The sequence below is a fragment of the Octopus sinensis genome, linkage group LG6 (assembly GCF_006345805.1).
Source record: "Octopus sinensis linkage group LG6, ASM634580v1, whole genome shotgun sequence".
NCBI lineage: Eukaryota > Metazoa > Mollusca > Cephalopoda > Octopoda > Octopodidae > Octopus > Octopus sinensis.
This window is the reverse complement of record NC_043002.1, coordinates 67,422,860-67,483,807: the sequence shown is the minus strand read 5'-3', so window position 1 is coordinate 67,483,807 and position 60,948 is coordinate 67,422,860. Positions and strand designations below refer to the sequence as shown.

Here is a 60,948-nt window from a genome sequence, read left to right as displayed (position 1 = left end):
AATGCTTGATTTTAATTCATAATGTTGAAAATAAATATATGGCGATCCTTGAAAGTAGAACTCAAGGATCGCCAATATAATAGCATTATGCACCTTTCTAAACTAGGAGGCCATCTAATGTACTTAGACGTTTAAGTCTGATCAGATGTTCCGGCTATAATCTCATTATTTTAAAGCATACCGTATTCAATGTGTATCCACTTTAAGCCATACGGGACTATCTATTGCAGTGGCTCGAATTCTCATATCAGAGATGCCACGCCGGTGATTAATTCAAAGTCCATTCCCAAATAAACCTACTTTGAGTCAGTTGAATAGCTGTCAGAAGCTGCATAAAAGCAAAAAGAAAACCTTGACTTGTATTTATGCTATAAATACTATAGCCTTATTGACATAACTGAATCTCACCAAGTACTTATTACCAGCAAAAGCCTTAACAATACCGGCATTTCGAGTCACGTTTTCCCGGCTAACCGAGATGCATGATGGGAAATGTTATAAAGTATTCTTTAATAAACATATCATTAATTTAATTATTGTATTTCAATTTTCATAAAAGTTTAAAATATTTATGAATTTAAATAGTTTTTTTCAAAACACATTTGCTAATTAAATTTGATAACAAAATAACTTCACATCCGGTCCGCTTTTGGTGACTACTACCCGCATTTTGGCGTATCCGTCAATAAAACTTCGCGGTAAGTTTTACGTATTTAGTACGTTAAATGGCCTGTTCACACCTATTATTACTTTTGCATGATTACTTCATTTCCATTTCAAATTATTTTAATTAATATTTATATGATACAATTTTTACTCTATCCTTATAAAGGAAAAACCTAAAATTCACGTGTAGAATGTCTCCACGCTGCTTAACAAATGGCTGCCAATGGAAGACTGCTTATTCATGTGTCATGAGTTTTCTTGTTGCTTTATTCTACAGACATTTTTCAAAGATTGACTATAAGAAATAATTCGGATGTCTATATTGAAATAACATTTATACCATCTAGTTCTTATTTGTAAGTTTGGCCTGTTGATGTTATATATATATTTTTATCATTTTGCCGCACTCCTACGTAATTTGAGGCATCCATCATCAATTAAAATTTCTCTGATCCGCCCTGGAAAGTTTTGGGGAATAGGTATTAATCAAACCAAATGTTTATAGATGAAAACCATTTTTAGTTTATTAAGCCAATAACGTTTTAATTACGATATCGCTGCAGAAACAATACTCAACTTGGTCTTTGAAATGCCATATGGAATTTCTGTTCTATTGAATTTGGTAACTTATTTAAATAGCAATTTGCTTCGAGTCTGAGTTAAAAAGAAAAATCTCAAAATTTAAACAAGTCAATTTTCATTATAGTCCACTTATATCCACGTTTCATATATAGTCACTCTTTAAACAGCTGTTAAATCTGCAATTTTATTCTCACAAAGGCATCAGTTACAAATTGTACCATTACAACAGCGTTACGTACGATAAATCAGAAATAACTATGTTATAGCTACTGTAGAAACCTTTTATTTTAAAATATATTTTACTAATATATTGCAAATTGTCAAATTATCTTCATAGACCTTCTAATGAAAACGTTTGTGTTCAGTATTGAAAGGTTAGATTCCAAGGGGAAACAGATGGTTGGATCTAGTTCGTATATCACCATTTAAAACGATTGATTGATGTCTCGGAGTTTCTGAGGCATCGCTTTTGGGGTGTTAATTATTAGTGATGTATCCACGTGTTTTTCATATGTAATCCCATAGAAGTTTTCGTAGGTTATATAGCTGTTGCACTGGACATTCTGTTGATACTTATTTAAAACCAGTTTAATCAAACCAAAGCGTGCCACGATCGAAGTATGAACGGTAGATCCTGGCTCGTGTAGCATCCTTACGATACCATTACTATACCGCTATTTCTCTCGTATAAATGGAGCTGTTTCTCTAATTAAAATACATAGGCTTGTCATTTACATGTCAAGTGAGCAAAGACAGAAAAGAAGAAGGCTTTGCAAATTTCTTTAGAATTAACCTGTAATGATTGATTCGACTCCGACAAACAGCTGGGATATACTTTCGTATAGTTGACAATTAAACTGGGGCCAGCCGTTCTTTTCTTCAAAATGATTAAAATGTAATGCTGAGACCCCCTTCGGTCATGACTGACCATGGGAATGCACCTAGAAAGTTACCCTCCCAGGCACAAGTTCGGGCAAGGTTGTTTATGGAAGGCCAGCAGTCGCCCATGTATACCGGCCTCCCCTCGCCACTCCACCAGTGTTATCCAAGGGAAAGGCAACGGCCGATACAGCTTGGTGCCTGTGACGTCACAACTAAATTCTACAGCTGTAATAGCGATGTATTAAACAAAAAAAAAGATACTTCTGGGACAAGATAATTACGGAAAAATGTTAGACATTTTTATAAAGATATGAGATAATTAGCCATGGTGCACTGATGGAGTTTACCACATGGAATGATTGTTAATGTTTCGGTTAGGTAATATATATTTTTTGGCGACGCAGATTTGCATTTTTTTTAGCTCATTAATCGAGTTTCGTATTCTGTAGGGCATTTCGTTCTAATTTTTTATCCCTTTTTAGTAAGAGAATAAATACTTGATGCTTAATATCCAGCAAGAATTATTTCTAAATTATTTTGCGATGGTTTTCTAAAAAGAGGAATCGTACAATTTTCATAAAACTTAAATAAATTTAAAAACATATTTCATGAGTGCTGTATTATAGGAGCTGATCTTTGTTCGTTGTGAAAAGAAACCGGGTATGTCTTCTCTTAGGAGCAGTCAACAAACTGAGAAATGGCTTGTCAGGAGACTCGCCTCTTTCCTGCACATCGGTATCAGAGAATGAATGTGTTTATATACTTATTTAATACACAAGCTGTGTAATATTTAAATTTATTACTGTTCTGATTTAAGTTGTGCGTGAAATATTGATTTGGTTAGAAGAAGAAATCAGTAGAGAGTTTTAAAATAGTTTGAAAGAGTTCAGAAGCAGGGTATCTTGAGCAGTTTCGTTTGAATAGTGTTAAATCATTTTGTTCTGAAAGTATCTAAGAATGCTGGTGAAGAATTGGTCTACAGAAACATTATTTCATCTAGTTGTTTTAAACTTCAAAATAAAAATTAATTGAAAGTTTGACTTTAAGTATAATTTTCAATTTAGAACATCTTAAGTGGATAGGAATTTACAAAATAAATATCTTGAAAATAGTTAACGCTAGAAATACAATGGAAGTCTTCTAAATTTATGAATTGATTGCCTTAATTAGTGCTTCGTTGCTCACTAGTGCAGATTTTCTAGGTTTAAAAGTTAGTAGCAAACCAACTCTGTAAGTTTCAAGAAGGCAATAAAATTTCAAAGTGGATTCTTTATTGATGGTTGTGCCCATCACCACCTACACAAATGACCGTTTACTTAGAAGAAATCAATTTAGTCTGAGTTGAATTGGTGTGCTAAGATAATTGGTTTCTCTTTGTGTGTGTTAATAATTTTTATTATTAACCTAAAAGAAAGTAAAGAGCTGTTAAAATTCTTTGCACACAAGGCAAAGTGCTTAGCAGCATTTCTTCTGGTTCTTTACATTCTAGCTTCAAATTCCATTCAGGTTGACTTCTTGGTGTTGTTTGGAGTCAATGGAATGAACTTACACCCTTCTCTAAAATTACAGGCCTTGTGCTAAAATATGAAATCATTAACCTACAGATGTTTTGTGGAGCAAAATATTGATCATTTCTTCTCCTTAATCTCTTTGAAAATTCCTAGCAGTTGCTTTCACAATTTCTTGTACTTCTGTAAATTAATAAACATATACTTACACTTCAACAAACTAATCAATTGAACTGAAAATGTCATTTTCAGTTAATAATGGAAGCATTTTCTCAATCTGGGAACATAGATAGGAATTGACATAACTTGAATTCAAAACTCTTCTGTTTCCATGATATATCTATCCTACCATACCACAAAAACTTATTTAAGTGGTTATAGTTTCTATAATATCAGTTTGTTTTTCCATTGTCTTCTAGCTATTAAGAATTTTATAGTCTTTTCATAGTTTTTTTTTTTTTTTATATATATAAATGGAAAGTAATTAAGGATGAATATTTGAAAATGATGGACCATGTTTATAGCATAACTCTTTTTCACAGTCATATGAAGTACACTTCTTATGTTTCACTTAATTTTGAAAATAACCAAACATTTGGACAGATTCAATTTTGACATTAATTGTTATATTAATCTGGTATATCTAAACAGAAGCTTACACAAAATTATGATGGAGAGTTTTAATTTAACCCTTTAGTGTTTAAACCGGCTATATCCGGCCAAAATATTCTACCTATTTTATGTTCAAACTAGTCAGATATGGTCATTCATAGCTATCTTATTGTGTCATTTTAAAAATAAACAATCACATCATTGAAATCTCAAAGCCATGAAATGATGCAAGATTAATTTTACATGGTGTGAATACATAAGCTTTACATTTGACAGAATAATCTGAATGCTAAAGGGTTAAATAGAATTTTAAAGCAAATGGTTATATATTATAGAACTGTGAGATGTGAAATGAATATATCTTTCACCTTCCTGTCTACTGTAAAACAATGTGCAAGAGAACAAACAAAATGATGGAAAAAAACTTGGTATTTTGATAACTTAAAAGAAAGTGTATGCAGAATGGTGTGATGTTAATTACTTCCTGTTGGCAAGTAAGCCATCACCCTCATCATTTAATGTCCACCTGCCATGCTGGCATGAATAGGATGGTTTGACACAATCTGTTGAGCTTGAGAACTGCATTGAGCCCCAGGTAGTGTTTTCTATGGCTGGATGCCTTTCATAATGCCAAATATCTAGGTCAAATGTTTAATGTTAAACCAATCTTAAACTGTGGTATGAAATTGACACTTGCCTTGCTTGTGTATCAATCTGTAATAATTTTCACAATGCAATTTCAGAATTGTTTGCTAGAAGACTTGCATAGTCTGTATGCTATGTATCAGTCATCCAGGCTCTAAATTATTAACCACAGTCAAAATATGAGGCATAACTTGGAAGCATAAAACTCAAAAAAGTAAAGAAAACTGAGCTCTCAATTTCTAGAATTTATATGCACTTGGTTTACCTGGTTAACAATTTGTTTTTTTCAAGAAAGTTTATAGATAAAATATTGTTGTATCTTGGGAACGTCAGATTAAAGAAAAGTTTAATTGAAAATATTTGTAGAAAGAAATTTTCTTGGATAAAATGAAAATTTGCAAAAATTCTTAGTGTTTGATTTGATTAAAATGTGGGTCAGAAATCTTCAGGCAGTGGAATTTTCAGCAAATGTCATCAGCATAATGAACTTTGTCAACTGTACTAAGTAAATTAACCATAATTTAAGTTAATGGTTTCTGGGAATTTTTGCCCATGCATCTTTTAACTTTTTGTTACTGTAATTCTGTTGAAATAACATTGCCTATATTTCAATTAGTTCTGAAAATATTTAACAATTTACTAAAATAACTTTGTTATTATTAAGTTAGTATTTGAAAAATAAATTTAACTCGAAATTTTGATGGAAGGTTTTAAGTGAGATCACTTTTAAAAGAGATTTATATTGTAGAATCAGGAGTGGACTCAGGTTGGTATTAAAAAGGTTAATTAAATCTACTTTTGGATTGGCATTATTTTATTAGCAGGCAACAGAACAGATCATCAACATTTTATATAATGTTTCATTTTGTTTCGATTCATTGATTTAGGTTATGGATTGTGCGAATGCAATATATAAACCTGTCAGATTAACTCTACTGCAAGCACATCTTAAATAACAAGTACATATAAAGAGTAATTTAATATATTATTATTTTTCAGAAAATGTCGAAGTTTTACAAGATAGAAAATGAGACTGATAGTGAAAGCAGCGAAGAGGAGGTCATACCTCAACGTCAGGCTACAAAGTAAGTATTTCATTTTCATTAGACATTATTGTTACAGACAAAGATCTCTTGTTAAAAATCTTGTGTTTATAATTCGTCACCAGTATTTTTTATGCTGGTTATTCTGTGTACCTCAGCTGTGGTCACCTTCCACTGCTAACAATTTCTCCTCAGCATGCATCATCCACTGTAGCAGTTATCCCTGTACTTTGCCTGATGCAGTCTTATTTTTTTGCATCTCAACCTGTAGTGTCTTTATTTACTGAAGATTGTCTTCACTCACTGCCTGTTTCAAATATATCAATTATTGCATGCATCTTGGACACAAATATAATGGTATGGCTAAGAATTCTTGTTTAAAGCTGTGTTGGCCCTGGGTCAACCGTGTAGTACCTTAGGTAAGTTTTCTACCTCAGTCTTGTGTGGGTCAGAACCTTTGAGAAACAGAAACTGTGGAAGCCTGTTGTGAATGTGTGTGTGTGTGATGGAGTATATATGAATTGAGAGTGAAACTGGATATAAGAGAAATCAGATGTGCTGTGCAAGAGAGAAGACAGCTGCATAAAAATGTGTTGGACATTCAAAGTGGATGTAAGCTGTGGAAGAGAGAGACCCAGGAAGACATGGGTTGGAATAGTGGAGACTGATCTCAGGATATTGATCTTTATGGAGATGACACAAGACTGAGATGATTGATTGGTGATATGCTGTGCAAGGATGGAAAAGTGAACAGTAAAATGATGGTAGTGATGGATACTGGGAACATTATATTTTTACACTTTGTCTCTCATTCAGTTTGTCCTTGTCAAGTCTATATTTTTTTGTCTATCCTCCCTGTTTGATACCCTCTCATCTCTATCACCCGCCCACTTATAGGATATTTCATAAGAGAATCCATGCAATTGCCTCGACTAAGCTGAGTACAATGTACAGAATCTTGGTTAATTCCCATTGACCTTAATGGTGACTTTGATCCTTATTTTTTAGCTTCTCTTAACATGACCTGAGCAGCACCCTCACTTAACTTCCTTGTTGCCAGAAATACTTTTCTTCGTTGATAGATCTAAGATACTTTTTGCCAACTACCAAATAAAGAGCTCAACTAAATCATGTGCTGTTAACTTTAACCTGCATTAGCTTGCTACGATTCTTTATGCACTCCATAAACTTGAGATCAGAGTAGTTTTCCTCTCTCTTGCACATCTTCATGTTTAAGGCGCATGGCCTAGTGGTTAGGGTATTTGGCTCACAATTGTAAGGTTGTGAGTTCAATTCCTGGTGACGCATTGTGTCCTTGAGTTAGACACTTTCTTTTACATTGCTCCAGTCCATTCAACTGGCAAAAATGAGTAGTACTTGTATTTCAAAGGGGCAGCCTTGTCACACTCTGTGTCACGTTGAATCTCCCTGAGAACTACGTTAAGGGTACACGTGTCTGTGGAGTGCTCAGCCACTTGCACATTAATTTCACGAGCAAGCTGTTCCATTGATAGGATCAACTGGAACCCTCATCATCGTAACTGACAAAGTGCCAGTTTCTAGTACATTTTCATTATCCTAGAAGCATTTGACAATGATGCTGCTATACCAGTTCTTAGGTACAATCCTTTCCTACACAAATCTAACTTTCAAAGAACCTCTGATTCATCCTGACAGTTTTTACATTCAGCAACTGTCTTTGTAGCTTTGCTATTTCAACGTATCTTTAAGTGTATTCAAGCAGTTTCATAAAGGCAACAAATCTAATTTCTTTCATCCCTGTTCTTTTCTCTTTCTCTTGTATGTCCCCTATCTGGAAACTGACTTAACTCAAGAGTAATCAGGTTCTTAATATTAGTTGAAGTTAAGGTGGCAAACAGGCTGAATTTTTAGCACGTTGGCCACAATGCTCAGCAGCATTTTGGGCATTCTTTCAATATAACTTGATAGACCAAAATTCTTCAGTGCAGCTCTTTCCATGGCTGTTGTCAACTGTCAGTTGAGGAAATGGGAGGAGAAAAAAGCTAATGGGTTGTATGTGCGTGTGTGCTTGTTCCCCTGTCTGTGTGTATGTGCTTGTTCTTGTCTGTGTGTGTGTGCCTGTCCTGTTTTTATGTATTTATGTGTTGTTCCTTATGAACCAGGAACAAACAATGTGTTGTCGACTATAGATATGATAAAATTATGCCAACAATGTCGCATTTTAAACTTGAAGAAAAAAAGCCTTTTTCTTCCAGTTTAAAATGTGACATTGCTGGCATAATTTTGTTATATCTATAGTCCACAACACATAAATACATAAAAATAGGACAGGCACACACACTGACACAGACACGAACAAGCACGTATACAAAGGCAGAGGAACAAACATGGATGCATGTACAACCCATTAGCTTTCTTCTCCTCCCATTTTGTCAACTGATGGTTGGCAACAGCCACAGAAAGAGCCGAACTGAGGTGTTGTGGTCCATTGAGTTTTATCGAAAAAATGCCGCATTTTGTCTGTCCTTAAATTTATCATCATACATCTATTTTCCATGATGACATGAGCTCGATTGTTTGACAAGAGCTGGCCAGCTGAACTACTTGGGCACCATGTCTGTTTTAGCATGGTTTCTATGGCTGGATGCCCTTCCTAATGCCGTGCACTGGGTGCAGCAGTGGCATGAATGCTTTTTATGTGGTACCAGCACCCTCGGTTCAAATTCAGTCAAGGTCAGCTTTGCCATTCATCCTTCCAGGATCAACAAAATAAGTATCATTTGAGCACTGGGGTCGATTTAAACCCATCCCCCCCGAAATTGCCGGCTTTAAATCAAAAGTAACTCCATCATTTAGATGACTCATGTGAAAAATCATTTTGTTCATCATCATTATCACCATTATTTAACATGTTTTCCATGCTGCATGGTTTGACAATCTGGCAAACTGCAGGGCTGCATTGAGCTCCGGTGTCAACTTTAGCAGGATTTCTTCATCTGGATGCCCTTCTTAACATCAACTACTTCGTAGTGTTTACTGTTGTTTTATTTATTAAAAGGATCAGTATTAATTTCTTGGAAGTGTTGTTTTCTTTTCAACTTAGTCTTTTCAACTTAATCTTTTCATCTTCATCTTTACTTAATGTATTCAGTGTTTTTTCATGTGAAAATGAAATATTTATTTCACTTCTGTTTCTAGGACCTACCACTTCAGTGAAGAGGAAGAAGATATTAAAAGAGTGGTCCGCAGTGCAAAGGATAAGAGGTGAGTTTTATTTATGATTATCCAGTTATTAAGGTTGTTATGTTGTTTGCTTAGATTTAACCCTTGAGACACTTGCAACTTTTTAGTGGTTTCAACAGTTTAAATCTAAATTTCTTCCTGAGATTGGTAACCTTTAATTACCATTTGTAGTGAAACCTTTAATTTGCTTCTAAAATTTAACTTGGTAATTATTTATTAGACGTTGCTGCACTGTAAATAGATTCTTTATTTCCAATCATATATATACCATATTCAATGGTGTATAAGGTGCACTTTTTTTTTCAAAACAATATCCAAAAAAATACATCCTGGGTCCTATGCATGAAGTTATGTCTATATTACATGCTTTCATGCACTACAAACTTTTGTTTTTCCTGAATGTGTGTTGCTGAAATCCAGGTGAGTCTAAAATGCCCATGGATCTTTTATGCTATCAAATACAGTAGTTAGTATTGGGTTTAGTCTTTTAGTGTGTAAAATTTCTGAAACCTAGAATTTTTATCCTTTTTCCTTTTGTTTGGATTATTCTGGGTGCAATTTTTTTCTTCATGTGATTTCTTTTATGATAATACAATACAAAGCTGTTGGATGAAGTACAATATTCAGTTTTTTGATCTGTTCATGTTTATTTTGGTTTTCAAAAATTTGATTTCTACGTCTTGAATTGCTAATTAGTTTCACATTTAACATCAACTATCAGAGCACTTTCGTTTTATTTCTCTTGTTCCTTTGCCCTGAGACTAGGGAGGTAAGACAAAACTGAATAGCACCATTACCAAGTTAAATGCCCTTACCAAGGACTCACTAACTAAACCAGTTGAGAATCACTGATAAAGTTATGAAGGGAGTTAATTAACTGATTGAAATTAAATTTTGATTTTAATTAATGTCATAGTCGAATTAAAACACAATTTTCTCTGCTACTGAATTTTTACATTTTCATCATGAAACAAGCAATTTTGTGATTCCAATTACTTGTAATCTTATTTTATTCATATTGTTAATCACTTATTTAAAGTAAAAACGATTTGCAATAGGCATTAAATATTTGATTTATCTTTTAAACATAAAATCATTTTTAGTTTAGATTTTACGATCAAGTTTTAAAGTAACTTCAGTTCAAGATTTTATTAAATTTAAGACTTTGCAAAGAGAATAAAATGGGTTATTGTGTCAGGAAAATTTGTTTCTTTGACACTGAAATTATAAGTATTTGATACATTTTGTGTTTTTTCTTATAATTATTAGGCTTACAATAATAATAGTCATAAAAACTTTTAATGAATTGAAACAAGATTGTTCTACTTGATAAATAGATGTAGACAGAAAGTAAATTAATGGATAAAAATTCTAAAAATTGACTGTTGTATGAAATCTTGCTGAGATTTTGTAAATCTGGTCAGTATTATACATGATGATTATTAAGTATTTAAATACTTCACCGGTCCTTGATTTTACTGATTCCAACGAAATGAAAACCCTGAACTTGGAGTAATTCATTGTGTGATTCATGTTTTTCTTTGTTCTTTTGTTTTACTAGGTTTGAGGAGATGCAAAATGTTATTCGTCAATTAAGAAATCATAAAAAAATCAAAGATATGTCTAATGTATTGACGGGTATGTATTATTTTTAATAATAATAAACCTTTCTATTATGGGCACAAGGCTTGGAATTTTGAGGGGAGGGGGTTAGTTGATCACACCGACTCCAGTGTTTGACTGGTACTTAATTTATTGATCCTGAAAGAATGAAAGGCAAAATTGACCCCAGTGGCATTTGACCTCAGGACATAGAGATAGACAAAATGCCGCTAAGTATCTTGCCTGGCATGCTAATGATTCTGCCAGCTCACCACCCTATATAATAATGATAATGCGTTTATTGTATAGAGTACTCAGATGCACTACAACTCATCAGAAAAAGCACCTGAAAGTGCATGAGCAGCTCATAGAATAATAATGCACAGAAAGCGAACAGTGAATGAATCATTTAAAAAAGAAGTGGGAAGATGTACTGTTGGTGAATTTCAGGAAGCATAGAAGTTCTGAAGGAAGTAATGTCCTGACAGCTATATTCCTTTTTTAGCTATTGCTCTAATGGTTAGAGAATTCCATGTCGTTACTAGATTTTTACTTTGTAGTTTTAAAACTGTAATTTTTAGAATGAGAAGACATTTGCTTATTGATTTATGTTATTTTCATTTACTTCAAATTAACTGAAATTTTAAGTGGTTTTTCAGAAATCTTGTTAGATCATTGATCACTTATATGTAATATATAAATCAGTATGCTTATTTAGAAGACTATTCTACCTTAGTTCTGACTGGAGTTGTTTTATCCTTTCATTTTAAGACTTAATTTTAGTCTATGAGATTGATAAAATAGGCATCAGGTAAGGTTACGGGTTGATATATAAGTGAGACTAAAGCCCTTGGTAAAGTGTGTAACAGCATGACTGCCACTTCCATGTCTTCTTTCTCCAAATTGTCTCTAGCTAGATTGTCATTTAGCTTTAAACTCTGCAATCATTAATCATTCATTTTATGTTCTTTAAGAATATTATTCATTGGAGAAAAGACCTAACATTTACAACTCTGTGTGTCTTGTTTGTTGGTGTACTTTGACATTTATCTTCTTTTATTTAATGAAAAGAAATATTTTTAATGCATTAAAATGTTTGTTATTTTTTTCTTTTAGATTTTGAAGCTCTTACTAAAGCTTTTGAAAAAGCTAAAAAAATTGTTGACATTGAGGGAATGCCAAGATTTTACCTTCGATGCCTTGTAGAATTAGAGGATTTTGTTAATGAGGTATGTTTTTTTTTTCTTTGAATCTTTTTTATACAATGATCTGTTTTTATAGCTGTGGTTCTGGACCATTTTTTGCCTGAGAACCCCTTTCATTCCTATTTTACTCTATTGGACCCTCATAACTATTCGATGTATATATATTAAAAAATTCCTACTGTATTTTTATGATTATATTTTTATGGGGAATTCTATAAAAAAATAAAAATATTTTGTGTATGATAGAAGTAAAAGCAATTCATTGCACTAACAAAATCTTATATGAACCCCACCAAGGGCTACCACTGCTCTAAAGGATATATTATTTTAAAATTTGTTTTTGACTGTTAGCTAGCTTTTATTCTGAAATATTAGGAGAGTTTTACAAGTCATTATTTCAAACATTACAAAAATCATTATAGCTGTTTGAAGTTTAATAATTAGTTGCTGAAATATGGCTTTTGGTAAATTTCATCAATTAGATATAGCAAAAAATTCTCTTTTCTATTCTGCGTTACTCATTTAAATGTGATGAATATGTGATTACAGGTCGTTTGAGGCAGATGGGGAATGGAAGTGTTAATGTGACTGAAAATCTGGGAGAAGGAAATTTTTGAGGTGTTTCTCCTTACCAGAATGTTTACACATGTTATAATAATAATAATAATAATAATTGTGTACAGTGCTCAGGTGCACTACAACTCATCTAAAGTGTATATATAATCAGGTGAAGTTTCGGCGGATTTCGGAAAGCATGAGGGCCTTAAAAGATGCAGTGTCATGGCAGTCAACAACTGACGCAGGCAGTTTATTCCATGCTTCAGCAACTCTGAGCGTGAAAAAATGTTTCCGAAAGTCATGGGAGCTGTATTGTTTTCTGACTTTGTAGGCATGTCCACGTGTGTTAGACACATGGAGGTCAAAAAGGTGTTCAGTGTTGTTGTTGGTGAGGTGGTTGATAACTTTGTGGGTGTTTACCAAGTCCGTCGCCAAACGCCGGAGCTTCAGTGAATCCATGCCCAGGGAAACAAGGCGCTCAGAATATGGTAGGTGTCTGATGGAGGGTATGCGTTTGGTTGCACGTCTCTGGACAGATTCCAGGAGGTCAATGTTCTGTGCAAGATAGGGGTTCCAAACTGATGATGCGAATCCCAAGTGTGGTCGTACCATAGCTGTATACAGTTTTAAATAGATGGCTGGAGAGCGGCTAACAAAAGACCTGCTGAGTGATGCCAAGACACCCTCGGCCTTCCTGACAATCTTAGAGATATGCTTTGACCAACGCAGATCACTGCTGACAGTGATGCCTAGGTCACGCTCGCAAGAGGATTTCTTGATATCAGTGTTGTGGAGGGAGTATGTGAACGCAGGGTTTTTTCTCCCAAAATGCATGGTGGTACACTTGTCCACAGCCAGTTTCAGTTGCCAGTCTGTGATCCATTGCTGCATTGTGTCTAGGTCTGATTGCAGGAAAGAGTTGTAGACATCAGGATCTGTCCTCTTGATTTCAAGGTACAGCTTGATGTCGTCTGCATATTTCAATACTGTGGCATTCTTTAAATTGGCATCTATGTCGTTAATGTATGCCACAAACAAGAGGGGGCCAAGGACAGATCCCTGTGGTACACCCGATGACATCTCATATGGTGTAGAATGCTGTCCTAGAACTGTGACTACCTCCTTTCGGCTGAGGATGAAGGATTTCAACCAGTTAAAAAGGTCATCCCCCACACCCATTGCAGAGAGTTTCACCATAAGCCTTTTGTGTGGCACAGAGTTGAAAGCCTTAGCAAAGTCAAGGTAGACAACATCCACCCATGAGCCACTGTCAGTAATCTGAGTAATGTCCTCAAGGAACTCGACAAGCTGGTCACTGCAGCTGGAGTTAGGGACAAATCCATATTGTGAGGGTCGGATGAGACTGTGAGAGCTCCAGAAGTTCCAGAGTGTTTCTCTGACACACGATTCCATCAGTTTTGCAATACAGCTAGTGAGACTGACTGGGCGATAGTTGACAGGTGATGTGCGGTCGCCCTTTTTGAACAGAGGAATGACACTGGCAGTTTTCCACTGCTCCGGAGTAGCACTATTGTTGAGACAGTACTGGAAGAAAATAGAAAGCTGGTGTAAAAGGAAGTGCCTGCCACGTTTGAGAAGCAGGTATGTAACTCCATCGAGACCAGGGGAGGCATAGTTGCGCTTATTTTGAAGGTGACGTCGCAGCATTGCAGGTGTAAATTCCATAGTTGTTATGGAGTTTGCTGTTAGTGATGGCGAAGATGGTACATTTTGACTTTCAACAGTGAATATGTTTGCATAGCACTCGGCAATGAGTTCTGCGCATTCCTTGGGGTCGTCAGTGATCTGGTTTGTGTGAGGGTTGCGAAGAGGGCCCACTGGAGAGTGAGGTCTCTGCTTTGAGTGCACATATTTCCAGAAAACCTTGCTGTCAGGATTGGCTGCTATGCACTGTTCAAATTCAAGCACTGCTTTTTTTGTCACTTGCTTGAGATGGTTGGAGGATTTATTCCGCTTCTTCCTGTTGGTGTCTGATTTATGCAACCTGTATTCCCGTTCAGCAGTCCGACGTTCCCTCCTGGCAAGTCGGACCGCTGAAGTTTCCCAAATTGCCCTTTTGGGGCGGTTCTTCTTTTTTTGTTTACGTGGCACTGATGCTGCACATGCTGCCCATATTGAGTCCAGGATACTCTGGAGTATAGTATTCACATCTCCAGAGTTGTAGAATTCACGCCAGTTTGGGTGCTGTAGTTCAGTGTGGTACAGGTTCCAATCTGCTCTCTTCCAATCGAAGGAAGCAGATTGGAGATGGTTCAGGTTTTTGTTGCCCGCAAGAGCCAGATTGGCGATGATCATAGCATGATCAGAGTCACCTAGAGGTTCCTCCGTAGTGCAATTGATAACCGCTTCAGGAGTTGTGGTGAAGAGCAGGTCCAAGGTGTTGTCGCCTCTTGTTGGAGAGGTGACTACTTGTGACCAGTTTGAGTCCAGCACAAGCTCAACAAAATCGTTTGCACTCTGTGGCCAATGGAAGGTCTCCCAATCGATCTCAGGATGATTGAAATCGCCTGCAATAAACACATAGTGGCTGTTTTCCTGGCAGCAGCTCGGAGGACATTGCAAAGCTGTGTGTCCCGATGGTAACTTGGGGGACGATAAACAACGCCAAGCAGGAGTGTTGACATGGTCATACGCACGTCACAGAAAAAAACTTCTTCTTGTGATTCGTTCAAATCGGCACAAGGAATTACCAAAAAATTTGAACGAACGTAGACCATCACACCACCACCACGGCGGTTAGTGCGGTCCTTACGGAAGAGGTTGTACCCCGTAATGTTGAAAACCCCATCACAGAGTAAGGAATGCGCCCATGTTTCCGTGACAGTGATGAAGTCAGGGTCAACACTTCTGACGTAGGCGTTGAACAAATGTATTTTGTTGCATAAACTGCGAGCATTTAAGGACAACAATTTGTACCCTGCTCGCAGTTTATGATGGTGTGTAGAGGATGGCAGGTTTTTCTGGCTTAGTTTCCCTGAGTTGCTGTAGTCTTTTTAGTTATTGTGGGTAGAGAGCACTCAGACCAGCTGGTATCTCTCTTCCACGTTTCAGCAGTCTTGACAAATCTCCAGATTTGTCCATCTTCCCGAAGACTGAAGCTTTCCTGTAGAGCTGAGTTCCTATTCAGGGAAGCCACTACACGTAGCTTCGGACGTACATTGGACGGTAAGCCTGGGCGTGTTCGGAAGGTGGTCCGATTTTCCCGCCCAGCTTTAACTGAGGCCAGATGGTAAGAGGTTGCCTCAGTGGGGTCCGTAAAAGACAACTTGATGAGCCTAGGTTTTGGGCCAGGTCGTCCAAGGCGGATAGCACCCGTTGGGGGAACGCAGCCTAGGTCTTTGTCTGAGTTGGCAGCAAAAGCCTGAAGATCAGCCATGTCTTCTGGCACCCCAATGGCAATGACTTCATGGGTGGCAGAATCCGCGGTCTTAAATGCGACAAGAGGTACAGGTACAGGGAGGTTCTTTAGCAGAGCATTCCGGAAAATTCCATCTATCCATGCATCCATTTTAAGCCACTATTCCTGGGAGGGCTATGGGAGTAAATTCCTGGGGTACCTCACCACTATTGGGTCCCATGAGAAACAACTGTCATTGTACTTTCTGGCTGGATTCCCAAATGAAACCAACTGAGGCTGGATATTATCTGTGGTCTATTCCAAGTTGGCTTGGCTTCAAGAGTCCATTTTGCTATTCTTTTCTGTGTTGTTCTAATCACATGTCCATAGTGAAAATTGAACCAGAAAATCTTCAGTATGTAATTTTAGCTTTAACCCATTATCATTTAAACTGGCCGTATCCAGCCCAAATATTCTACCTGTTTTATGTTCAAACTGGCCGGATCTGGCTTCTCACACCTACCCTAAAATATCATTCTAAGAATAAACAATTGATGCAGTAATTCATTTTGCACCATCAAAATCTCAAAGCTACAAGATAATACATGATTAATGCAAAACAAAAGGAATAATTTACGTTTGACAGAGTAATATGAATGCTAAAGGGTTCAATCAACTGTTTTAATTTTCTGCTTGAAGTAATAAAATGTGTTTTCTTTTCTTACAGTGTTGGGACGATAAAGAGGGAAGAAAGCAGATGAGCAAAAACAATGCTCGAGGGTTGACCACTCTTCGTCAACGTCTTCGGCGTTACAAACGGGACTATGAAGAAGAGATCTCAAAATACCGAGAGGTATGTTATCACAGTTTTGTTTTTTGATTATTTGTTGGATTTGTATTTTTTTTTTCTTTTCAATCAACCATTCAGAAAATTAGTTATTTTGACATGGCTTCTGATTGTACATCATATATTTGGGAAAAAAAAATTCTAAGACATTGAGATTTTGTAAACATGTATACTTGTAACCTAGGTGTTGTGTGTGTGTGTGTGTGTGTGTGTGTGAGAGAGAGCAAGATTGGGCATGTATGCAAATGAGTCTTAGATGAAGAGTTATGTATAAGATGGCCTTTGCAAGTGTGTACAGCACACGTGTGATACATGTAAATATTTGTTGTTGAGGGTATGACTCTTACTGTCTTACTTTTTATAATATAAGTTTTTTTTTTTGAAGACCATGAAAATCAAATGGTAGTGTCTTCTACATCACATCTAAAAAAACACTAATCTATGATATATGTATGTTCATATAGGTGTATTTTTTCTTGTGTGAATGTGTGAGAGGATGTATGTATGTGTGTGCATAATTAATGTTTTTATGTATTTAACTGGATCACTATTTTCTGTAAATTGCTTGATTTATACAATTTTTATATATTTTTTATTACTTTGTTTACATCAGTTTTCCTTTGCTAATCTCAGTAGAACGAACTTTTACTTGGTTTTTAACAATTGGATGTCTTTCTTCTTTCTAACAACTTAACCTTAAAACAAATTGTCATTGTTTAGTCCCAGGTTGGCTCTGATGAAGCAGAGCAGATTCATGATAGATGTTCCAACTCTGACCATCCTGGGGGGGGGGGGGGGAATTTGGTTTCTATTTCTAGCATATTGAGTGACCATGTAGAGAACCTCCCTTATTTTGACAGGCACAGTAGAGGGGTAACACTTCCAGCTCACTAATCTTTCTGCTATGGTGCTTTATCATTCATGTTACTCAAGTTTTAAAGAGATTAAATAGAATCTTTGTTGGACATACCCAGCTGTTATTTCATTTAGATTGATATTTCTTTGGTTTCATTAGAAAACCTCACTGATTGAATTTATAGCACAGTGAATTACATGATAATGCTGATTATTTATCGATAAAAATAAATTAAACTTCAACCAGTGGTGAGGCTCCAGCTTGGGTATTCATTTGCATTGGGGAGGGTGGAGTTATTCCTTAGTCGCCTAGTCATCACTAGTCACAGGTCTGCTTTGCCCTAGGGTTGTATACCTGTTCCCGATGTAAACCAAGTAGCTGAAGATGACCCTATGGCTAAAGTATCCTACTCAGATGAGGGTTGGCTCCTAAACATGTATCATAAAGTCCTAGTATGTAGGTATCTTGATGTTACATGAACCAGACTTCTCTGTCTATAGGTTAAATAGGCCATGTACCTCAAGGGCAAGCTTGGGGGAATAGGAGACTAGCATAGTTAAACTAAATAAACTGGCAAAAGGCAATGGGAAACCATTGCTATATCTTGTTTCAGACTTTAGCTTAGAGACTCATGATCAATACTTGTAGGTATGGCACATGAAGATAGAAATAAATACTTTGAGTGACACTGGCTGTGTGCCATATCAGTGTAAGTGAACTGCTGATGAACGAAATCTAAGTTTCATGTTTGATTCCTGGTTGTAGCTAATTCACTTATTACCCTTTAGTAAAGGAATGAACTCTACACTTTAGAAGTCTATACGGCTGTTCATTCGTTAGTGGAACAGATGTTAAAACAATAAAGCTATGTAACATTTACTTATGCATAAATCTAAATCTTTAATACTGAAAAAAAAAAAGTTTTCTTTTTGACATTTAAAAAAAATTCTTTTATCTTTTCCAGAATCCAGATGAAGGAGATGAATATGATGAAGGTTCTGATGTTGGAGATGATGACGACGATGATGATGATGGTAAGTTTTTTTCTTAATTAATTTGTATATCTATGACATGTGGCATGTAAAAAGCACCCACTACATTCTCAGAGTGGTTGGTGTTAGGAAGAGCATCCAACTGTAGAAACATTGCCAGATCAGATTAGAGCTTGGTGCTGCTGCTGGCTCTCCAGACCTCAGTCAAACCATCCAACTCACGCCAGCATGGAAAACGGACGTTAAACGATGATGATGATGATGAATCTTGACAAAAGTATTGATAAAACTAGTTTTTAAACATCAAATGGCAATGAGGGTCCACCAGAATAAAATATAGTAATCAAAGGGATTATTATAGTAATCAAGCAAAATTAGTAAATTGAGGGAGTTACAGCAGTATTGTAAAACAAATTTTGATGTATGTATTGGTATCTGTTGCAAGAAACCGCTTGGTTTTTTTTTTTCTAACATTTTACATAGTTCAACCTACACAAGTGAATGTGTGAAAAATAAGAATTTTGACAGAAGTTTCTATAAAACTAAATAGTTATCAAAAGAGTCTATAGATAGAAAATGGTTGAGAATCTCTGGTTTAGAACAATTTCTATCTCCTTTGCAATTATGGAGTGAGAGTGATGTGTCAGTTGTTGGCCGAGTCAGAAAAGTGCCTTTGTTTAGGATCATCATCGTTTAACATCCGATTTCCATGCTGGCATGGGTTGGACAAATGGGGAAAAAAGAAGGCGTTCCCATGCCAGGAATCGAACCCAGACCGCCTGGGTGAAAGCCAGGAATCCTAACCACTAGACCACATGGGATGTGTTACATTATTGTAAACTTAAACTTTGCAACTGTTTCTCTGCCATTCGTTATTAGCCAATGATCTCAGTATTACTCGATTAACATTATTTTGTGAAAATGTCTCTAATATTTATTAATAATTGGTTTCTGTAGATAATTCTTTGTCTGGAGATGATGATAAGATGTTGGATTTTACTCGGAAAAGTGATCATGAACCTGTTAAACCCAAGGTAGGTCAGTTGTTTGTATTGTGTAATTAAAATGCTTCAGTGGGTGAACCTTCCATAAAATTTAGAGAAGAACTTAACTATTGTTATATTAAAGTGTTAAATAATTGATTATGTTAGGGTAGTGGATTATCAGAATCCACATTAAGAAGGGTATCCAGCTGTAGGAGCCATGCCAAAACAGATAATTGAAGCCTGGTGCAGCTCTTCAGCTTGATAGCTCCTGTCAAACTGTCCAACCCATGCCAGCATGGAGAACAAACGTTAAATGACGATGAAGTTAGAGCTCTGGACAAAATACCTAGTGGTATTTGATTTGGTTCTTTATGCTCCCAGGTCAAATCCTGCTGATGTCAACTTTTCCTTTCATCTCTCTGAGGTTGTTAAAATAAAGTACCTGTCGAGTTTTAGAGCTGATGTAATTGACTAACTCCCTCCCTTTAAAACTGCTGGTTTCGTACCTAATTCAGGAATAGTTATATAATTAGCTATTTAGGAAAAAAAGATGCTGCCACTTATTGAAAATTAGTATGAAAATAATTGAATCTAGTTAAAACATTTTCAAGATTAATGAAGCCAAACCATTTTTCATCATAGAGAAGGGGCAGGTCAAAATACATGTGAAGAAAAACACGAGCAGTTAAAAGTGAGAGTTATGCCTTTTTAGTAAATCGTTTAGACCAGTGATTCTCAGCCAGGGTCCATATAAGATTTTTAGGGGTCCACACAAAATAGCAAATTGGGTTCCACAATAGTGCTTTAACCCTTTCATTACTGTATTTATTTTGAGATGCTCTGTGTTTCTTTCAATTACTTTAAATATAACAAAGAGTTTAGTAAAATAACTTAGTTGTCGTTAAGCTAGTGTTAGGAACATAAATTGTGACTAAGGTTTGGTGGAAGATTTTAATTAAAAACTTATGAAAACAAAACATTTGTAGTCAGAGCCAGAGCCGGTTTCAGCCGGGTTGGTAACAAGGGTTAAGGGACTCCTGGAAAATTTTTGCTTTAGATGTATTTATTGGCATTTATTGCAAGAAACAACCAGGTTTCTTTCTATAACAATTTCTATAGGTCAACCTACACAAGTTAATGTGTAAAAAACAAAATTGGAATTTCGAAGAAAAGTTTCTATAAAACTAGTTTTTAAGCATCGAATGACTATGGGGGTCCACCAGAATAAAATAGTAATCAAAGGGGTCCTTAGATAAAAAATGGTTGAGAACCCTTGGTTTAGACTTTTAAAATGTTTTAACAATTATTTTCCGAACATGTTCACACATTGGGTCTAATGTGTAAGAGGACTGTTATCTTTTATCATTTGTCCTTTACTTGAAGGGTTTAGTCAAATAGATCAATCCCTCTACTTAATTCTTAGTTTGGTACTTATTCCATTTGATCACTTTTGTCAAACTACAAAGTTACAGGGCTGCAAACTAATAGAAACCAGTTGTCAAGTGATAGTGGGGGACAAATACAAACACACACACGCGCACACACACGAATATACATGTATACAACAGGCTACCACTCAGTTTCTGTCTACCAAATTCATTACTAAGGCATTGGTCAGCCTGAGGCTATAGTAGAAGACACTTGCTCAAGGTGTTGTGTTGTGAGACTTAACCAAATCCACATGGTGGCATAGTGAGCTTCCTAACAGCCAAACCTGTGCCTGGAGTAATGTTTCAACTTTGAACAAACAACTTGCAGATGCACAAGTTTATGGGGGTCATCAGGAGAGAATGCGCACCGTTTCGGGGCCTTCCTCTTGACAGCTGAATAAATTGTTCAACAAGTGAAGCTTTTGTTTTGTGCTTTGATATTCCTTGCATACCAATTAATTAATTAGCTATCATATTATGCAGTTCAATTTTTAATTAACTCTTCTATTTTTAGCAAGAGTCTTCTTCAGATGATGATGATGATGAATGGAGTGAATACGGTTCAGATGAATCTTCATCAGATGATGATGACTATGACCATATTGCTGCTTCCTTCTTGAAAAAGTAAGTCTTTCTAAAAATTGATTTTTTTCTTTTCTTTTTCAATTTAATATGAAATATTCTAATTTAAAATAAGATATTAGTTTCTTGGAGATTAGCATAACATGTGAAAAAAAAAAAAAAAACTAGCTTTGAATATCTTTAAATTATATTTAAATTGACATCAAAATAGTATTTTATTTTAAAATTATTATCTTCCTTCTTATTATTAAGTTGAGAAGTTGGTTTTACAATTGGCACCCAAATTCTTGGATATTAATCCCTGAAGTTTCAGTATAATTTTTCCTGTAATTTCTGTTATCAGTTATCTCCTTTTATATTCAGCAGTAAAGAACACTTATGAGAGCTGGACAGCAAAAGGTTTTCATAGAAACCCAAAGACATCTGTCCCTGGCGAGTGTTTTGACCCTTAACTGCTTACACTCTAAGGTAGCGTTTCTAAACGGGAGTTCCCTGGAACCCTAGGGTTCTGCAAAAGGTTCCTAGGGGTTCTGCGAGAAAGAGTGAGATAAGCTAATGCTAATTTCATGTGCATGTATAGTAATATTACTATACATGCACAACATATTGGTTATTGTAATGTTGTAATATAGACATCATCCTATCTAACCTATTATGTTATCAAAAAAATATAACAGTCATATATATATATATATATATATGTGATATTTACCTAGTGAACTATGATGAAAAAATGTGAGAAAGGTAAGGCACATAATTTTTTCTGTGTAGGGGTTCCTTGAGACATGTAATTTGTTTTAAGGGTTATGCAAGGGTAAAAAGGGTTGAGAAACACTGCTCTAAGAGGACTGGGCCACATCCTGGCCATGCCTCTTGGATACTCCTTTGCTGCCACCTCTGTACTATTGTCTATGTTGCAACCCTCCTGGATGGTAAAGGTACTCCAGAGCCATGGTATTTTGGGTGTTGTGATCAGTTCAGTCTAAGACACCAATTGACTGTAGGGTAAATTATGCCTTTTGAAATTCATTTCCATTCCTCCTTGGCCAGATCCAGTTGGAACATGTCTCTGCTGCTTCTGCTATTGTCTTAAGTGCTCTGGTTCTCTTTCTCTCAGGAATTGAGAGCCACTTAAGGTGATTATATGCAGACTTTCCCACAAACCCTCTTGCACCCACCTCTGGTGAGGACAGTGGCTTGGAAGCCAGATTTTCTCAGTCTGATGGTTAGGTTAGACTGTCATATTTTTCAGTCTTTTAGATGTGGGCTTCCTCCATTCTGCTTTCACAATGAGTTCAATCAGAATAACTCGTTTTGATGTATGATGAGTTAAGAATATTGTGAGCAATGTAAATTTTGTTGGAGTAAGTGATGAAAACCTTTTACAAATTGTTGATATAAGACAAAGGAGTGGTTTAGTGAAGTAGCTGAAGATTTGTTGGATTGACAGATAAATTCACTCTAGGCATGGCATGGAAACATACAGGCTAAGATTTTAGTATATGTCAATAATTTATGTAAAAAAATTTGTTTGTAGATTTAACCCTTAGCATTTAAATTGGTCATATCTGGCCCAGATATTCTTCTTGTTTTATGTTCAAACCAGCCAAATGCGACTTCTCACACGTACCATACAATGTCATACTAAAAATGAGTAATTATAGGCACAGGTATGGCTGTGTGGTGGGAAGCTTGCTTCCCAACCATATGGTTCTGGGTCAGTCCCACTGCGTGGCACCTTGATCAAGTATCTTCTACTATAGCCTTGGGCTGATCAAAGCTTTGTGAGTAGATTTGGTAGACAAACTGAAAGAAACCTATCATGTAAATATATATATATATATATATATATATATATATATATATGTGTGTGTGTGTGTCTGTGTTTGTTCCTCCTACCATCATTTGACAACTGATGCTGGTGTGTTTATGTCCCTGTAACTTAGTGGTTTAGCAAAAGAGACCAACAGAATAAATACTAGGCTTACAAAGAATAAGTCCTGGAGTCGATTTCTTTGACTAGAACCCTTTAAGGTGGTACTCCAGCATGGCCACAGTCATATGACTGAAACATGTAAAAGAATAGAAGTATATCAAAATCTCAAAGCTGTGCATCAATAAGCATTAGATCCAACAGAGCTATTTGGATACTAAAAGTGTTAATGGCTTTAATATAATTTTCTTTGTTTAAGTAGTGTTACATATGTGTTTTTCATAGGCCAACTGCTGATGGCAAAAAAGAAGAGAAGAAGAAAAAGAAGAAATATAAAGCAGCCAAAAAGGCTGAAAATGAAGATGAAGGTGAATGGGAGAAAGTGAAAGGTGGCATTCCATTGGTTATGGTAAATACTGTTTTTCTCTGATTGCTGTATTCACTTTTGTTTGCTGAAAGGAAATATTTAACTTTACACCATTGACATTTTCATGGATTTTAATTTTAAAATATTGAATTAAAATTTAAGAATTTGATGATAAATACAAAGAATCTCAGTTATTATTGCCAAAGATTATTATTATTATAAATCAATTGTCCCATGGAAACAACATTGTAGAAGAATTTTTCTTTGTGTTGTTGATTGGCCTTCATTAAACAGATTTATGATCAAAGGCCTTCCAGCCATGATCATCCCATCTTTTTCAGGTTATTTTCTGGATATTTTCAGTATATTCTTTTTTTTTAAGCTCGGTGGGTGTAATTTGAAGGGGATTTAGCTACTGTTTGTAATATGTCAAGCAACTGCATAGGGGTCTATAGGCAAAGAGTAGTTGAGAAACATTGGGATAGAGTATGAAGGCAGTTCAATTTGATAGGAGCCAATCATTCTCCAAGCTACTTATTGGAGGAGTTGGACTTAGCATTACAAGCTAGTGAAAGAGTCATCAATTTTCAGCCTAACAACTATAGTACTACTTTGTGACAGGCATAATTTGATGCCAGTGACAAAGTAACTGATGTTTCAGTTGGCCCTCCATTTCTCTATCAACTTGACCATCTATGCTTCCACCCAAAAGAAAGCCATGCAGCTGTAGTTGTTCGGCAAGGAGTCACCAACTCATTCAACCCTTGGTCCCTTACTCTACTTTTTCTACTATTACTACAATGGCCTTCTCCCCCTTGTAGCTAATTACTTGCACACCACCAAAGCCTACATAACCTATTTATCTCCATTCAGCCCCAGTTCTAATTACTATGCTAATTCCTTCCACCTCAGAACATCAACCATCTGGAAAATCCTTCCTGTCTGTACTTTTCTCAGCAGTTATTAACTTGTGCTTTTTAAAGTGATAGACTTGAATATTTTATGTCATTCAATTTTACTCCTATGAATAGTGAAATACACAGTGGTATTTTATGCATTACATTGCATCGCCTTACTGGCACGTGAAAAAGCATTCAAGCGAGGTCATTGCCAGTGCCACTGGACTGGCTCCTGTGCAGGTGACACATAAAAAACACCATTTGAGTGTGGCCGTTGCCAATACCTCCTGACTGGCTCTCGTGCCAGTGGCATGTAAAAGCACCCACTAGACTCTCGGAGTGGTTGGCGTTAGGAAGGGCATCCAGCTGTAGAAACTCTGCCAGATCAAGATTGGAGCTTGGTGCAGTCATCTGGTTTGTCAGTCCTCAGTCAAATCGTCCAACCCATGCTAGCATGGAAAGTGGACGTTAAATGATGATGATGATACTTTGTAGTTAATTTATTTCTTCATCTACTTAATCTGTTTAATGTTTTAAATAACTCCCCATAGTCCTTATTACAGTGCTCAGAATTCAAGTATTAAAGTTTATTGATGACTTCATTATATATTGAATTTATTCTATTTTTTTTTTGTCCACTCTTCTATTTAACTGTAGGAAAAACCCAAGATGTTCAGCAAAGACACTGTGATCAACCATGAGGCCGTTCTGAAGAAGTTAACTGAAATTATTTCTGCTCGTGGAAAGAAGGCCACAGATCGTAGTGAAATGATAGGTATTCTTGAAGAATTGCTTACTGTATCTGAAAACAAGAATCTTGGTCCAGCCATGGCATCTAAGATTATATTTGCAATTATTTCTGCTATATATGATTACAACCCCAATATAGCTACTAACATGAAGCCAGAAATGTGGCAAAAGTAAGTTTCTTTTCCTTTTTTCAAGTCCTATTCAATTATGAAATTTTATTATAAAATGTTCTCTTTGGTATTTTTATGTTTACCGGGAATCTTTATATTTCTGGAAGATTTTTATATAGATCTCAGCTTTATGATAATGTTTTCTAGTTTTCCAGTTATACTTTTAGCAGCACTCAAAATAGAAATGAAATGGTAACCATTTATGTTTTTAGATACAGATATAGCATTGTGGTTAAGAAGCTTACTTCCAAACTATGTGGTCTTGGGTTCATTCCCAATGTGTGGCACCTTGGGCTATGCATCCTGGACTATATTTTATTGCCAGTGTATGAAGTTTCATTTCCAGAAGACTAAACTGATAAAAATTTTAGTAAAAGGTTTTTGAGTATAAAAATAGAAGTTTTACTGAAAAATTTTTTTAATATTTTAAAATCAAGAACTTGCTAGGTATCACATACCACAACATGTAAAACTTTGTAATAAAAATGATTTTTTTGTAGTTTCAATAGTGTTATGAAAATTTGCAATTTTTACACACCTTCAAAAAAGCAAAGAAAATTCTATATTGTTGTTTGATACATTTATGAATAATAATAATGATGATTAATATCTTCTAATTTTATTTTTATTTTAGCTGTTTGGAATATGTAACTAAACAATTAGATCATCTTATTGAAAATACTGATATATTGGTAAGCGAGAATATCCCAGAAGACAGTGAAAATGTGGAGGTTAGTATTATTGTTAATCTTGGTTCACCATTTTAATGTATAGGTCTTGTAAAGGCAGTGAGCTGGTGGAATTGCTAGCATACCAGGCAAAATGCTTAGCAATTTCATTAATCTTTACATTCTGAGTTCAAATTCCACCATGGTCAACTTTGCATTTCATCCTTTTGAGGTTGATAAAATAAGTACCTCTTGATCACTGGTGTTGATGTGATCTACTTACTCCCCTCCTCCAAACTTGCTGGCCTTGTGCCAAAATTTGAGACCAATATATAGGTCTTGATGAAAATGCATGACCTCATATTTTAGATGTGCTCACAATTGTAAGGTCATCAATTCAATTACTAGACCAGGTGATGCACTGTGTCTTGAGCCAGGCACGTCTTTCATTTTGTTCCAGTTAATGCCATCTTCAGACTGCTGCAGGCCTCTCCCTCTTCAGCTCTCATATCCTGGAATGCTTGGTTGGGTTACCAGTGGAAGGGTTTTCATTTGTAGTTACATGGGCTAAAGTAGGATACATGTTACCAAGCAATACTTACTTGCAAGTAATGGTTGTAGTTTTATATAGGTGCGACTGTATGGTAGAGTATCTTGCTTCCCAACCGTGTGGTCTCAGCTTAAGTCCCACTGCATGGCACCTTGGGCAGGTGCCTTCTATTATAGCCTTGTGAGTGAATGTGGTAGATGGAAACTGAAAGAAACATCCTGTATTTGTGTGTACCCTTCTCTTGACATCGCATAATAGTTGTAAACGAGCACCGTTGTCATACAAGCAAGGTTGTTCATTTCCAGTGTTCCATGAAAAACATGTCTAGCCATGGGGAAATATTACCTGACATGGAAACAAGTGAGGGTGACAATAAAAACTGTTTCAGCAAATTTAATCTGACTCATCTAGGCATGGAAAAGTGGATAGTGAATGATGATGTTGAAATACTCTTTATTTTTTTCCTTACTGATTGATTTTTCTATCATCTAATGATTTCCTATGATCAAAAGAAGGTACTACTAGACCATAGACTCCTTGTTCATTGGGGTACTGTAAAGAGTGGATTGGTGTTTTATTCTTGATCAGAAAGATTTTAAGAAGTTGTGGATTATAAATATGGAAAATCTATTGCAAAAATAATGCTCACAAATTTTTTGAGTTCTTTTTAAGTTGTTAGTTTGGAATCTTTGCTTGTGTGGATAAATTATTTTATTCAGGTATAACTGTATGGTTAAGAAGCTTGCTTTGCAATTATATGGTTTTGAATTGACCCTTGCATGGCACCTTGGGCCTCAGGTTGACCAATGTCTTCTTAGTGGATTTGGTAGACACACTGAAAGAAGTGTGTGTGTGTGTACTGGTTTGTTTACTCCCTGTAATTTAGCAGTTTGGTAAAAGAAACTGATTGATTTAAAATATTGAGTACTAGGGTTGATTTGTTTGACTGAAAACCCTCCAAAGTGTTGCCCCAGCATGGCTGCACTCCAATGACTGAAACATGAAAAAGAAAGTAAAAGAAAGAATAACGAACTGTAAAAAATAGTTTTCTTTGAGACTTTCTGGCAGATAGAATTGTTAAAAGATGAAACAATACTTTTTTTTCTTCTTTTTTTCAGACTTCACCCTACCGTGTTCGTGGTTGTATCTTGACAACTGTAGAAAGGATGGATGAAGAATTTAGGAAGATGCTTCAAGGCTGTGATCCTCATAGTACAGATTACATTGAAAGGTGAGCTCTATAGACATGTAGAACATGTTTTATTTATGTTAACTGTATTGCAGAAAACTTGCAGCAGTTGAAAAATCATATAAAATCACAGGATTAAGTGAATGCTTAAGTAATGTATTTCATGGGTTCAGTCCCACTGCATGGCACTTCGGGCAAGTGTTTTCTGCTACAGCTCCATGCTTGAGTGGATTTGGTAGACAAACTGAAAAGAAACCTGTCGTGTGTATGTGTGTGTACACCTTGTATCAACATTCAAGTGATGTTTGTTTCCAACAAACATGTCTGTGAAAAACATGTCTAGCCTTCTTTGGATTTAGGCAGGACAACCGGTCATAGGAAATCTGCTTTGAAAAAATTCTATCTGACCCATGCAAGCATGAAAAAGTGTACATTAAAACAATGATATAGTATTTGTGTGTGCGTGAGACTATTCAATATTGTTGGTACTTTTGTGAATGACTTGTCTGCTCACTTTGTTCCTTCAAAGCCATGTGGAAGAAGGAATCCTTTACATGAAAAACCATGAAGGGTAGGTGTGAGAGGCTAGATCTGGCCAGTTTTAACATAAAACAGGTAAAATATTTGAGCTGGGTATGCTAAGGGGATATGTTCCATATACCAGCTAAGTCATGAGTGTTATTTCATGATGTCTTAATAGGTGGCGAGCTTGCAGAAACATTAGCATGCCGGGTGAAATACTTAGCAGTATTTCGCTTGTCTTTACATTCTGTGTTCAAATTCCACCAAGGTTGATTTTGCCTTTCATCCTTTCAGGGTCGATAAATTAAGTACCAGTTGTGTACTGGGGTTGATAAATTAAGTACCAGTTGTGTACTGGGATTGATAAATTAAGTATCAGTTGTGTACTGGGGGTCGACTAATCGACTGGCCCCCATTCCAAAAATTTCGGGCCTTGTACCTAGAGTAGAAAGGGATGTTCTTAATTATTTTCAAAATTTGAATGAACAAAGGCAATGTATTTCAACAGAAATGTGGTAATGAAAGGTTGAACTTTAATCTTAATACATTTACTCTTGTATTATATAAGAGTGGATTTTTAAGGCAATTTTTCATTGAAATTTTAGGTTGAAGGATGAACGCACAGTGTGTGATATTATTGAAAAACTTCAATCTTATTTGGAGAAAAATGAAGTTCCTACCAAAGAACTTTGCCGGTGTTACCTTCGTAGAATTGAGCACATGTACTACAAGGTAAGGTTTTTTTTCTTTTCCTTTTTATTACTTTTTAATGTGAAGCAGTTTGGGATAAGAAGTGTTGAATTGTACTATTATTTGTTTAAACAGTAATTCAGTGGTTCTTAACTATTTTTTTTTCTGTAGTGCTCTACTTTTTAAGTAGTGGCAAGTGAGATATCATGACTAAACTAACTTAACATGGATGATAATTTATAAATTTTACTCTAAAAATGGATTGTATAAGCTTTTAACAGTGACATGATAAAATGAATAAAGATAAAAGTTGTAAATTTGCTTTATACATTGTAATTTAATGACTTCCCTGTGCCTGATGAGATCTCATTTTATTTTTATAGCCATCACTGGTTTTATCATTTATAATATAATTACTACTATAGGTAGAATTTAGTATGTTAATTATGTTACCTAGCACTCCCTCTGACACACCCAGTGCCTCCTTGGGAGCAGTGTCCCCCACATTGAGAACCTCTGCAGTAAATCGTGGTAATATTACTGGAATGTGATTTGTTTAACTTTCATACATGGGAACTGCTATAAACAATATCCTGTTAATGGTATAAGTAACTGATCCACCATCTTGTAGATAATCTATTAAAATATCATTTGACAGCAGAATGAAGTGAATTGTCATGTATTGTTATTGTTTTTCTAACAGACTGATACTTACAAAAGCAGCGGTCAAGCAATGGATAGATTATGTAAGTACATCTATGTGAAAGATTCCACCGACCGTCTGCGAACCAGAGCTATTTTGTACCATATATATTTCCATGCTATCCATGATAGATGGTATGAGGCCCGTGATCTGATGATGATGTCTCATTTGCAAGACACTATTCAACATTCAGATATTCCGACTCAGGTAAGTGTTGTTATTTTTTTTTTACTCAGGTATTTTACTCCAAAGGTGGCAAGCTGGGCAAAATGCTCAGTAGTATTTTATGTCTTTACTTTCTGTGTTCAAATTCCACTGAAGTAACTTTACCTTTCATCCTTTTGGGGGCTGATGAAATAAGTACCAGTTAAGCCCAGGGGGTCAATGCATTTGGCTTGTCCTCAAATTTCAGGTCTTGTACCTAGAGAAGAAAGGATTAATATTATTATTTTACCCAGAAGATGGTTGGCTGGCCGAACTGTTAGCATGTTGGACAAAATGCCTTGTAGCATTTCTTCTGAGTTCAAATGCCACCAAAGTTGACTTTGCCTTCCATTCTTCTGGGGTTGATAAAATAAGTACCAATCAAGTCCTGGGGTTGATCTAATTGATTTGCCCCTTCCCTCAAAGCTATTAGACTTATGCCTAAAGTAGAAATAATTATTTTACTCATTAAAACTCTTTGTTCATAACTTTTGGAATCTATATTCTAGATCTGTATGAAATTGCCAAAAGATAGAAAAAAAAAGCTAATCAATTCTATCAATGAATATAAGCATAATTTTAATTGTTGTTTTATTTAAGCAGGAAAATAAAAATGATCGGTCATATTGTTTTTGAAATCATTAAAAAAAAAATTTCGTCTACTAGCTGAGATATAGTAAAATTTCATGGTTATTTATTGGTGGTGGTGGGTTTGTTTAGTTGTAGATATTCAGTTTTCTGAAAGCAAGTTTGAAAAATAATCAATAGACTGGTATAACTCTTTATTTTGATTATTATAAATTGGTGTTTTAGCAACTGAATGATAAATAATCTAAGTTTCTTAAACGGTCACATGATGAAGCTTTATTAGGGTGTGATAAAAGACTTTCCCATAATCACAATTTTGATCAATTTTTCAACAGCAAACGCTGTGTGCACTATAGCAAAAAAGCAAAAACGTAAATAAAAGAAAAACCCGTGGACACTGCCACAAGTTTTTCTGATCTAAGGGAGAAAACTCTTCAGTATATGTGTAATTGTAGCCACTAAACTAGAACTATTTATCAGTCATAGTTTGTATGTGATAATTGGCCACATGCTATGTAGAGTATCAATCTGAAAACATTGTTATTAGATTTGAGCGTTTTACTTCACAGTTGCATTTGGAAGGGCATCTAACAATGATATCCTTTCAAATACAATAATGTTATATTAATGACGGTATTATAATAATATTGAGAACTATATAAAACTTTTTACTTAAAATTTTTCCAAATAAATAAATGAATGAATTGCATGTGCAGACTGAAGTATCAGTGAAGTATGAAATATATAACAAGTCTTTATCAAATGGAGAATAAGGGGTAAATGTCTTGTTAGCTATAAATTATTTGCCAAAATATCTATATATATATATATATATATATATATAATTTTAAATTAATAATAAAAGGGTAAAATTTATTAATTAAATTAATTACTTAATCAATCAATTAATTAACAATTTCACCAAGTAGATCGGTACTTTAAAATAACCTTTATAGGTAAAGTTGTACAAATATTTTATAGTTATAATTATAATTAGGGTTCAGCTAATTGCTTCATCACATGCCGAATTTAGAAATAGGAGTTAAAATTCGGTATGTGGTTAAGCAATTAGCTGAACCCTAATTATAATTATGTTTATAATTATAAAATATTTATATATATATATATATATATATATATAATATATATAATATATATATATATAATATATATATATATATATATATATATATATATATAATATATATATACACACATATATATCAGTATAACCCTTTAGCATTCAGAATGCTTATTTATTCAAATTGTTTTGAATTAATCATGCATTATCTTGTAGCATTGGGGTTTTGAAGATTTGATTGTTTATTATTTTAATAACATTGTAGGCTAGGTGTAAGAAGCTGCATCTGGCTAGTTCTAACATAAAACAGAACATTTTGTCTGGATTTGGACCCTTTAAATGCTAAAGTGTTGAATACAAAACAATGACCCAAAATTTTAAATAAGTTTTCTCTTGAAATTACTAAATAGATCTGTGTTAGTAGTTGTTTGTATGTTTGAATAAAAGGTAGGAATGTTGTTTAAGACAAAATTTGTAGATGATTTCTTTTAATGTATTTTATATTGTTGTATTAATTGAATCATTTCATTTTCAGATTCAGTACAATCGTACAATGGTGCAATTAGGATTGTGTGCTTTCCGGCAAGGTTTGATAAAGGATGCTCATAATGCACTTGTTGATATCCTTTCCATTGGACGTGCGAAAGAATTGTTGGCTCAGGTTAGTAGTGTTGTTAGATTTTCACTCACCTTTCCTGATAGTTATTGCAATTTTTCCATCTAACGTCCACAACTTGGATGGGAATTTTTCATTTTGCTCACTCTTTTAGTGCTTAAACTGAAATATTATTTTTGCATTTAGTTTTTTCCCCTATATGTTCTAAGTCTAAATCGGGTTTGGCTGGAGGCAGATAAAATAATTACCAGTTGTTTATTTGATTGATATTTCAACCCAGTAACTTCGTAGACTTAATTAATTTTAAAGTTATGCCAGTGCCACCTAACTGGCTCCCATACCAGTGGCATGTAAAAAGCACCGTTCAAGCGTGGTTGATGCCAGTACAGCCTGACTGGTCCCGTGTTGGTGGCATGTAAAAAGCACCCTCTACACTCTAGGATTGGTTGGTGTTAAGAAGGGCATCTAGCTGTAGAAACATTGCCAAATCAGATTGGAGCTTGGTATAACCTTCTGGCTTGCCAGCCCCCAGTCAAATCGTCTAACCCATGCTAGCATGGAAAGCAGACGTTAAACGACGACGACGACGATATTGATGATGATCTTCATTTTCACATTTTTAAACATGGTAGAATGAAGAAGCAGTTGAGTGCTGGATTAAATACTTTACAGTATTAAAATTTTTTTCTCTCTTTGATTTTTGAGTTCACATTAATCCAGGAATGCCAAAAATAAGTTAGCCATCACGTAACAAACTTTCATCAATTGCTCCCCTTCCTTATAAGTCTATGGCTTTTTTGCCCCATGTAATAAATCATTTATTTGGAGTCCTGGAATACTGGATTAAATGCTTTGTAGCATTTCAAAAATTTTATCCTGTTTTAATTTTAAATCATTCTGGCTGTAGCACAAAGTGATAACCAGTAATGTTACACCTGAGATGATTCTTTTACTGTACCCTCTCAAGAAAATTCTGCTGCCTACCATTATCAAATGAAATAATAAAGTTGTATTGAATTACTTGAGTTTCCTCATTCATTTGAAATATTTGGATGTATCTCCATTATTATAACCATTAATCTAAATTGGCAAATAAGGTAATGAAATCTGGAACGTGCTTAGACCTCCCCCTCTCTCTCTCTCTCTCTTTTTATGTGTGTGCGCGTGTGTGTGTATAATATATACATGTGTATGTTTAAGAAGCTTGCTTCCCAACCATGTGATCTCAGATTCAATCCCATTGTGCAGCACCTTGAGCACCTTTATAGCCTTGGGCTGACCAGAGCCTTGTGAGTGGATTTGGTAGATGGAAACAGAAAGAAGCTTGTCGTATGTATGTGTGTGTGAATATTTGTATGAGACCGTCAAAATAGTTTTTGTTATCTTCAAGAAGTTAATCTTTAATAAGTTTTTTTTTAATGCTCTTGTTCAAATATTTATTCAAATGTGTTCTTTTTGTATGAAATATTTAAACAATTTTGACTTGAATTTTGTCTCGTTTGCAGGGTTTACTTTTACAAAGACAACATGAACGGACTCCAGAGCAAGAATTGATAGAGAAGCGTAGACAGATGCCTTACCATATGCATATTAATTTAGAACTCTTGGAATGTGTATATTTGGTTTCAGCTATGCTTATTGAAATACCATACATGGCAGGTATAGTAATCGTTTCAAATCAATTTTATTGTTTGCACCTAAAACATTGAAGAAAGTAACAGAACGAGTATAGTGAAATTGCTATGGGGGAGTGGAATATGCAACTGTTCTTATGGTCACTTTAGCAATTCTCTATATTCTTAGCTATCGGTTTTCTTTTTTTTTTGTTTTAAATAAGATAGGAAAGAAGCTGCAGTATCCAAGATGTTTGCAGGTTTTTTCCAAGACTGTAGAGATCAATGTAGCTGATGCCTACCCTGAATATCTTTAGTTAAAGCCTACCCTGAATATCTTTAGTTAATGCCTACAGGGAAGCTTGAGAGTTCATGAGCTTTTAATTTCCCTGTGTATCATGCTGTACACTTAGACTTTTTCATCTATGTCATGCCTGATAACTATGGCGCAGGCATTGCTGCACCTAGTTTAGTTTTTATATTTTCTGTAAATTAAATTACTTTATTAACAGTTCAACTATAACGAAGTAGAACCAGTTCCCAGTCAGACTGAACTGGGTAGGGTAATGTTTTTAGTGTAGCCAAGCAAAAGTAATGTATACTATACAATTTTATGCATGGTTTAGTCCAACTTTACTTTAGTCCAACTGGTACTTAATTTATTGACCCTGAAAGGATTAAAGGCAAGTTGATCTCTGCGGAATTTGATCTCAGAACATAAAGACATGAAATATCGTTAAGCATTTTGCCTGGCGTGCTAACATTTCTGCCAGCTTGCTGCCTTACACCCACTTTATAATGACTAATTTATGTTAGTGAATTCTTAATTATTGCAACAAAGGCAGTGTATTCCAACAAAATCGTTATCTCACAACTACGGTACTTCATGAAATTGTGTTTATGATGTCCTTTGGAGTTAAATCCATCAACTGTGATGTGTATATTTAGTTATCCATTAGAGAAAATAAGGTTTTTCTAAAAAATTCATTTTTTTCAGTTTTTAAATAATTTTATTTTTGATTATTTACGATTTACAATCTTGTATTCCAGCGCATGAGTTTGATGCGAGGAGACGCATGATCAGTCGTAATTATCACAATCTGCTGCGGAACAGTGAGAGGCAGACCTTGACTGGCCCTCCAGAGAGCATGAGGGAGCACATTGTGGCTGCTTCAAAGGCAATGAAAGTTGGAGATTGGGAGGCCTGCAAGAATTTTGTTATTAATGAGAAAATGAATGGAAAGGTAAGTTTCTACTTATTTATGAATGTGTGTTTACACGTATGCACACATACATCCACAGGTATTCATAATTACATACACAGCCATATTAACACATACGCTCACAACGTGCCTTTGCACTGTTTTCACCTACCAAGCTTTCCTTACAAATGTCTCCAAGTGCATTATATTTTATTTCATTTGCTATAGGAGAAAAAAACTTGTTAATCATTTTTTTTGCAAGCATAATGGAGAAGCAATATCAAGGGGGATAATTCAGTGATACTCTTACAAGTTAGTTGGGACTCTATAGAGAAGGAAATTTATTTTAACTATTAATTTAAAAGTTCGAGCTGAGACTTCATTTTATGTACAGCTATACTAGTTTTAGTTTCCTGGCTTGGCTATTTCAAAGTATTGTGTAGACCAAAATGTAATTTCATCATATATTGTAATCATATTTTTTAACATACATCTTGTGATCACCCTTTTCACAATAACTCAAAGGGCTGTTAGAAATCATATATTTGCTTTTGGAAGTTACAGGATATAGATTTGAATTAACCCTTTAACCTTCAGATTACTCAATCAGATGTAATACTTCTTTATTCACATTGTTTTGAATTAATCATGAAGCTTTGGAGATTTCAATGATGTGATTGCTCATATTTAGAATGGCATTGTAAATAGGTCTGAGAGGCTGGATCTGGCCAGTTTAAACCCAAAACAGGTAGAATATTTGGACTGGATATGGTCAGTCTAAACACTAAAGGACGAAAGTAACCTGGATATTGATTACTCTATCATCATTCAGATGTTTTATTACAATTGATTATTTGTATTGTATTATTAATTTCAATAATTTGGAATGTTTTGTCATATTTATTATATTGCATCAGCTATTTGTATAACTATCTTTCATCATTATCATCGTTGTCGTTTAACGTCTGCTTTCCAGCCTGGCATGGGTTGGACAGTTTGACTTAGGACTGGCAAGCAAGAAGGCTGTACCAGGCTCCAATCTGATCTGGCAAGGTTTTTACAGCTTGATGCCCTTCTTAATGCCAACCACTCCAAGAGTGTAGTGGGTGCTTTTTATGTACCACCAACACGAGGGCTAGTCAGGCAGTACTGGCATCAACCACACTTTAGTGGTGCTTTTTATGTGCCACTGGCACAGGTCCAGTCAGGCAGTAGTACTGGGAATGGTCATGCTCGAATGGTTCTTTTTACATTCCCCCCCCCCCCGGCACGGGACCAGTCAGGCAGCACTGGCAACTACCATACTCGAATGGTTCTTTTTATGTGCCACTGGCATGGGACCAGTCAAGGGCATTGGCATTGACCATACTCGAATGGTACTTTTTACATGCCATTTCCATTATTGTGAAGAAAAGAAAAATCTAACATTCCAGATGGTCAGCTTCAATAGTTTAAAACTAAAGGCAATTATTATATTCACTTTTTTTGTTTTTTTTTACCACCACACTGCACCCCAACACTAAAACTGTACATATAACGAGCTTGAAATAACTGTTACCTCAAATTACACATTAAAGTCTTCAGAAAAAAAAAGATACATTGGATAATGTTGTCCTGTAGTTTTTATTGAGTTTTTTTTTGTTTTTGCCACTGTTTATAGCATTTGTGGAACTAAATTATGCATTTTTTAAAACATTTTTCATTATTTTAAAATTGAATTTTTTTGTATTTTTTTAAGGTTTGGGATTTGTTTTTACAAGCTGATAAAGTCCGCCAGCTTATTACTCAAAAGATTCAAGAAGAGAGTCTTCGCACCTATTTGTTCACCTACAGCAGTGTTTATGACACCCTCAGTATGCATGCTCTCAGTGAAATGTTTCAACTGACTCCCCCTGTTGTCCACTCTATCATCAGCAAGATGATCCTTAATGAAGAGCTTATGGTAAATATTTTTGTTTTTCAATAGAGTCTCTCAGTAGTTAGTCTATATTTATCTGTTTGAAGGCACAAAGCTCAGTGGTTAGAACATTGGGTTTACAATTGTGCGGTTGTGAGTTCGATTCCCTGACCAAGCTGTGTGTTGTGCTCTTGAGTAAGACACTTTATTTTACATTGCTCCAGTTCACTTAGTTGTAGAAATGAGTTACAATGTCACTGATGCCAAGTTTTATCAGCCTTTGCCTTCCAATTGGACTGCATTAGTGTCATGGAGAGGGGAGACCCAATATACATAGGTGGCTGCTGGTCTTCCACAAACAACCTTGCCTGGACTTGTGCTTCAGAAGGGAATTTTCTAGATGCAACCCCATGATCATTTGTAAACGAAGGGGTACTTTACCCTATTTGATTATTTAATGTTTCTGCAACCCGTGGACACACTTATAAAATCAAAACAGCACAGCATCCACAACTTCTGGACACGTTTTTCCAAGTTCAGCATTGTCGATGCATGGAGTAATGCATCCTTCAAAGATTCCATGCTTCTTGAAACTTATTATTAACACTACTCTTGATGTGTACATGGAGCTTTTCCTCTTTATTTCTCTTTTCCTATTTGCTTTTCTGTCATATCTTGCTTTACCCTGTATACTTTGTACTTTAGGCTATCCTTTCTGTCTCTACTTGACTTATTGCTACTTTCCTTCTCACCTTTAACTCTTTTCTGATGAGTTGTATGTAGTGCACTTGAGCACTGTATACCATAAACTTTATAAAGTTTATGTATATTTATTTAGGTATATTTCATTAATTTTGCATTCAGTATTTTAACCCTCTTATTTTAGCTTCAGAATATTTATGCTTGCATGTGTATTTCACAATTAATTGAAAACCTAATACTTAACAACGAGGCAATAATCTTTTCTACTATAGGCACAAGGCCTGAAATTTGGTGGGAGGGAACTAGTCAATTAGATTAACTCCCAGTACGCAACTGGTACTTATTTAATTGACCCCAAAAGGATGAAAGGTAAAGTTGACCTTGGCGGAATTTGAACTCAGAACATAAAGACAGACGAAATACTACCGCTAAACGTTTTACCCGGTGTGCTAACGATTCTGCCAGCTTGCCGCCTTAATGAGGCAATAATCTAAAATAATAATGTTTTCTTTATGTTGTTGTGAATTAGCTGATGGAACCTGCAATGAATCAATATTTACTGCTAACCTCAACATATTAAGGTAGCTAATCTGATGTTACTTTATTAAGCGTTTTGCTATATATTTATGCAAATGCTGCAGTACATTCTGATATTTTGTCTTTGTATGGATGCAGCTATGTTCAGAGAATTCAGATCTTCTTGAGGCAATAAATTTTAACAGTATACAGTATTTTCTACATTTATTATTATTCAGTTAAGTGGTCTAGTATCTGAAAATTTTGTTTAGCTTCCTGTTTGAAATATACACCATAGCAGACAAGACCCCCACCTCCATCCCAAAGGGGATGGGGGCAAAAAATCACTCCAGATCCTATAAATGAAGTTGGACCTCCCATGAGCTTTAATGCACTAAAAACTATTTTTCCTGAAAATATGCTGCTGAAATTGGTGTGCATCTAATGTTTGCATGCCATCAAATACAGTGTAAAGTAGTATAGTATATAAAACTTGAGTCCATTGACTTTTACAAGAATTGGCTATGAAACAGACTTATTTTGAATTCCTAGTACAAAGGCTATATGTAAATCAGGCTTGTTATATTAAATTCTTAAATATGTTTGTTATGGAATATCAAATTAAATTTTTGTTTTTCTTAAATTCAATAGGCGTCCCTGGACGAGCCAACTCAAACTGTTGTTATGCATCGTACAGAACCAAGTCGCCTGCAATCTTTGGCTCTGCAATTATCCGAGAAAGTGGCCAATTTGGTGGAAAACAATGAGCGTATACTGGAAAATAAACCTGGTCTTAACTACTATAAGTCTGGTGAGCAGGTTTTTTCTTTTAGTTTCTTTTATATCTAATAAAGTGTAAAGAAAAAATGTTTAAGGGACATCAAGTCTCTTAGTTGCTTTAATATGTCTCCACACCATAGTTTGGCTATTTTGCTTGCTTATATATATATATATATATATATATATATATATATACTAAGCAATAAGGGTTTAGCAACGAGTTGCCTTACCACATACCGAATTTAGAAATAGCAGTCAAAGGGTTATAGCTATTTCTTCTACTATATATATATATACATACATATATATTTGTCCAATCCATGCCAGCATGGAAAACGGATGTTAAATGATGGTATATGAGATGCATGCAGGTGTGGTTCCATCCTTGCAGTGTGTAGTTGTGTGGTTAAGATGTTTGCTTCTCAATTACATGGTTGTGGGTTCAGTCCTATTGTGTAATACCTCGGGCAAGTTCCTTGCACTATAGCCTTATGATTGGATTTTGTAGAGAGAAACTAAAGCAAACCCGTCATGTGTGTGTGTATATTCCTCCTTGTCCTGACATTATGTGGTTATTGTAAATGAATGTCATTTATTTCCAATATTCTGCAGAAACATGTCTGGCCAATGGGAAATATTACCTTGCTTGGAAGGAGGGAAGGGTTGGCAACAGGAATGGCATCTGGCCATTGCTAATTTGCTTCAATAAACTCTGATCCATGCAAGCATAGAAAAGTGGGCACAAAAAAGAAAAAAGATAGATGTGTGTGTGTGTGTATTTGATCGTGTTGTGTCTGTTTCTCTATGTTAGTCTGGGTTAGACAAATATATATATGTGCAAAGTATGTATTTATTTATAATACACGTATATGTGTGTATATATTGAGGCAGCCAAGCCCTTCCATACACATGCCATTTACAAAATGGTTGTTGCACATGACTATAAACCTTAAATTGAACCTGGGTTATTAATTCACTTCTGTGAAAGCTTTCTTTCCTGACTGTGATATTTCCTGGATATTTTGCTACTTGTAATCTGAGATATTTAATGTTCTGAATTTCTGGAACCTCCATGCTTCCTGAAATTCACCAACACTACACCTGTAACCCCCACCACACACATGTATATCATGACTCATACACTGTTCACTTTTCTGGCTTTTGTACATAATTCTATGCACTGTACATGCACCTTTGATGAGTTGTATGGCACCTGGACACCATACACAATAATTTCATTATCTTTATTATAAAAATGGACTCTCTTTATAATTATGTGTAATAATAATGATAATAATATTGAAATTTCTTATTAGGTTATGATAACAATCAACAATCTGGCCGTTGGAATAAACGAGACAACAACCAATGGAATAAACGTGGAGATTCAAAATGGGGTGGAAGAAATGACCGTTCTGGAAACTGGACTGATAGAGAAAAACGCGATAACTGGAAGCAGAGGGATCGTGACCAGTGGGGAATTAAATGTGAGTGAAATTCCTTTTATTTTTTTGTCTGTTTTACATACATATTGGTTTGAGATATTTGTCTGAATATTTGTGGAAAGTATTATAACGCTGTTATTTAATCATGAATTGATTAATGGTAGTAATGAAGGTAATTTTGAATATTGTTTAGACTGTTGAATTCAGTTCAGTAAACTCTCAGTTACTGAGCCTCTAAAAGTTATAGTAACACCTTTATTTGTACATTAAAGTTAAGCTCTAAACAAACTAAGCTTGGGAACATTTTGGGTTGAGCCCCACTCTGTGGCACCTTGGGAAAAATGTCCTTTGGACTCAGATTGATCAAAGCTTTGGTAACAGGAAACTGAGAGAAGTCCATCACATATATATATACACACACACACTTATGCATATGTGTGTGTTAGTGTGTCCTTGTCTTGATATCTTGTGATAGTTCTAAATGTGCATTATGGTGTCCTTTATTTCCAATTTTCCATGAAACCATGTTGGGCTGTGGGGAAATATTACCTTACTTGAAAACAGGTGACCATTAGCAACAGGTGATGAGCTTGCAGAATCGTTAGCAAGCCAGACAAAATGCTTTGTGGTATCTTGTCTGTGTTCAATCCCACTACCTGGCATCTTTGGCAAGTGTCTTCTACGATAGCCTCGGTCCAACCAAAAAAAGTCTTCTGAGAGGATTTAGTAGACGAAAACATGTGTTATCGTGATGTGAAAGAATCCGATAACATGAAGCAGGTTTGAATCTCAGTGTTTCTATATTAACCTTATCAAGCCATATTCCTGCCATAGCAGGAATAAGTTAAGCATCATTTCTGTTAAATTCCAAGTAAAGCATTAATGAACAACACACATAGAAAAAGATGTTACTGATTCTGTCTGTTAGTTTGCCTGCATCTACAGTTCAAGATTAATCTTGAGCTGTAGATGCAGCTATTTTTTTTTTTTGTGCTCAGGAGCCCCGGTAGAGGGTAAAGTTACATAGGGGCCCAGGTCTGAGGGGGGTTAAAAATAGAAGCAGTTTAACATGTCAGTGTAATGCATTATTAAATCTTGTTGATTATTTTATAGCTTACCATTAATGAACCTTCTTTTGTCTTTCTTTTGCAGTGGGTCGCCGTCCTAACAGGAATACTCGTAATTATTAACCCACGTGGGATTCTAATTGAAGTTAAAATGCTTTATTTGACACGGCATGGATATTTTATATCAGAACAAACAAAACAAAAAAAGTTGCTTATACTCCTCTCTGTTTCTGTATCCAAATAGCAAATAAAGAATTTAAGGAAATATGAAGTTTGTTTCATTATATTTAATCACCATCATCGTTTAATGTCCATTTTCCATGCTGGCATGGGTTGGGCGGTTTGACTGAGGTCTGGAAAGCCAGCGGCTGCACCAGGCTCCAATCTGATCTGGCAAAGTTTCTACGGCTGGATGCCCTTACTAATGCCAACCACTCTGCTAGTGTAGAGTGTGCTTTTATGTGCCACCAGCACAGGAGCCAGTCAGGTGGGTCTGGCATCGATCACATTTGGATAGTGGTTTTTATGTGCCATCGGCATGGGAACCAGTCAGAGGGTACTGGCATCGGCGATGTTCAGATGGTGCTTTTTACATGCCACCGGTACGGGAGCCAGTCGGGGCACTGGCCACAGCTACGATTTTAGTTTTACTTGACTCAACAGGTCTTCTCAAGCATATCATCACCCGACGCATCAATTTTACTCTTAACTGGGCTGGACATGCATTTCCCTTGAATAAACAATGTTATTTTTATAGATGTGCTCATGAAATTTCGCTTTGCCATATCATTTGGTATACAAAATCACAATCGATCTTGGTCCCGTTTTGTTACATAAACAGTGAGAAAAACAACCTATGAATGATTCCGAGTCAGTTTGTGGTTGTCAGAGATTTTGTAGGTCATGATTAGCTGAGTCTGTTCTGTAAATACTTGAGTTCTGAAACAATCCACTGTGGTCCATTGATGTCTAGTAGGGTATAAGAAGGAGGAAGTTATACTGCCCTGGTCACCAGTAGAGTATGAAATCATTGTTATTTTACGAGACCCACGACAGTCCAAACTGAGCAGTTTAATGACCACCATAAGTTTTTATTTGGACATACTTTATTTGATGTCATAAACGATACATGGGCATAGATGCACTCTAATTTCCACAGCACATATTCAGGAAAAAGTCTTTTTGTGCATTATAGCTTCTGAGAAGCTGAACTTCTCATATGGGAGCTGGGGTGAGGTTTGTTTTATTTTGAAAGTTTTTTTTATTTATTTAATATGTGTGTCGTATTAATGTAGTTTTAATTTTTTAATACATTTTTAGATTTGGTTGCTATTTCTTGCAAGTTGAGCTACCATATGGAACAGTGTTTCTCAACTGGGGTCCATATGATTTTTGGTTGGTCCACGCCAGCAAAATAGTAAATTAGGGATCCACAGTAATATTTTAAGGGTCTGAAAAAATTTTGATTTTAATGAATTTATTGCAAGAAAGAGGTTTCTGTCTCTAAGATTTTACACAGTTCATCCTACGGAAGTGAATGTATGAATAACATCAGCATCATCATTTAACGTCCGCTTTCCAGGCTAGCATGGGTTGGACGATTTGACTGAGGACTGGCGAACCAGATGGCTGCACCAGGCTCCAATCTTGATCTGGCAGAGTTTCTACAGCTGAATGCCCTTCCTAACGTCAACCACTCCGAGAGTGTAGTGGGTGCATTTACATGCCACCGGCACGAGGGCCAGTCAGGCGGTACTGGCAACGGCCACGCTCAAATGGTGTTTTTTACGTGCCACCTGCACAGGAGCCAGTCCAGTGGCATTGGCAACGACCTTGCTTGAATGTTTTTTCACATGCCACCAGCACAAGTGCCAGTAAGGCAACACTGGTAACGATCACGCTCGAATGGTGCCTTTTATGTGTCACTGGCACGGAAGCCAGTTAGCCGCTCTGGCAACGATCACGTCCAGATGGTGCTCTTAGAACTCCACTTGCACAGATGCCAGTCATTGAATTTGATTTCGATTTCGATTTCACTAGCCTCAACAGTTTTCGCAAGCAGAGTTTAGTGCCCAATGAAGGAAAGGTACGCATAAGTGGACTAGGCCACGAGGTTATGATCTCATTTGGCTTGCCAGGTCTTCTCAAGCACAGCATATTTCCAAAAGTTTCGGTCACTAGTCATTGCTTTGGTGAGGCCTGTATCCAGAAAACTAATTTTTAAAAACAGAATGGCTATGAGGGTCCACCGGAACAAAATAATACTCTAAGGTAAAAAATGATTGAGATCCATTGATATAGAGAGTTCTATAACCTAAGTAAGACGTGATAGCCAAAAGTTTTCAGCTTCTAGTTGAATGATAGCTATCTTTGAATATGTCCAAAGACAAACTTAAACTCGAAGCATTTGAACATCAACCTTCGACTGGCATTATACCAAGAAGAATGGAGTAGGAAACAATCTGACCACATTGGCTTAATTTCAGTGATTCTAACCCTTATTGCCATAAGGCCTACATTAATATTCTGCAGAAAAGAAAATTATTGGCAAATTTTAAAGTATGTCTGAGAAAATGCTAACAACTGCCAGATATAATTACTTGCATGCAATGATGTTGCCCAAACGTCAACAATGCCTAGAATTTGTCTAAGTTTTACTGCATTTGGTGTTTTCTTTCCAAGAGAGTGAAATATTTAAAATCTCATGAATTATTAACAATCACAAGTTGCCCAATGCTATGTGATAAAATTTGGTCGATGGCGGCCATAAGAAATCCGTTGTATGTGTGTGAATGTTGATGTGACACAACTTGTCGGCTCTGAAACGAAACGGTGATGATTTTTTTACATTTCTCGATATTACAACTGGTCACTCCCCACTGTTGACAATCTGTAGAATAAGAAAAAAATCCTTTACTTGAAAATATGTGGAGGTATGTAACTTATGTTAGACTCATGATCATAAGATTGTGGTTTCAATTCCTGGACAGGAAAACTAGTTGTGTTCTTGAGCAAAACACATCATTTCACGTTGTTTCCGTCTACTCAACTGGCAAAAGTGAGTGAACCTGCGACGGACCAGCGTCCCGTCCAGGTGGGGATAATATACGCCATCAAATCGGGGAAACAGGTCCTTATGAGTCGATATGACCCGAGAAGGTAACTTTACTTGAAAATACAAGTGTTGGCGACAGGAAGAGCATCCATCGACAAAATCTTGCCCCAAATACATCTCAACGAACGAGGGTGTTATTGGGTTGGATATGGATATCAATAAACAGAATGGTACTGCTTTAGTAGCGAATATTGGAGTGGTAGTGGCTCAGACCCGATAAGATTTCAAATTGGAGTTTAACTACATTTTGGGAAAGGGAACTCTACCATAGTCTTGAATTAACTAATAATGCCTTGTGAATGAAATTTGGTGATGGGGAAACTGCAGAAATCCATTGCGCACATGAATGTATGTGTGCACGTGTGTATGTATGTAAGGTGTGAGTTGACGGAAATTTGACTTGTATTTCTAGCATGTCCATCTGCCACGTTGAAGTTCCCTCAGGGTCTCACTTTCAGTTTTCCTGTACACCAACAGCTAGACTGGAAGAGGGGGAAAAATCGAATAAAACAACAAACTATTCAGTATTTTCTGTCTTTGACACAAACGTCGTGATATTTCAGATAGGTGTAATGGACGGACAAACAGACAGACAGACAGACATCCCAACAATTCTGAGATCTAGTTAAGAAAACTCAAGACCACACACTGCATTGGGCTAGTAGATGATAGATGAGTGTTAAAACACACCCTATCATACGCCCCCTAAACACACAATAACAACAATAACAAGAAAGAACAAAAAAAATTTTAACATGGAACGGTGAAATTCGAGGAAATAATGTATATTTTTCAAGGGAAGAATTCATGTAAATGAACAGAAGAGAATGGGTAAGAAGAGGTTGAAAAAATTGGAAAATTCAAAAGAAAATACAACGGTCTTTCTTATGTGTGTGTTTATATATATATATATATATATATATATATATATATATATATATATATATATGTGTGTGTGTGCGTGTGTAAATGTATGCATAAATACGTAAATATATGTATTCGTATTCTTTTATTCCTTTATTTGTTTCAGTCATTTGACTGCAGCCATGCTGGAGCACCGCCTTGAAGGCTTTTGGAAGAACAAATCAACCCCAGGACTTATTATTATATTTAAGCCTAGTACTTATTCTATTGGTCTCTTTTGCCGAACCGCTAATGTTACGGGAATGTAAACACACCAACACCGGTTGTCAAGCAGTGATGGTGGACAGACACACACACACACATATATATATATATATACATATACATACATACATATATATATATATATTATATATATATATACACACACACACACACACACGAGGAGGTACCCCAAAGAAACCGGAATTTTGCAATATTATTTTATTCACTTCGTTTTAAATGTTTACACTTTAATAGCCTTCAAAGTGTTCTCCATCTGAAGCAATGCATCAGTTCAGGCGCGTTTTCCACTGTTCAAAGCAGTCTTAGAATTCTTACGAAGCTATGCCTTTTAGCCACCCTGTGGTTTTTTTCTTCACCACTTCCACATCTGCAAATTCCGTAGCACCAGCTTTCGTCACCAGTGATGATCTTCGAAAAAAGGGGATCTTTTAGGTTTGAACGGCCGTTTTTCTAGCGGTGTCATATGAAATTGTCACCCATAATTATGACCCTAGTATCGATCTATTGCATTTCAATCCGTTTTAGGGTTAGGGTTAGGGGTGGGGGGAAGGGTATCTTTTTTTCTTCAGAAATGTAAATAAACCCAATCTATTTCTTAAACGAGGGACATATTCATACGGCACAGAATGTTTTTTTTACCTCAATAGACGTCACTGATTGGTTGAAATTGCAGAAATTGAAGAAAAAAATCAACAAATATCTTACAAACTATAGAATTTTCTCAATAAAGCCAAGAGAAAAAGATGTTTTATAAACACATTCTACCAGTATACGAAGTTTAAAAGTGTTTAGTTACGTGGAAATTATTAAAAAAAACTGCCATTCAAACCGAAAAGATCCCAAAAAGGCCCGGATCAACTTTCAACTGTTCTTTCAGTTCACAACACACATTCAGTCGTTACTGCTTTTGATCTTCCGTGAGCAATCGAGACACAAATTTTGCTGCAATTCTTTTCATTTGCAATTCCTCACTCAAAATTCATTGGCAGGAGCTCCAAGGCATACCAGTCAGCTCAACAAGTTGGTCAACTCTTAGGCGACAGTCTTCCAAGATCTGTTTATGAATTTTCATGATGTTTTCATTCGATCGGGAGGTCAACGGTCGCCCTGAACGAGATTAGTATTCAAGCGAATAGTGACCATTCCTAAAGCGTGGAAACCACACGTAAACTTGTGTTTTCTCATGGCAGCGTCCTTGTAAGTTGTTTGAAGCATGACAACTGCTTCGGCCTCCGTTTTCCCTAGCAGAAAACAGAATTTCACGGAAGCACACTGTTCCTTCGTTTCAACCTTCGCAAAAATCGACGAATGGCTGAGAAACATTACAAAACAAAGACGCACCACATGACAGTACGACATCAGCTGACGATGCCAATCGGTTGAGGGTTGCATCAAGTGGCTTCTAGTGGCGGAGGCCTGGAATACCACGGGCTTGTCATACAAAGAACGTTTCCGGTTACATTTGGCTACCTCCTCGTATACGACGGGTTTCTTTAAGTTTCTGTCTATCAAATCCGCTCACAAGGCTACAGTAGAAGACACTTGCCCAAGGTGCAAGGAGTAGGATGGAACCTGGAACCGTGTGGTTGGGAAGCAAGCTTCTTACCACACAGCCATGTGTGTGTGTGTGTGTATGTGTGTGTTTTGTCTTTTATCTTTTACTAGTTTCAGTTATCGGACTGCGGCCATGCTGGGGCAGCACTGCCTTGAAAGGTTTGGTCAAACAGCTCGACTTATGCTTTTATTAAATCTGGTACTTATTTTATCGACCACTATGGCCGAACAGCGAAGTTACGGGGAATATATGTATACGTAAATAAACAAATATTTTACATACATATACATACATACATACATACATACATACATACATATATATATATTATATATATATATATATATATATATATATATATATTATATATATATATATATGTATATATATATATATATGTGAATGAAAACATAATGGGATATATATTTTATATGCACTTTAACTGTTTTGAATTTTAGCGCTCGCTATTCAACGGTTTTTTTCTCTTTAACATGAGGTTAAATTTCGAAATCCCGTGATATAGTTTTATCAAACTACTTCATTCTGTGAGTTTATCTCGCCGAAGAAAGATGTTGTAGTTTGCCACTGGCAGTCCCTGAACATCTTATGAAGCTGGTGATTTTGTTTGGCTATTCGAGTTATATTTTTAGCTCTTATTTCTAGCAATTGTAGGTGCTCTTTTGCACCCTTATATATATATATATATATATATATATATATATATATATATATATATATACCGGAGTAAACACATAAATGTGAACAAGGTGGAAAAAGAGTACTCAAATACCAGTGGTAGAGTAATATGCTTATTTAAGTAAAGTATATATATATATATATATATATATATATATATATTATATATATATATAATTATATTATATACTTTACTTAAATAAAGCATATTACTCTACCACTGGTATTTGAGTACTCTTTTTTCCACCTTGTTTCACATTTATGTGTTTACTCCGGTATATATATATATATATATATATATATATATAAGGGTGCAAAAGAGCACCTACAATTGCTAGAAATAAGAGCTAAAAAATATAACTCGAATAGCCAAACAAAATCACCAGCTTCATAAGATGTTCAGGGACTGCCAGTGGCAAACTACAACATCTTTCTTCGGCGAGATAAACTCACAATACACATACATACACATTCATATATATATATGCATATATGTATACCCCCCACATATATGTATAGTGTATATATATTCTTTTATTCTAACTGTTTCAGTCATTTGATTGCGGCAATGCTGGAGCACCGCCTCTAGTCGAAGAAATCGACTCCGAGACTTATTCTTTGTAAGTACTTATTCTATAGGTCTGTTTTGCCGAACCGCTAAGTTACGGGGACATAAACACACCAACATCAGTTGTCAAGTGATGGTTGGTGGATAAATACAGATACACAAACATGTACATATCTATATAACTATATATACGGCGGGCTTCTTTCAGTTTCCGTCTACCCAATCCACTCACAATCCTTTGGTCGGCCCGAGGCTATAGCAGAAGACACTTTCCCAAGGTGCCACGCAGTGGGACTGAACCCGGAGCCATGTGGGTGGGAAGCAAGCTTTTTACCACACACCCACGCCTATATATATATATATATATATATATATATATATATATATATATACATACATATATCTATATATATATATATATATATATATTATATATATATATATATATATATATATATATATATAATATATTATATATATATATATACCAATTAAGGACTGAACACGAAAAGGGGACAGTCAACATGCTAGATATACGCTGATGAAGCTACAGATATCCTGTGATATTAATAGCTGAAACTGCAGTACGTAGGTAATATTCCATTAGTATATTTCTTTTGTCTCATCCATTGCTTTAGGTCGTGCTGAATTTTATTTTTATTTGAGAACATAATCCTTGTGGAGAATGGCGATTTGACGTCTATATCTAGCATGTTGATGTCCACCTTTTCGTGTTCAGTCCTTAATTGGTATATATAAATATTTTAATCTTCGGATTCTTTTTAATGTGTAGACCACTGGTTTTAATTGACTAATATCAATTTCTACCCTTAATTTTTAAATATGAAATATATGTTCTCAAACCGATATATTGACTGCTGCTAATTATTGGCTGCAGGCTAGTTTTTCGATTATCAGCGCGCCAAAAGTAGAGGCATTCGAAAGATACATCCGAACGTATAGGTTGTACTTTTTGCATGCGGGACTCCGGTACCGTTTTTCATCTAGTACAGCAATTATGCTCATAACAAACTACGCTGATGAAGCTACAGATATCCTTGTGATATTATAGCTGAAACTGCAGTACGTAGGTAATTATTCCATTTAGTATATTTCTTTTGTCTCATCCATTGCTTTAGGTCGTGCTGAATTTTATTTTTATTTGAACATAATCCTTGTGGAGAATGGCGATTTGACGTCTATATCTAGCATGTTGACTGTCCAACCTTTTCGTGTTCAGTCCTTAATTGGTATATATAAATATTTTAATCTTCGGATTCTTTTTAATGTGCTAGACCACTGGTTTTAATTGACTATATCAATTTCTACCCTTAATTTTTAAATATGAAATATAGTTCTCAAACCGATAAATTGACTGCTACTAATTATTGGCTGCAGGCTAGTTTTTCGATTATCAGCGCGCCAAAAGTAGAGGCATTCGAAAGATACATCCGAACGTAATAGGTTGTACTTTTTGCATGCGGGACTCCGGTACCGTTTTTCATCTAGTACAGCATATTATGCTCATAACAAACTACGCTGATGAAGCTACAGATATCCTTGTGATATTAATAGCTGAAACTGCAGTACGTAGGTAATTATTCCATTTAGTATATTTCTTTTGTCTCATCCATTGCTTTAGGTCGTCGTGCTGAATTTTATTTTTATTTGAGAACATAATCCTTGTGGAGAATGGCGATTTGACGTCTATATCTAGCATGTTGACTGTCCACCTTTTCGTGTTCAGTCCTTAATTGGTATATATAAATATTTTAATCTTCGGATTCTTTTTAATGTGCTAGACCACTGGTTTTAATTGACTAATATCAATTTCTACCCTTAATTTTTATATATATATATATATATATACACAAACATACATACATACATACATACATACATACATACACACACACATATCACTGTATCGACCAGACTATCGAATGTTGTTATTCATCGCTGGTCACAATGTACTTCCTCGCATTGTTGTAGCTTTCAAATGATGCTACCTGATGGTAGATCCTCAAAAACATTCGTCTTGTATTAATATGCAGAATATTATACGATATGGCTTGGCGTTTTGTCTCCATAGCAGTGGTTAGAAGAGCTTTTCCTGCGTTGTATAAGAGAAGGAATGGGTGGGACGAGTCCCTAAGTCTCCCTTTTGGTCTTGTTTTCACGCCAAGGGATATTTTGAGCTCTTATGAGATGCGTGGCGCATGTACCATTAAGGCGAGCTTGAAACTCCTTCATCGTTCAAGTTTCGGTTGTAGAGAGGAGAATGCTCTCTTAATATGTCCTGAAGAGGATAAGTCTTGTCGAGTTTGAAATATTTGTTTTCCAGATGTTTTGAAGCATGTCACTGGCACTCTAAGGCTAGTCCCTTGTGTGTAAGAAAGTCTTTCTTGCTGTCATCAATGTAAGAGCCGAGGTACTCGATGACATTGAGTTGTGTGTCGTCCTTGGAACAAATTGACATCTTCATTCCTCCTCCTCCCTCCTTCTCTCCTCCACCTCCTCCCTCTCTCCTCCACCTCCTCTCCTTATCCTCCCCCCTTCTCCTCCTCCTCCTCCCTCTCCTCCGTTCTGGCATGATTCTCATAAGGGAGTGTAGTTCTAGGGAAGTAGACGAAAGGTTTACGTACGATATGCCGATACGGCAGAATAAATAGGCCAGAATGCTACGATAATATCACAAATAGGAAAAAAAAAAAAGGAAAAATGTATTCGTTTCTCTCCCTTCCCAACTACTTTTTGTGTTTGACAAAAGTGAATGGGAGACATTGATTTGTAAAATCGCGGGTGGTTCGTAAGGGAAGTGGAGTATAAATGTGAGCGTAATTGTCTGACAAGAGACGAAAGAGTTCTTACTGAAGGGAAACAACAAGTGTGGCAAGCGAAAACATTTTCTCAGCATGACAAGATGATAGAAATGTGTCAAACAACACAAGTAATAATAATAATAATGATGATGATAATAATAATAATAATAATAATAATAATAATAATAATAATGATAATAATAATAATATTAGATGGTAAGAAAGCAAACTTCGTTAAAGCTTTCGCAAACATTTTCAAATTGTGTCATTTTAAAGGGTACTAATAACTTCGGTCTTGTTTCCTTTTTTTAAAATCTGTTTTTTTTTTAAATCTTTTTTTTTTTGTTTTTACAGGATCTAATTATTCACAGAAGAGCGAATGAAGTAATCCCAAGCCAACAGAAGATCGGAATACTGTTACATTGTTACCAACGGTACTTCTATTCTTTTTAAACTCCTTCACTACCAAGCAACAAAAACAACAGAATCAAACTAACGTGGGAGTCATTTTGTAGCCTCTCGATCTACTAGAAATAGCAGCTAAATCTACCTCAAATCATATCTTGCTGTCTGTATTAAGTAAGGCGGCTATTCACTGTTATTTTTAAAATGAAAGATATAAAAAAACCCAACAAAACACGTTTATTTGATATACGTGGGGCCAAACCCGTCGAAATACTGATTGGGAGGGAGATGGGATCAAACTACAAGCCCCACCTCTCCATTTATCAAATGATAGACTACAAGTAAGAGTTTCTCCGAATTGTTTTTATAACATTTTACAATATGGCTCTTGTCACGGCAGAAGCACTTTTTAGCATAGGCGGCGAGCTGGCAGAAACGTTAGCACGCTGGGCGAAATGCTTCGCGGTATTTCGTCTGTCGTTACGTTGTGAGTTCAAATTCCGCCGAGGTCGACTTTGCCTTTCATCCTTTCGGGGTCGATAAATTAAGTACCAGTTACGCACTGGGGTCAATGTAATCGACTTAATACCTATGTCTGTCCTTGTTTGTCCCCTCTGTGTTTAGCCCCTTGTGGGTAATAAAGAAATAGGTATTTCGTCTGCAACTACGTGCTGAGTTCAAATTCCGCCGAGGTCGACTTTGCCTTTCGTCCTTTCGGGGTCGATTAAATAAGCACCAGTTACGCACTGGAGTCGATATAATCGACTTAATCCGTTTGTCTCTCCTTGTTTGTCCCTTCTATGTTTAGCCCCTTGTGGGTAATAAAGAAATAGGCATTTCGTCTGCCGCTACGTGCTGAGTTCAAATTCCGCCGAGGTCGACTTTGCCTTTCATCCTTTCGGGGTCGATAAATTAAGTACCAGTTACGCACTGGGTCGATGTAATCGACTAAATCTGTTTGTCTGTCCTTGTTTGCCCCCTCTGTGTTATAAAGAAATATGAAGCACTTTTCAGCATAGTTCTACTTGAAAATAATTGACCAGAAGCTAAACAACAACAGCAATAGCAGCAGAAGCAGCAGCAGCAGAGATGACAACAACAACAACAGCAGCAGCAGCAACAACAATAATCGATCTGATAGAAATAGTAGTCAAAATCTGGGAACATCCTACGGTTACAGAAAGACTGTCAGTTGTCTGTGCATGCAAGTCTTTCCTCAGCGCACCACCGATGTTTATCCAAGTGAAAAGCTGCTCTCTTGGATCGATGCAACTTGGAACAAGTGTCGTCGTAGACATTGTTGTCAAGACACGAATAACCGGAAGAGAAACTGCAAGACATCTAGCAGTTCCATCAATCCAGTAAACTTGGATTCATACATTTTTTTATCGACCTTGTAGCGTACACTCGAGTGAAATTCCCATTCACCCCTTTATTATATATACGTACGTTCGAACATAGCAGGTAACAGCTAGTCTTTGGCCACTATTTGGATCCCGTTGTGTCCATTACTCTGATTTGTATTTGCACAATTTCCCTCTAACTCTGTCGCGCCAATCTGCAGCGTATAACCAATCGGATCGCTAAATAATATCACGTCGGAGTCACCATTATTGATGATCGTGGTCTCACGTCGTGAAACCATCTAATAACAACTCCGTTCAGAAAGCTGGTTTAATACATATATGTACCAGAGGGGAATGAGAGAGACACAACCGAATAGAATGTTCAAGAGGAGATTTATTGATATGTTAACATGTGTGTCTGTGTGTACGTCATGTATACAGAATAATAGACAGGCCGTCATAAGAACAAAGTGTATGTGTGTATAGGCATGGATGTATGCGACTGCGTTATGTACATATAAGAATAACTGAAGTATGCAGTGAAAGAGTCTATAATGAGGAGTTAGACGAATGTTCATAGACACAAGAAATGAGAGTACCAGTTCGTAATCAATTGTACATGTAATTGAAATACTGTATCAAGAAGTCGCAGCGATGATGCTGAGCCGGTTGTGCTACATGTCGTACGACGTTGTGGCTGTAATGCTGCTATCTGGGTCGCTTAGTACAGGAGTTCTCGCAGGGTGTATATTTACTGCTGATCCATGGGGAAGTAATTCACGGACAGTGCTGTGTTAAACCTGGGCGAGTACATCGTTGTTAGCACTCTGCTAATTACAGGTACTATCCTCTGGATGGGCTTCTCTGTAGTTTCCGTCTACCTGATTTCTCTCACAAGGCTACAGAAAATGACATTTACTCGGGATGCCACGCTGTGATATTGAACCCGGTACTTCATGATTGCGAAGTGAACTTCTTAACCATTCAGCTATATACCTATTTCTTTACTACCCACAAGGGGCTAAACACAGAGAGGACAAACAAGGACAAACGGATTTAGTCGATTATATCGACCCCAGTGCGTAACTGGTACTTATTTAATCGACCCCGAAAGGATGAAAGGCAAAGTCGACCTCGGCGGAATTTGAACTCAGAACGTAGCGGCAGACGAAATACCGCTAAGCATTTCGCCCGGCGTGCTAACGTTTCTGCCAGCTCGCCGCCTTCCATTCAGCTATATTGCGCCCACAACATCATCTACTAGTATGACAGGCTAGAAATAGCAGCCAAATTTCTCTCGAACGTACGGTTACTATCTGTAAAATAGATTAAGGAAATATTAGGTACGACGAGTGAAGGATTTAAACAACCACTACAATTACAACGAAGGTAGCTAGTCCAACGGAACAACCCTCGTACATGCGTTTCCGGTTTTTTACCAACACCGGAAGCTAAAGGAGGAGATACCGGTAGGATTTGAATTGAGAACTTGAAAGAAGGAAATTATATACCTCATAGTAGATATTTTGTTCAGCACTTTAATATCTCTGTCATTCTAACGCGCTACTTAATTATTATGATAATGTTATCCATTTCATGTTTATTAACTTCAATAAGTAAGATGCTTAGTTCCTCCTTCAGTTTATGGCAGATGTTATTTCAGCATTATGACCCGGGCATCTTAAACTGTAACAACAAGCCAACAGACCTTGACCTCCTTCCTTACTAACATCGCTGGTGAGGCTGAAACTTATCGTAACATTGAGTAGTTTAATTTTGTTTTCAAATCAGTCTCGCTCAGTTGTTTTTGTTTTGTAACGTTTTGGAGAGGTTCTGCTAATATGTCGTGAGCAATAAGGTGGCGAGCTGGCAGAAACGTTAGCACGCCGGGCGAAATGCTCAGCGGTATTTCGTCTGCCGTTACGTTCTGAGTTCAAATTCTGCCGAGGTCGATTTTGCCTTTCATCCTTTCGGGGTCGATTAAATAAGTACCAGTTACGCACTGGGGTTGATCTAATCGACTTAATCCGTTTGTCTGTCCTTGTTTGTCCCCTCTGTGTTTAGTCCCTTGTGGGTAGTAAAGAAATAGGTATTTTGTCTGCCGCTACGTTCTGAATTCAAATTCCGCCGAGGTCGACTTTGCCTTTCATCCTTTCGGGGTCGATAAATTAAGTACCAGTTACGCACTGGGGTCGATATAATCGACTTAATCCGTTTGTCTGTCCTTGTTTGTCCTTTCTGTGTTTAGCCCCTTGTGGGTAGTAAAGAAATAGGTATTTCGTATGCCGTTACGTTCTGAGTTCAAATTCCGCCGAGGTCGACTTTGCCTTTCATCCTTTCGGGGTCGATTAAATAAGTACCAGTTACGCACTGGGGTTGATCTAATCGACTTAATCCGTTTGTCTGTCCTTGTTTGTCCCCTCTGTGTTTAGTCCCTTGTGGGTAGTAAAGAAATAGGTATTTCGTCTGCTGCTACGTTCTGAATTCAAATTCCGCCGAGGTCGACTTTGCCTTTCATCCTTTCGGGGTCGATTAAATAAGTACCAGTTACGCACTGGAGTCGATATAATCGACTTAATTCGTTTGTCTGTCCTCTCTGTGTTTAGCCCCTTGTGGGTAGTAAAGAAATAGGTATTTCGTCTGTCTTTATGTTCTGAGTTCAAATTCCGCCGAGATCGACTTTACCTTTCATCCTTTCGGAGTCGATAAATTAAGTACCAGTTGCGTACTGGGGTCGATCTAATCGACTGGCACCCAATTTCCCCCAAATTTCGGGCCTTGTGCCTAGAGTAAAAAAGAATACGTTGTGAGTAATATAATACACTTGTTGAATACTGAGAGGTGCGAATATCTCATTCGATTAAATACCTTTCAGTATAATTTGTGACTTGCTTTTCACTTCATGCCCGAGTTATTACAGTACCGTTTATCTTTTGTCTTTTACGTGTTTCAGTCATTAGACTGCGGCCATGCCGGGGCACCGCCTTAAACGATTTTTAGTCGAATGAATCGACCGCCGCACTTATTATTTTTTTAAAGCCTTGTACTTATTCTATCGGCTTCTTTTGCCGAACTGTAGAGAATATGTGAGTAGCTTTTTATCAAATTAGGATGTCTGATTAACAGTCGAAGCAACAATTCGATTTGCTTTTCATCCATTTTATCTAAGAAAAGAAATCGCTTGGAAGAGAGGATAAGAGGAAAAAAAAAGACACAACGCCGAAACAAAATGGCGTCGTCTTATTCTTACTCCGCCATACTGCATGCGGAACTTTTCCTGGATCACTGCCGTTGCGTTAGATTTCTGCTTTCAGTGCTTTGAACGTAAATACACCGACATTGGTTGTCAAGCGGTGGTGGGGACAAATACACACACACACACACACACACACACACACACACACACACACACACACACACACACACACACACACACACACACACACACACACGCACAAACACATACATACGTACGTAAATACATACAATATATACGACAGGCTCTTTCAGTTTCCGCTTACCAAATCCATTCACATGACTTTGGCCGGTTCGAGGCTATAGTAAAAGAACACTTGCCCAAGGTTCCACGCAATGGACTGACCTCGGAACCATGTGGTTGGGAAGCAAGTTTCTTATCACACAGCCACACTTGTTCTTATAGTTATTCTCATCTTGTCATAGAAACATCTTATAGTTTCCTTCTAGATACATAAGCTGTATTTTCAGACCATTAACTCTTACGTTGCTGATGATGTTCCTGTGATGATCATTTTCAATGATGGGTTGTTAGTGTATTGCACATGTATATATGTATATGTATATATATATATATATATATATATATATATATATGTATATATATATATTATATATATAATATATATATATATATATATTATATATATATAATATATATATTATATATAAGGGCTTAGTAAAATAAATTACTTTGCCACATACTGAACTCATTAGAAATAGCAGCTAAAGAAATTTCTTCAGCTATTTCTAATACTTAAAGAAGATCTCTCTCAGATAGTGTTTGCCTAAACCAACTCACAAAGGTATGGGGAAAGGTATGTTTTTTCCCCATACCTTTGTGAGTTGGTTTAGGCAAACACTATCTGAGAGAGATCTTCTTTAAGTATTAGAAATAGCTGAAGAAATTTCTTTAGCTGCTATTTCTAATGAGTTCAGTATGTGGCAAAGTAATTTATTTTACTAAGCCCTTATATATAATGTAATATTTTGAATTCGCCTAAAATGGTCCCTTTACATACTGAATACTTGGTGAAATTGATTAATAATTAATTAATTTTACCCTCAATTGTTGAAATTATATATATATATATATATATATATATCGTAGAAATATGTTACAAAAAGAACTATATATATATACATACATTGAAGGCTCAGTGGTTAGAGCCTCGAGCTTACGATCATGCAGTTGTGAGTTCGAATCCCGGACCGGGCTACGTGTTGTGTTCTTGAGCAAGACACTTTATTTATGCATATGTATTCATGCATGATGCATGTATGTATTCATCATATGTATCTATCTATCTATCTCTCTCTCTCTCTCTCTATATATATATATATATATATACACTCTTTATATATATATATATAATATATATATATATATATATACACTCTTTATTATATTATATATACATACTCTTCATTTACTCTTTTACTAGTTTGAGTCATTTGACTGCGGCCATGGTGGAGCACCTCCTTTCGTCGAACAAATCGACCTCAGGACTTATTCTTTGTAGGCCTAGTACTTATTCTATCGTAATCTTTTGCCGAACCGTTAAGTTACATGGATGTAAACACACCAACATCGGTTGTCAAGTGAAGGTGGAGGGGGAAAGCACAGACACACAAGTATATACATACATACATACTCACATATATACACACACAGATATATATATATATATATACACGACGGACTTGTTTCAGTTTCCGTCTACCAAATCCACTCTCAAGGCTTTGGTCTGCCCAAGGCTACAGTAGAAGACTCTTACCCAAGGTACCACGCAGTGGGACCAATCCCGGAACCATGTAGTTGGGAAGCAACCTTCTTACCGCACAGCCACTCCTGTGCCTATATATAATATATAAAATAAATGCCTCCATCTCGAGCCTTGCCAAACTCATAAGGGCCGGTTTCCCGGTTTCAATGGCATATGTATTCCCCACCTGGACGGGACGCTGATCCGTCTCAGGGATATTCATTTTTACCAGCTGAGTGGACTGGAGCAACGTGAAATGAAGTGGTTTGCTCAAGAACAAAACGTGTCGCCCGGTCAAAGAATCGAAATCATAATCTTACTATAATGACTCCAACACCCTAACCACTAAGCCCACACATACAACTCCCTCTCTCTGTCCCTCCCCTCCCCTCTCTCTGTATGTATTCTGAGACCCCCTTCGGTCATGACTGACCATGGGATTGCACCTAGAAAATTACCCTCCCAGGCAAAGTCCGGGCAAAGCTATTTATGGAAGACCAGCAGTCGCCCATGCATACCGGCCTCCCCTCTTCGCGCCACTAGTGTTATCCAAGGGAAAAGCAATGGCCGATACAGCTTGGCACCTGTGTCGTCGCAACTCATTTCTACAGCTGAGTGAACTGGAGCAACGTGAAATAAAGTGTCTGACCCAAGAACACAACATGCAGCCCGGTCCGGGATTCGAACTCACAACCTCACGATCGTAAGCTCGACGCTCTAACCACTGAGCCATGCATGCATATGTGTGTGTATGTATCTATATGCGTGTGTTTGAATAGGCATTCACACACACATATCTGTGTATGTTTTTATGCATACTTATATATATGTGTATGTACCCACATACGCGCATATACATATGAATACAGGTTTGCATATCGTCTTCTTTACCTCGGGATCCATACCGTATACGATATATTATTCGTATATGTTTCCTGCCTAAACTTATTCCAACCTATAGAGAATATGTGAGTAGCTTTTTATCAAATTAGGATGTCTGATTAACAGTCGAAGCAAACAATTCGATTTGCTTTTCATCCATTTTATCTAAGAAAAGAAATCGCTTGGAAGAGAGGATAAGAGAAAAAAAAACATAGAACACCAAAAACAAAATGGCGTCGTTTTATTTTTACTCCGCCATACTGCATGCGGAACTTTTCCTGGATCACTGCCGTTGCGTTAGATTTCTGCTTTCAGTGCTTTGATCATAGCTTCTTGCAGATCAATTTAGCAGGTTTGATTTTTCAGAACTAATTCTGGTTACTATTGATGATACAGTTTGATTGGTTGGTACATTTACATATTGATACCAAATATTACCGTTGTCTCTAACGTGTGTGTTTTAAAAAAAAAATATTTCCCCCCACTTTTTAAAATTCATATTGTGAATCACCCAGTGAATTTTTTTTGTGTGTGATACGAAATCAGTTGTGGCTATTTTCATTCATTCCTTCATTCATTTATTCATTCATTCATCCAATCATTTATTGATGTTTTTCCATACGGATTCCTCGCTCTGATTCTTAAATCTCGCAATGCTGGTATTGACTAGCATCCTCTGTCACCTTAGTGACGTCTATACTCTGTCTTGCTTGTTGAAGGGAGCTTGTCTCCCTTGCCAGTAATTAGATAAGTGCTTCCCCGTGGCTAAGAGTTGTTTTGACTCTTATTTCTAGCAATCCTGGTGCTGACTTGTATCCTTCGCCACCTTAGTGACGCCTCTCCCTCTCTGTCTGTCTGTCTATCTGTCTCTCTCTCTCTCTATTATATAAATAATATATATACATACATATATGCATATATACATACATATATGAACATACCTACATATATATGTATATATACATGCATATATGGGTACAAGACGTCAAAAATACGTGAACAAAATAAAAAACGAGAACAAAAACTAAAACATGGAAAACGAATTTTTTTTGAACAACGAAAGAAACAAATAGAGAGACGAGTACAGGCAATATAATGAACATTCCCTTCATCAGTTGTCCCCCGTTTTATCTACTCTATGTTTCGAACGTTGGGACACACACACACACATACACACACACACACACACACAAGGGGAAGTAAAGATTATCCGCACTTTGACCAAAACTTTCTTTAGGTTGGCTTCACTGCTTTCAGCGCTCGCGTGCTAAAAGGTGGTACTGTTTTGGATACGCAATCAACGTTTGACCTTGATCGCTCTAGTTTTCTTTTCTTTTCTTTTTGTGTTACAAAGAAATCATGGTTGCTCCGTTGGCTGTGTACACCAAGGAAGAACAGAAACCAGTGATCCGATTTCTCTGGTCTGAATGTGTGTCAGAGGCCGGAAATTCGTTGCAGGATTTCAGTACAGTATGGGGACAGCGCTTTACCGCGTAGAAGAGTGTATGAGTGGATCGAGAATTTTTAAAATGGACAGATAAGCGTGATGACAAGAGTAAAACACGAAGAGGGAGCAGGAGGTTCATCAACCCGCATCAACAAATCCGTAAGACAATAATAGGTAATTGTTCTGATCAGTGTATTTGGTAGAAGCGTTA

The 60,948-nt window shown here is 36.3% G+C and overlaps 1 protein-coding gene across 1 annotated transcript; it reads left to right on the top strand.

Moving 5' to 3' along the window:
- The first annotated feature begins 560 nt into the window (after positions 1 to 560).
- Positions 561 to 42,002, top strand: LOC115213030 (eukaryotic translation initiation factor 3 subunit C). The gene is made up of 22 exons (XM_029781935.2): positions 561 to 698; positions 5,895 to 5,980; positions 9,119 to 9,184; positions 10,725 to 10,801; positions 11,882 to 11,994; positions 16,614 to 16,739; positions 18,554 to 18,623; positions 19,539 to 19,615; positions 21,512 to 21,621; positions 23,798 to 23,921; positions 25,436 to 25,698; positions 26,333 to 26,429; positions 28,035 to 28,147; positions 29,233 to 29,359; positions 30,021 to 30,227; positions 32,429 to 32,554; positions 34,015 to 34,168; positions 35,173 to 35,366; positions 37,063 to 37,266; positions 39,091 to 39,250; positions 40,536 to 40,706; positions 41,817 to 42,002. Exons 2-22 carry the CDS (start codon positions 5,898 to 5,900, stop codon positions 41,852 to 41,854), a joined length of 2,700 nt encoding a protein of 899 aa, XP_029637795.1. The 5' UTR covers positions 561 to 698; positions 5,895 to 5,897; the 3' UTR covers positions 41,855 to 42,002.
- Positions 42,003 to 60,948: the final 18,946 nt, after the last annotated feature.

Bases quoted from the DNA above. Each gene is read 5' to 3' on its own strand.
- LOC115213030 (XM_029781935.2), top strand. From the start codon at position 5,898: ATGTCGAAGTTTTACAAGATAGAAAATGAGACTGATAGTGAAAGCAGC. The intron at 32,555-34,014 runs GTTAGTAGTGTT...TCTCGTTTGCAG, and splicing joins CGAAAGAATTGTTGGCTCAG to GGTTTACTTTTACAAAGACA. The intron at 35,367-37,062 runs GTAAGTTTCTAC...TATTTTTTTAAG, and splicing joins ATGAGAAAATGAATGGAAAG to GTTTGGGATTTGTTTTTACA.